This window comes from Sturnira hondurensis, unplaced genomic scaffold, assembly GCF_014824575.4.
Source record: "Sturnira hondurensis isolate 20B ecotype Veracruz unplaced genomic scaffold, ASM1482457v3 Scaffold0000780, whole genome shotgun sequence".
In the NCBI taxonomy this organism is placed as follows: Eukaryota; Metazoa; Chordata; class Mammalia; order Chiroptera; family Phyllostomidae; genus Sturnira; species Sturnira hondurensis.
The window spans coordinates 14,202,051-14,273,866 of NW_028073411.1; the positions used below are offsets into that span (position 1 = coordinate 14,202,051).

The window sequence follows — 71,816 nt, forward strand, 5'->3', positions numbered from 1 at the left end:
GGGGCTCCACAGGACTAGCCCCAAACTCTGGAATTTGGCTTTCGTTTTGGACATGGTCAGACTTTTTTCATGGCAAGACAGAGGGGAGACGAGGGTAGCCTTCCATGCTAATGAGCCATCTTGCCACACCACAGTCTCCTGAGCATGAGTCCTTGAACTGCTTTCCCAAAGATCCTGTGGAAGAGCCTGATTTCCACTGATAACAATGTTAGCCAAGTAAACTAAACAAATGGTGTAACCTGTCAAATGTCCCATAGGTTAGAGTACACCAAATGCCTCAGGTTCCACTTCATGCATATATACATATATATATATATATATGAAATTCATATATACATGCATATATATATGTATATATGTATACATAGATGTATATGTGTATGTATATGTGGCAAACGTGGACACATTCAGGTTCCATAGAGTTTTCCTTCTTAAGTTCAAGGCCTATTTGCCCTAGTATGTAATTTTCAAGCTCAATGACCTTTGCTCACTCTCTTCCCCTCTCTGGATCTCACTTAACTCACCCACAGGGTATTTTCTTTCACTAAAAAGGAAAGAGGAAAGGCCATGTCTCAAATTCTGTGATTCAGAAAGGAACGAGGGTCTACGGCCATACCACCCTGAACGCGCCTGATCTCGTCAGAAAGGAATGAGGTCCAGGGTCAAATCTGCTCCAGGGGCTCAGTGTAGGTCTTCACAGGATGAATGTGGAGGGAAGGACAGGAAGCCCAGAGCACCCCCAGATCTAGAAATCCAACAATGAATCCCACTTGGCCGATGTTTCTCTATCTGAACCTGGAGATCAGAAGGATGCAACTTGTGAAAACACTTTATGAACTTAAACTGTGTATACATGGTGTGCATTTTTATCACCAACTACCAAGCAGGATAATGATTGAGTTATTCTGACATGAAGCTGTTAAGGCACTCGCCTAAGGCGGCAAAGCCCTTACCAAGTCTCTGGAACTGGATTTCCAACTCGGTGCTCCATCTGCCAGATTACACAGCATTGCAAATATGGAAATGAGTTCCACTGAGGAGAAGCCGTCACTCTCCCCCGGGCCAGGCTCTCACCTGTCCCTGGCACCTGCCGGGAAGAGACCCAATGGAACGTCCCCACTTACCTGGGGTAAAGGTCAGCACACTAAGCACCATGCCGCCAGGTGCTCTGCTCTCAGGCCCAGCAGCAGCAGCTGCGTCAGGCTGTTAGACACACAAGCCTTCCCAGCCTCTGTTACTCTTTCCGGTGTCCGGGGATGACACTCCAAACTCTGAGTCAGAGGCAAACCTTTGTTTCCCTTCCAATACAACCGAAGAAAGCAAGCTCTGGATAAAGCAGTTTAATCAGAGTATGCAAATCAGTCCTGTGTGTTACAGGTCGCGCCTTGTGCACAGGGGGAGGACAGCGCAGCTTGGAAAAGCGGGGCATGAAAACAAAGCAAACAGTCTGCGATCCTCCTCGGGGATGTGGCGGGGAGGGGTGGAGGGCCACACACTCACTGCCATGGTTGCCATCCTGTGACACCGTTCCCCACACTTGGCTTGTGAGAAGCCTTTGTTTAAGCCGTGCCTCTGGTACAGCAGAAAAGTGAACATATACATGGCAAACCATATGTTATTTTATCATTTATCTTTAACATGCACACATTAAAGTGTCCTTTTTAGGGACAGTTTCATGAAGCTTGACAATGCCTGGAGTGGCACCACCTCGATCAGGACATGAAGCAGCTCCATCATCACACAAGTGCTTTATGTTCAAAGACTTCACCTAACCTGTAACCACGGTCACTGCTCTCAGATCTTCATCCCTCCGGCTTTGACATCTGCACAATGCCATATAAATGGAAGTCTGGCTCCACTCATTTGCATAACATGTAATGTGTCTTAGATTTGTCCATGTACTTGTGTGTATCAGCAATGTGTTTTTTATGGCCTTGAAGCATTCTATAGAAGTGCCCTGGTACATGGTGAGTAAAAGGAAGTTTGGGTTGTTTCCAGGCTTTGGTGATTACTAATGAAACGGCTGCAAACATTCACTTTCAAGTTTTTGTGTGATGTAACTTTAATTACTTCCTTGGGTAAATACCTAGGAATAGGAGTGCTATAAATCATATGATGAGTACACATTTAACTTTTAAGACCTGGCCAAACTGTTATTCAAAGTGACTAGGCCAGTTCACACTCCCATCTGTAAGTCTGTGATGTATGAGAGAGCGCAGTTAGTCCAGAACCTCACCAACACTTAGTACTGTCGGGTGTTATTACTGTGATTAATTTTATCCCAGTTCTAATGAGTTTGAAGTGGCACGCCACCGTGGTTTCAGTTTGCTCATGACTAATGCTGTTGAGTATCTTTTGAAGTGCCCGCTTGCTGTATTTTCTTCAGTGAAATGCAAAACCTTTTGCCCACTTTTAAATGAGTTGTTTTCTTACTGCTGAGTTCACTAAATGATTTCTAAGTTAAAATTTTTATTAAATAATTTTTATTAAGTAAAAGACAAGGAGCCCAGATTATTATCAGCTGAGTTTGGATTAATGATAGAAACAGAAAGCTAGATTTTTAAGAAGCTCAAAGACTCATAATTCTAGAACAGTGTTTCTCAAACTCTAGTGTCTAAATGAATCGTCTGGGGGTCTTGTTAACAATGTGGGCTGTGAGTGAGCTGGTCTGGGTGGAGCCTGAGAATCTGCAATTCTAATGAACTCCCAGGAGCTGCTGCTGCTGGTGTCTGCATCCAACTTTGACTAACGAGAGTCTAACAGATCCTGGCTCAGACCCCCTTGTCTAACCCTAAAGCTCACCAGCACTCATTATGCAAGCCAGTCTTCACTTTCTTTTGGAAGAAAAATAAACATGAAATTAATAACTACATCAAGATAGTTACCTCTTTTCCTTAGGACACAATGCATACTGGTGGACCTTGAATAGGTATGTCATGAGTCCCTGTACCAGATATCCATCCAAAACTATGCGGTCACGTCATTTAATTTTACTACTAAAGAACATAGCGAGATCTTCATACTGAAGTCATGCCAGTGAAGAAATAATATGTCCCTTGTTAAAATGTAGGATTCTTGTCCCTCAGATACTTTGATGTAGTCACTGGTTGCAGTCAAAACGTCCTGTATTTCTCCACACAAACAATGATCTGGGAATTGGTGGGTCATCTCCAGGAATCCTAGCACCTTATTCAAAAAGCCTCACTCACGGAGGAATTAGGAATTGGGAAGCATTGGGTAGGTACTATCTAAACATTATTTAACATTACACAGGGTATAAAGTAGAAAAACATTTTATTGTCCAGGGCTCCTTGAAGCCTTGAATTTCTGTTGCATTTCTGATTTTTTAAGAAAAAAATCAGAATCCTACTGGCAATCATCTATGATTTTGGCAAATGCAGACACTTTTTCTTAATGGAGGAACCAAGATGAGCCATTGAGATTTAGGGAGAAAAAACAAATAAAACATTAGAATTTCTGTTTTCATTCAGCTTTAAAAAATTCCATTTGACCAATGCTGACGATATCAGTTGATACATAGCTCTGCATCCAGTCTCTACATCATAGAGTGGGCAATAAAGAACTCCACTTGGAACACACCTTTGAAATCTCTGAGAGCTACTTGAAAGGAGATGCCAAGCAAGCAGTTAGACTATGGATGTCAATCACAAGAGAAGGAGGGCTAACCCCATACACCAACATGATGTCAGAATAGAGAGAGAGGTGGACAGAATTGCATTGATATCCAAGAGAGGCGTGAATGGGAGGAAATTCTACCATTTAAAATTTGGTAGAGGAGGAGGATCAATCAAAAAGACAGCAAAACAGTCAAGAATGTCAAGAGAAGCAGGTGTATGACCAGAAGAAAATGGTGTTTCAGAAAATAGCAGACAAGGTACCCAGAAAGCCTGGTTAACCACATCAGATGCTGATGGAGGGCTCAGTAAAATGAGACAGAAGATGCCACTCAATTTGGTTACAGGGACACGCAGCAAGGCTGACCTCAGCCAGAGAGTGGGAATCTGAAAAGACCACACTGCAAACTGCAAGTGTGTGGCATTCACGCCAAGGAGGAAAGTCTTATTGTTCACAAGAGTTCATCTCACTTGCTGTAAAGAAATAGCTGCATCTTTTAAGTGAGCTTTCTGAAAACTCAAGGGATGCAAAAGCTGACAAGAAAAAATGTGTTTTAAATTTGTTTTATAATTTCATCTTCTGAAGACAAGTCCTGCAATAATGTTGCATGCCTAACTCCTATGATTTTTCATTTGGTAAAATTTTTGTAAATTTTTTATATAATTGCAATTATATATTTTAAGATTTTATTTATTCATTTTTAGAGAGGGGGAAAGGGAGGGAGAAAGAGAGGCAGGGAAACATCGATGTGTGGTAGCCTCTCGTGCACCCCCTACCAGGGACATGGCTGGCAGCCCAGGCATGTGCCCTGACTGGGAATCGAACCAGTGACCCTTTGGTTCACTGGCTGAAGCTCAGTCCACTGAGCTACACCAACCAGAGCTAACTGCAATGATATTTTATGCATTATTTTTTCACTTCATTTTGAGCACACATGTTTTAAGTGTGTGCCAGAGCACAGTACACCATAAAGGCAGCAGACCACACAGATATTTATCCCATCAAAACTGTTTCCAATGTGAAGGTTACACGGAAAGCTGAAATGAGCACCTTTTTTTCATAAAGCTTCTCCCCATTTATTTTGGATTATTTTCCTACAGATGAATACCCATAGGGAAAATTCTAGGTTAAATGTTAGTGGTCCTACTTTACAGGAGCATTTGTGTTCTGTGGAATGAAGAGAAGGATCCCTAGGGGGCCCAAAGCAAGATCAGAAACTCGAGGCAGCTTTAATTAGGCAGCATTGATGGACACAGCTTCTAATTTCCTTTCTTACAATTCAGAACATTCTCTTTCCACCTCTTCCTCTGAGGACCTATAACTTTGTTAATATTGAGCAGAAGAACATCACTGCCAACAAGAGAAGGGGGTCAGGGGAGAGAGAGAGAAAGTGGAAGGGAAGAAAGGGGAGGGAAGGCAAGAGAACAGGAGGGGAGGGGAGGGGGGGAGAAAAGAAGAGACGAGACCATTTGCTACTACTAATTTTAAGAAAGCCTTATATCAACATATTTTCCTCCAAATATTTGCTTTGTCACAAGTGGAGGCATCAGCATAGTAGATACTTACCAATTTGAGCCTTGCGGGCACCCAGCCTCCTCACCCTGCTATACCCCTGATCTCCCATTATGGACACCCCTGTCAGTGCAAATCCAGGTGAGGAAAACCTGCCCCTCACTTGAAAAGGAAAGGCAGCCATGGTTCTTCTCAGCCCAGGCTCACTTAGCAAAAGAATGGCACATGGATTGGGTTCAGCAAGTTGACAAGCAGTTCTGAGGTTTGGATTTTGAAAGAAAGATATAGTCATGTGGGAACAAAAGTCACTGTCATCACCATGGTAGCCTGAGCTGGACAGCCCACATCTTTGCTGGGACCTCTGCTGCAGCCTCTGATGGTCAGCTCTTCGCAGCGATTCTCCGAGTCTTGCTGTCTTGCCTCCCTGAGCCCCGATAACCCTTTAGCAAGCTTGTCTTTCACTTAAGTCAGCCTGAGTCAGCCTTCAGGGTTTGAAAATAGTGCTCTGCCTGGGCCCAGTGGGCAGGGCCAGGCTGCATTTAGGATTTTGGAACTTATCATTGTAACAAGGGAAAACTACTGTGGGTGAGAACACTCTCAGCACAGGAATGATTATCCGGGGGGTGATGGGAGCCTAGAGAATAAATGGGAGTTAGAGAGAACAAGAGGCAAAGTGCCTGCAGCACCTACCCCCCACGCCAGACAGTCACACCAGGGCTGAGGGCTGTGTCACTTCAGCGCCACAAGAGGCTCTTGACACCAGGGACATAAAGACCAGGGACTGAGAGGCCGCCACTGTACATGCCTGGAAGTAATTACAAGGACAGATGAGGGTGCCAGGAGAGACGAGTTATGCGATTGCTCTGCAGCCTCCAGAGCTGCATTTTGTCCAATTCATGGGGCCACAAAGAATGAGCAATCTGATAGAAATCTGCTCTTCTTTTTTTATTTTTTAAAGATTTTATTTATTTATTTTTAGAGGGGAAGGGAAGGAGAGAGGGAGAGAAATATCAGTGTATGGTTGCCTCTTGTGTGTCTCCTGCTGGGACCTGGCCTGCAACCCAGGCATGTGCCCTGACTGGGAATCGAACCGCGATCCTTTGGTTCACAGGCCCTCGCTCAATCCACTGAGCTATACCAGCCAGGGCGCGACCTGCTCTTCTGATAGCTCCCGGCTGCTCCGTGCTCATCTCCAACATGTTGACAGAAAGAGGCCACCACAGCATGGGGCCACCTCTCCCAACTTCAAACAAGGGTCTCCTAAACTGAGAAGCTTCTCCGGCCACTTTGGTTGAAAACACAGCTCCGCAGCTCGGCCCCAGGGATCCCGATTCAGAGCATTGGGGGTAGAACCTAAGAATGAAGTCCTGCCATATGATTTTTGCCATCAGGTAGTTTGAAAAACACCACTGTAAAGCTCCTTTCCTGGTCATCAATGGTATCATACGGAAGAGGGTGGCGTGAAAGCCTGGATGGTGATTCTTGATTTCGCATGCACCAGAATTTCCCAGAGAGCTTGTGAAAATACAAATTACTGGTCCCACCCCCAGAGGTTCTGATTTAGAAGGTCTTAGGGTCTGAGAATTTGTATTTCTAACAAGTTCTCAGGAGATGCAGAAGCTGATGGTCCTAGACCACACTCTCAGAACTACTGACTTAGAAGGAACACAATGCCCACAATGTTCAGTCATTGGAGTCAGGCCCTGAAGAAAACCCCCTCCCAGCCAACAACAGTCAGAGCAGGACAGAGGAATCTCTACCAGAATTACATACCGTGAGGCATCAGAGACCAAGCCCCCTCCCCAGTGTGTCATATACTCAGAGATCTAACCTGAATCTTAACTTCTCTGGACGGGGCAAAGGGTGAGGTAGAAGGTTGGAAGGAGATGGATGCCTGGTCAGAGGTGATGTTCCTACACTGGACTTTTGGCAAAACCCAGGCAGAGTCAAAGCAGTGCCCCAGAAACCCTAGGACCTTGGGATGTGTCCCAACATCCCTGCATGTTGGGGAGAGGACAGCTGAGATGTAGGCACCTCGTGCTGAAAGTGGTGAGAGACTGGGGACTGGGGAGTGTTGACAGGACCAAGCCAGAGGTCCAGGCTCCAATCGGCCACGCTCTAGGGGCACCAACTCCCAGAGCTAGGACCACAGAATGCAGTGTATAGCATCTCCCTTCAGGAGGACCTTTCCAATGGCAGGCTTGTAAATGCAAAGTTCTCAGCACTTTTTACAAAGTCACTTTCAGTACTCATTCCAACCTAGTGAGCAGGCACTATCACACCAACTCCTTCATCCCTTACAGACTAGGAAACTCGGGCCCAGAAAAGCCAAGGATCCTGGTGACGTCACAGGGTGAGCACCCTGTGGAGCCACATTTCAAAGCCAGGCCATCTGACTGCAGAGGTGACAGGCTCCACCTCAACACGCCCCTGCATCTCCTTAGCACAACACTTATTTCTTGATTACGTGCTGCCTTCAAGTTACTATTTTAGCGACTCGGGGTAGGAACCAGAGAAGAAGGGTGATATGCAATAAAAAAGACCATCTCCTTGCCTAGAGAAAGACTAATCTGGTAGGATGGACAGCCTGTTCACAGCCAACTCTGAGACAGGCAGATTGCAAATACAGGTGTCTGTGTTCAGCTACAGGTTATGGGGACACAGAAGAGAGAACTGTGAAGGGAGATGACAAGTCTTGGATGTGGTGATAAAGGAGGTCTTTAATCTAGGCCCTCAACATATTGCAAGCAAGATAATAGATAGATAGATAGATAGATAGATAGGTAGATAGATAGATAGATAGATCCCTTCAAAGTCAGTTGTTGAAAGAGAGTGTCTTGGAGGAAGTAGCAACTGATTCTAAGGCTCTGGCCTCATTTTCTCAACTTCTTCTTTGCTTTGAATCTCTCTCTGGATCCCACCATTGCCATCCAGCTGGCCTCGGGGAACAGCAATCTTTTCACACACACTGGCCCAGACAGAAAAGACCTTTCCATTAACTCCTCCACTATACAGCTGAGGTGAGGCTGGAATTAGAAATAATGAACATCAATAGGCCTCTTACTAAATGCTCAGGAGAAGAAACAAGAAAACAAACAGTCTTACGATATCAAAACTTGGTCCAAGTGGCTGTACCATCTAACATGAGCCCTTGGGGAAAGAGCTCCATGCCTCACTTCCCCTGCACCCTGGTCTCCCTGGGCTTGGCAGATCCCATTTTCATCCCTACCTGTTACCTGGACTCCTCAAAGTCTAGACGAGGAGATGGAGAATTACTGTCCTTGGATCTGGTGCCTGTCCTCTCGGGTGCAGCCCCCTTTGTTCGACGTCACCTCTCCTCCGAGTAATTGGAAGTGATTGACTTTGCTCCCTGGCCTTTCATTTCTTTATGGACTTTCAAAGAATAACACAGCCACCTCGTCTGAAATCAAGTCTGGGTGCTGCCATCAATTAACTGCATAAATTAGATCTAGACATTTAACCTTTCTGAGTGTCTGTTGGTAAAATTAGGGGTTTGAATAGCAGTTAGTACAGTCTCATTTATGATCTCTCTATAACTCTAGAGCCACCCATGAATCAAGTTACTCATAGTGTATGTTTTGCCTCAGCAGTAACACATTAAAGGGAAATTGCCTGAACCTGAAAGATCAAGTCTAAGAGGGAGGTCCATGTCCCTAAGCTCAAAGCTCCTTTTGATTTTAAAGCACAAGCCTGAGAGAGCAGACCAGCAGATCCTGAATTCCTGATCTCGATATACACATANCCCTACCTGTTACCTGGACTCCTCAAAGTCTAGACGAGGAGATGGAGAATTACTGTCCTTGGATCTGGTGCCTGTCCTCTCGGGTGCAGCCCCCTTTGTTCGACGTCACCTCTCCTCCGAGTAATTGGAAGTGATTGACTTTGCTCCCTGGCCTTTCATTTCTTTATGGACTTTCAAAGAATAACACAGCCACCTCGTCTGAAATCAAGTCTGGGTGCTGCCATCAATTAACTGCATAAATTAGATCTAGACATTTAACCTTTCTGAGTGTCTGTTGGTAAAATTAGGGGTTTGAATAGCAGTTAGTACAGTCTCATTTATGATCTCTCTATAACTCTAGAGCCACCCATGAATCAAGTTACTCATAGTGTATGTTTTGCCTCAGCAGTAACACATTAAAGGGAAATTGCCTGAACCTGAAAGACCAAGTCTAAGAGGGAGGTCCATGTCCCTAAGCTCAAAGCTCCTTTTGATTTTAAAGCACAAGCCTGAGTGAGCAGGCCAGCGGATCCTGAATTCCTGATCTCGATATACACATAGTATTTCAAGTACATTAGGACTAAGAAAGTCCAGGAGTCCCTTCAATCTGTGGCCAGCCCAGCTGCATGTAAAAATAGCATGACTGGTAAAAAAAAAAAAAAAAATACCTGGTCATCAGCTTCTCCCTCAGGCCCCGTGTCCAGACTCTGAGCCATCGGAAATGGCCAGCAGAAGTCAAATTAGCCTCATGGCATCAAGCACTTTCCCAGGAACTACAAGCCATGGCCTGGGGTCCTTTCCCAGTGTTCTGTCAGTACATGTATGCAACTGGCTCATAGCCACTGGTAGTTCAAGGTTCTTTTTATATGTGAAGATGTGCATAGAATTTAATATGACGATGATCATGACATGGCTCATGTTCAAAGAGGAGAAGACTCCCCAGTGAGAATTTCAAACTGCTTGAGGTGACCTCGCTGACATCACCAATATCTACTATCACGTCAGAGATGCCCCGACAGGCTGGAGGCTTTTTACCACTAAGCGGCCAAGAGCATTAGATGCTTCCCCTTTGCCAGGAGGTCTGGGAAGACCAGGCCTGGAAAATAGAGCTTTAACAGAACCAAGATGGAAATGCCTCCCAATAAGAGTACAGGAGAGATGAAGACTTGGAACCCTGAGTTAATGGAGAATCAAAGTAAGGAGGGCAGGAACCAAACACTCCAGCCTCAGTACAGAACCAAGGAACCCAAAAGGTAGGAAAAGAAGAGCGTTGGGCTATTGAATGAGACAGATGATCAGGTTATTCTGGGCAAATACTAGAAAAAAAATCTGCTGTCTGAAGTTGGATATTAGGTGGCCTTTTAACATTCTAGTGATGTACATGCATTCATCTAACTTTCTGTAAGTTGACCCAACCTGCAAGAAAGAAAAAAAGACAATGGGTGTGTTTTCTGAGCTTCATGAAGTCACTGGCTCCCAACTGAATTTCACCCCCCCGCCCACGATTTCATGGAATATTAGTTACATGTTGCTGAGTAACAAATTACAACAAATTTAGCAGCTTAAAACAACACACATTTATTATGTCACAGTTTCTGTGAACTAGGAGTCCAGCCCAGAATGTGTTGGGTTCTCTGCTTCAGAGTTTCATCTGAAAGCTACCATCAAGGTGTTGGTCAGGACTCCCTTTAAGGTTTGGCTGGAGAAAGACACTCTTCCAGGACCACAGGAATGTTGGCCACATCCACTTCTTGCAGGCTGTAAGACTGACTGTCATTGAGAAGCTACCTTCAGTTTCATGCCTTTTTCCAAAGGGCAGCTTACAACATGCATGGCTTTCTCATATCCAGGGAGGGAGGGTCTTGTAGCCCAACGATGTTACAATCTCATGTCACATAACCGTGTCCATGCAGTCATATCAGTCTTCTCACCTCTACCACATCCTAGTAGTCTGATGCAAGTTCAAGGACTCAACCACACTCAAGCAAAGGGAATTAGCAACAGTATGAATCCTGGGAAGTGGAGGTCATGGGAGCCAAGTCTCTCACACATAAACAAAGACGCTCCTTGGCAGTGGATCTCAAAGCTACTCTTCTGTTCTCTTGAAGAAATTAGACAGATGAACCATAGTATGTGACATAGTTGAGCACAGACTCCTGGACCAGGCAATGGGCCTTGCTAATCCTGCCAGAGTTGATGGGACAAGGTGGTTTCTCCTCTTTGTTGGCTTGTAGCTGAGTTTCCATTCCCAAGAATAAAGCCTTTTTTGTCCCAAAAAGACAGGATCCATGAACCAGGTGAAATGAGGTGGAAAACTCAACAAGGAAAAGTGTTAGGATCTATATTTGGGTCCCCTAAACCCACTGCACAAGTTGAGGCAGAGCTTGGTCACAACGGCTTGTGAATAAGGCTTAAGAGATTTGGCTGACTCAATATGAATCAGCAGCAAGAAGCAGCTGCCAAAAATAGCAAAGGCTACATTAGACTCCGTGTAATTAGTCCAGATGGAGGAATAGTCCAGAGGAGATGGCCCTGTCTCTTGGGCAGTGCTCTGTCCACCCATGCAGCCGGATTTTAATTCCATTCCCCATATTCTGGGAGAGACATGAGTCAAGTGGAGCACCTGCAAAGGAGAGCCCTTAGGAGGCTGAGGAGGCTGAACCATGGAAGATAACCAAACAATGAGGACAGGAATATTTAATCTGTGAAGGCAAACTCCTGCAGTGGGTAGTAGTATTGTTTTAAAACTCTAGAAAGTTGTCTTACAGATGAGATACTTGAATTTTTATGTGAACCCAGGGAACAGGACCCATACACACAATGGAAGCCTGGGAGGGTCAGATTTCTGCTCAGGGGCACAAGTATCCCAGTAGGCAGAGCTGCTGTAGTGAAGGGTGGATAGGTACCACTGGAGGCCTTCATTGGGTTACTTAGTTACTCAACAAACAGTCACTAGTTCCTACTGACTGACAAGCACCAAACTACATACAGACACCCACCAAAGAAGGTGTATTCTCTGTCTTCAGGATGTGGCCCTTGAATAAGACAAGTGAACTCACAATTTCAATGGCAGACTGGAAGTAACCGACAAGCCCCAAGCCTCAGGCACTTATTTCTTGCTCGTGCCACGTGTGACTCCCTGTGCATTCTCATTCTGAGAATCAGGATAAAGGAACTTGGGGTGGGAGAAGACAAATAAAACTGGTGGAAATTTTCGACGCCTGAGAAAGCATCCCCTCAGATAAGGTTAATCTGTGAACATTTCATTGGCTGAAGAATGTCACGTGGCCTGTCCCTAGCTAAATGGACAGAGAGGTGCAGTGTTGCCATGGGGGGAGGGGGGCACTAAACAGCAATAGGCAAGAAGGAATGACCATGAAGGAAGAAAGAACAAAATAACTGAAAATAATATGGTTTCCTCTAATACCCTTGGAGGTATCCTGTGAGAGTTGAGAGGACAGAGTTTGGTGGAAGACGTAACTCTTCAGAAGAGATTTCTTGATTGGACGAGACCATCATCTTGACAGTCTTGGTGCCAACCAGTCTCCCTTTCCAAAATCACCCCTGATGCACACCAAGGGTTGGGCAACAGTACATTTCCAGTTGTAATACAAATAAAGAATATAATACTTAATAAATTATAACGCAAGAATAATGCAAGAATATAATACTTAACAAATTATAACGCAAGAATAAACACATCCTCACAACTGTACACCTACTTGTGCCCATGCCCACACACTTATTTGTGGGATAACACATTTCAGCAGGAAGGTTTGTAAATCAGTTAGCTCTGACCTAAGTGGGAAGGTTTTCTGGCTTGCCTGGGGAGAGAAGCGAGGGGAGGGGGGATATACAAATTTTCCACTTGGGGAGAGAAATCTATAGACATTCAAATTAGGTAAATGAAGTTTAACAGTGGAGAAATTACAACTGTGAAGAACTAGGTTAATCCAGGGAAGAAAGACAGTGACTCAAGAGAAAAATATGAGAAACCGATTCAAGTAAGGGACCTCGATGGACCCTGTTGGTGGTTGTTCTCCAGGAGGAATCATAAAGGAAAGACTGCCTATCATTTTGGGTTGGAAAGGCCTAAATTATGCTTCTCCTCATGCTCCCCTCCTCAAGAAAAGAATTTATTTAATCTGTCTGTGAAAATTTCGCACCTGGAGGGAGTGAGAGCAGGCTGATTACAGTTTGTGTATTTGTTTTTAAGAAGTCCTCAACTGCCGTGGGCTTGCTGAGCAAAGCCACTCCCAATAGGATAAGAGAAAAATGGTCCCCTTTTTCCTAAGCGTGGCTGGTACACCAAGGGACGTTGGATGAGGCAGAAATGGGCACTCAGCCTAAAATACTTCATTGCTCCCATTGCAGGTCCTTTAATTTTTAATACACTTTGTATCTGAGTTCAGGGAGGTTTTGTCTCTGTTAACCTGCTGGTTCAACATCGTTCTGTTAAAACTTTTGGAATCAATATGCCAAATGCCAACTGCACCATGCAGTGGCCGTGAGGTGAATGGGTTTTCAATAACGTTCGGTTTGAATGCCGCCTCGCTCTCCTCAGAGGGAAAGAACAGTTTCCACGTTTTAAAGGCAGTGTGGTGGTGGGGAGGCAATCACAACAGCATTTCTCCACAAAGCTGCCCCTGGGGCCCTGGGTGGACAGCATTAGGGGTGACGATGGTGAGTTCCTGTCCTTCTGGGTGTGTGAAGTCACTGTTGTCCAAGGCAAAGCCTGGTGAAGGAACATTAGAGGCCTCTTTAGACTTTTGTGTCCACAACCTGCTAGCGCTGAAATCTTGCCTCGTAGCCAAGACTCAATAGTGAGCATTACTGAGCGCCTGCTATGTTCCACATGAGGTTCTAAGCTAAGCTTTCACATGTTCGGCTTATATCATCCTTGTAACAATGCTGTTAGTATTCTCCCCGTGTTATAGACAAGAAAATGGAGGCACAGGAACTTCCCCTATATAGAAAGATTTTCCATCAATCAATAGCAAAATGATAAACAGCACAAAACAATAATGGGCAAAAATCACTAGTAAGCACCTCATAAGAGTATATCCAAATACTCATAAAAAATAAGAAAGTGTGCTTAATTTCATTTGTACAGAAGTCCAAATTCAAACCGAAATGACACACCGCTGCATACTTAACAGAGCACCTAAAATTAAAGGCATGATGCTTCCAATTGCGGGGGAAGACGCAGAGCAATGGAAACCCCCGTGCTACTGGTGGGGGTGAGTGGTTTAACCTCTTTGGAAAACACTTTGGTGTTAACTACTCAAGCTGGGCATTTGCAAGTCCTGAGGAGCCACAGCCCCACCCCCAAGGGTAGGGCAAATGTAAATATCTACATTTGCGCGCCAGAAAACACGCTCAGGAATGTTCACAGGAGTGTGACTTGGCAAGGCCTTCAGGTGGAAACAACTTAAATGCCACCAAGGGCAAGGTGCCTGAGCACCTTCAGTGCATGACGCAGCATAACGCCACTCACAGCAACAGTGAACCTCAGCGAGCTCCAAGCAATGGGTGGCTGAATTTCATAAACGACGCTGAACGAAAGAACTGGGCACAGAATACTGTACCATCGCATTGATATAAAGCACCAGAATTTGCAAAGTTATATATGAGTTTATAATAAACATTGACACTTGATCATTTTAAACATAAAATGCCTTTTTTTTCATTTAAGAGCTACATTGTCTGAGCGTCAGTGTATTGTGTGAATCACGTAGCACTTCATACAGGAGAAAAACCTCCCTTCAGTTAGCCCCTGTGAGTGTCCTCGTAAACCCTTTCATAAGAAACGTGTATCAAAAAGTGGGGGAAGAGAGGCCTCTCAGAGCTTTGGCTCTCTTTTCCATCTGGAATCAAACCAAGGCTTACAAAGGACAAGGCAGCACTGTCAGTTTTCAAGGACAACAGGGCCACACTCTAGGGGACTCCGCTGGGGACCCCAAGAGGAGAGAGCCGCTAGGAAAATCACATGGGGCCTGAAGCTGAGGGTTCGGGGCAGGACGTACGAGTGTGGGCACCACAGTCCGAATGCTGCTTTGACCTTCCTTGGGTACAGAAGACAAAGCTCCTAACAGTGATCTCACAGGATGGCAATTACTCTGTTCCTGCGTGTCCGTGAGCTCCTTCAGGTAAGAGGTTCCATTTTATTAAATGTAATAAAATAAACAATATTACATATTCAATGTATTTTCATAAGCCTGTGACCACATACCTACCACAGGGCGCATGTGAGGAGGGTGAACTTCCCAGCACCCTTGAGTAAGGCCTTGGGAGAAAAGCCGCAAGACATGCCCATGACAGCACCAGTCACCTTGAGTCCCCGCAAACCTGGCGTCAGAGTTGCCCCCATTTCCCATTGCTCTGCAGCTTTCCCGCACTCAGCAGGGTCCAATAACTTGGACAAGGTGGCCACTCCAGGCCTGCAAATTTCAATTCCTGCAACACTGGCATGTGTAATTTGGGGCAGAGCCGGGCAGGGGTCAGAAAGAAAAGCCAGGAGTTGTCTAGACCTGTTTCCCCAACACAACAAAAGGACCACTAGCCTTGTGTGTGCTATGGCATTGATCATGCATACTTTACCTGAGTCAGTGAAGCCTTCATCCTCTGTGAGGTCCTCATCCACCAGGGCCAACCTCTCCCTCAGATGGCAGAAGACCCCAAGACGCCTTCGGGGCCTCTCCAAAATGTTTTCCTTGCTTTTGAAGTCAGAAGAGAAATGAGCTTCCAGGTCTCAGAGAATATTTAAATAAATAACAATATGTTCGTGTTTACGTCAATACTGTCATGGTATGGAGTTTTCAGTTCATTTGTTTATTTTGGTGAAGGATAGCTGCCCCGAAGGCAGATATAACTCCACCCAGTAGATCAGACACATAAAGGGGATAAAATCCTGTTTTCAGAAAAACACCAAGCAATATATTAATCATACGTGGCCGGACTCTTTTCATGGACATACAGGTAAAGTTGGGGGAGACAGGCCAGGCTGGTAGGGGAGACATGTGATGGGTGAGCTGAGTCGGGACGACCCACAATCCTTCACAAACCACATGTTTTGGGGATAGGACCCCATTTTCTCTCTCACAAGTGTACTGTTCTAGCTAATGAGCAAATCAAAAGAAACAGAAAGAATTCTAGACCTCAGCACCAGCAAATTAGGGGAGTTAACTGAAGATACCGCTTTCACACAGTGTAATCGTGGTCTCTTTGTTTTGGACAAAAGAGTGAAAAATATTTTTCAAGCCCAGCTCCCTCCCCTGCACCCAGACAGTTCCATAGACCGACTGTGGGGTTTCTTACCTGCTCCCATCAGCTTCACACAATGATCTCGTCTATGTAGCACAATTACCGTCGACAAGACGCATGGAGCTTCCCATACAACAAGGGCCTTTTAAAAATGCACTTGACTTTTCAGGTGATTCAGCAGGAAGAGCCATTAGTGCACCATCTAAATCAGGACTTGGAAAGTTTATTAAAATTCGATTTTTAACCTGATCCCAATTTCCTCTGCTTATAAAAAAAAAAATCCCACTGGACTGCTTAATATTCATGCTCTTAACCTGAAAGATTCAAACAGCCATTATGGGAGGAAACACTTTACGGAGGAGCCCCACAGACCGGAGTTACAGATAAAATCACACTGAGCCCAGGCAGGTAGAGAAACTGTGGATCCTGGACGTCTGCCCAAGGAAAAAACTCTTTCTCCTTCACCCCCTTCCCACCTCTCCTTTCTCCTGGTTCCCCACTTCCCTCACATACCTGGTGGGGGAGACAACCAGAAATAACAAAAGAAACGTGAGTGAACTATTCAGTTACAGAAAATCACTCCGGTAGACGTTTAGCTTTTACTTGGATAAATTACCTCCTACTCTGGTGCCCTAACTACTCCCCCACACTGGTGCCATGGCTTTGAACTTCTGTGCTTTGTTTTGTAAAGTGAAGAAATCCCAGCTCCTAAGAAGGTTGGTGCAAGGATAAATGTGCAACTCATGTAATGCATTTTGCACGGTGCCTGGCACAAAAGCCTTGAGTGCCTCTCAGCGGGTGTGAGGACTGATCTATGACCAAATTCATAGGTCAGTTGCTTCGTTTCCGTTTCACTCTGTCAGCCTTTATCTCCTGCAGAACAGGGTTTGCGGCCTGACTGATGTCGGTGAGTTTGGGGAGTACGAAATAGATTGTGGGTGCTCATCGTGTTTACCCTTGAGATCTGATTTTCTGTGCCCTCGGGGGGAGTGGCGATGCCCCAACTTTCCAGAGTGGCTGGCATGGTGCCGACACAGACTAGGTGCCCAATAAAGGCTTTGCATTTTCGAACATAGGCAGCTTAGAGGTCACCGACTAAAACCCCCTCAAGTTCCAGTTGATGACTCTGAGTGAGAGGGTCTGGGGCCACACAATGAAGGGTGACGGCCACACTTCTGGGCGACTACCTCCAGGTCGCCTTCAAAACCCCTTGCTGAAACGGAAACATGTCCAACCTGAACCATGACTCCTTGGGGGAAGTTCAGTTTAGAAGACTTTGTTTTTGAGAGTATATTGTGTTTCAGATACCATGCCGGGTTTGGGAGAGATAACTAAATTACAGTGCCCAAGCTCAAAGCCCTTCTAATCTAGTGGGGCGGACAGATCTCTAAGCAGATCTTTTCAATAAAATGTCCTTGTTACAATGCAGCTGAGTTTCGGTGATACGTAAATGCCTGTAAGGAAACCTAACTCACATCTGCAACAGGTCAAGGAAGGGGGTTGAGGAGAAGTGACAAAAAACCGAAGAAGAACAAAAGATCCAGTTAATACTGTCTTATTTATCTAAGTACAAGAATACTGACCATTGATCAGTGAATGCTGGCTGACACCAAAGAACGCAAGAAACCAAAGAGAGCTAAAATCCCAGTCTTCAAACTCCTGTCACTTGCCAGGTCAGCTTGGCCTCACGTTTTGAATGGGAAGCTTCTAACAGCGACTCGGGGCTGCAAACTGGGTTCTGGCTCCTTTTGAGGACTGTTGTCAGGAACTAAGCATACCAATCAGTTAACCTGTTTTTGGCCCCGTGGGTGCAAATCGCACTGCCAGCCCCCCTTCGCATCTGGCAAATGGGTTGTGAGAGTCATACTATGGGCACGAAAGCACTGTGAACTGTCATGGAAAAGTGGTCATAGCAACTCAGAGCGTCAGGGCCTCTCCCTTTTCGGAAGAATGCAGGACCTGCGTCCGGCTTAGCTGTTGGCGGAAGCTGGAGGACACCAGTCGAACACAAGGGTTGACCTTAGACTAACATTTCACCTGGAACGACCTCATACATGACTTTATATGACTTCATAGAATGGGAGAAGGCCCTTCTTTTAAAGCTACTGTCAATAGAAACACCAGGACTTTTCAGAGTGGGGCTTTACATTGACTTTTAAAACGTCATGTATACACACATATATAAAATCCATCTATATCTTAAAAATAGGCATGTCAGTATTAGTCTGGCTCGAAGAAGTCGCCAGAATCATTAAAACCCCGAAAAGCTTATTTTCCAAAATAAAGTTTGTTTTTGACCTCACTGACGTTTCTGTCTTTGGCTTTGTCACATAGCCAGAAAGTGCTGGTCCTTGCTTTGCTTTCTAAAAGGACAGCCAGTCGCATTACACTAGTAAAGGGGTCACTTTCCTGTGGGTGCCATTCCTTAGGCGGGAGTGTCCATAAACGAAACAAAGTTAATGAAAAATTTTCAAAACTCAAGTGACACATTCGAATTCTTCCAAATATTTATGTTCCAATATTTAAGATGTGGAAGATTTACTGAAATCTCTCCTTAAAAAAAAAAAAAAAAAAACAAGAAAAAGACTGTACTTTGATGTTCCTTTGGCATTTTTTTAAAAACACATTTGCTGACCTGCCTTTGCAGTGACTTGCTTTGTTCTGGGTAGACAGGTGAGCAGGCAGACCAGCTTCTCCGAGGAGATTCCCACCCCGCGCCCCTGGGAATCTTAATTTGAAGTTGAACTGCCGAAAGCTGGCCGAGTTCTCACACCCAATCCCCCACCTACCGGGGCTGGGGGAGGGGACAGGGGGACTCTGCTTGGTCTCAGAGATGACGTTTGCAGTCCGGTGCACTAGCAGAGCCGAGCTGAATTTTCTGCGCTCTCCGGGTGAATCGTCCTTTGCTGCCGGACTCCACGCCGGAGGGAGAGGGCGTGTTCAATGGCGGCAAGGAGCGCTCAGGAGCAGGCTCCTCACCCGGATCCCGGATCGGGCTGCCTCGCCGCCGGCGTCCCAGCCCGGCTGCGGTGTGAGCTCCAGAGGGTGGCTCCCCCTGCTTCCCCCGCCGCGCGGGGAGAGCCTGAGCCTAAGGTGAGTCACCTGCCGGAAAGGAAGCACACGCTGTGTGGACACACCACGGAGGGGCGCAGGTACCCGGCACCTTGCGGGACTGAGCAGAGGAGGAAGAGGTGGCCTCAGGGCTCGCACCTGCCCTTTCCCAGCAGGGGGAGGGAGTAGACCCGGAGCCCCAGGTGTGCAGTCACCTCTTGCACAGCTGGCCCCGCCCTCCCGGTCGCGGCGCCTCCCGCCGCTCCAGGTGGGCGGGGCCGACTCCGCCTGTACCAGTCAGCCGAAGCCCGAAGCCCCGCCCGCCTGGCAGACTGGGGCCCTGAGCGGCGAGCGGAGCACCCGGCGGGCTCGGCTCGGGGCAGCGCCTGAGCAGCAGTGGGCGCTCGTGATCTTCCTCTGCCCAACGCGGTCTCCCTCAGGGCCGGGCCTCCTGCGTCCCCTCCTCTTGCTTCTGCTCCTCCTCCTGCTCCTCCCCTCGGCGGGACTCTGCGAGTCTCCAGCTCGCAAAGTCTCCGGCGTGCGGGCAGCCACGAGCCGCCGCCGCGGACAGGTCTCTGGGTGCCCGCGCACCTTCGCTGCCGCCTGTCTGGCGGTGTCCCGAAGCTCCCTCCGCCGGCCGCGGGTGCTCGACGGCGCTGCCCCATGGCCCAGCCCGAGAGCCGACTTCGGGCGCCGGACCGGCTGGACCGAGGCGCAGCTCAGGTGAGTGCGGAGCGTGCGGGACTAGGGCCACCAGGCTGGGGAGTGGCAGGACGTGTGGCGATCTAGGTGGCCCGACCTGGCGTCCTGGATTTAGGGCAAGAGCAGAGGCCAAGGTGAGTCGGAGCTGGAGCAAATGCAGTGGATGTCGGGGGACGAGGAAGGAGAGACTCGGGGGTTTCCTGTCCTCCTCGCCTCGACTTCCCACCCCCTAGCTCCGCAAGCACCCAGGGACTGTTTGTGTTTTGCGGGCAGGGAAGGTATCTGGGTTTCTCACTCTTAGTGGATCGGATGTTAACCCCTAGCAGAGTCGGAGGTTCGGTCTCGTCCACCACTGCTGCCTGGTGTCGTGGGGGAAAGCTGGAGCGCAAAGCGCAGCGCATCCCGGGTACCACTTGGGCTGGGAACTGGGGCGGGGACACGGTTAGCAAAAAGTCCGTCGGTCCAGGGAGCATCCAGGGTAGGGAAGCCTTGGTCTAGTTGGCCCCTGCGTTCAGCTGGAGCGGAGAAGAGAGATGGGTCATCTCCCCAGGGGCGGGGATGCTCAGGAGCAGAGAGACTGAGGCCCCAGACCTGATAGTGAGTAACCTCTTTCCCCAGTGGCAATTATACATGGTCCTAATTTTTCCCGTTACTTTTTATCCCCCCACCCCACTTTTTTTCCTGCCTCTGTTTCTATTTCGAGCACCACGGGTGGCAGCAGCGGGTGAGGGTGAGGGGAGGTGGGGCGCCAACCCGCGGTCGAAGCGCGTAGCCCCAGTTCCGACAGAAGGGCACCCTCCAGAAATCTGACATCTCCAGGTGCGCTTTCTGAGCCAGGCGACACAGCGCGCACTGCTCCCCTCCTAGCCCCACCTGCCTGGGGAGCCGGAACACGGGTTTGGAGAGCCTGCGGCGGGATGGCGAAGCCGCGGCATCAAAAGCCGGAATGCAGGGCTCGGCCTGTGCTCGCGCGATGCAGTTGTTGCCGGTGCTTTTAGTCCTACACCTTTTGGACCCGCCGGGCCAGCAGCCACGCGGGACCCTCTCTCCAAAGGGCAAGCGGGGTGTGCATCCTTCCTTCTCGGCTCCCTACTTTGCAGGACCAGTAACATCCTTGCTTCGCCTTGCACGAGTCTTGCTCCTCCCCCGGCATTATCCGCCGGCTATTTTTATCCAGTCCTTGTACGAAAATGCTGGGGGCGGGGGGGGGGGCGGCTATTCTGGGGAGGCGAATCCAAACCCACTGTCTTCGCATCGAGCTTCCAGAAGCGGCCCCTGCTAGCAGGGAGCAGCCCAGGCATCGAAGAGGAGCACAGTGCGCCCGCTCCTCCTCTAGCAGCCGGAGCTCTGGGAACAGGGCACCACTGGCTCCGCTGCGCCACCGCTGCTCTCCCGCTCGGAGCCGCTCCCCGGACCTAACCCCGGTGCCCGGGCGTCCGTGCTCTGCCGGCTTCTGTAGCTACCGCCAGAGCGCACGTAGGATCCTTTGGGTCTGACGCCTTCTCGCTTGGCGGCTAAATCTCACCATAATTTATTGAAACGCAATTAGCAACTTCCACTCAAGGGTTAATTGCCGGAGTTACATCTTTAAAAATATATATAAAGGAGGGGAGAGGACCCAACTCCTGCTTTCCTGGGTTTCTAAAGTCTATCCTTCGGCACTGGGAATTCTTATTTTGCTTTCTGCTCTCTCAGGGACAACTGGGCACAATTACAATAAGCCTGACCTAGTGAAATTCTGGGAGACGAACCCTCCAGCTTCAAATCCCCCCGTTAGGCTTTGCATTTCCAATGCTTAGATGTTTCCCTCCCATAGGGTTGCAGAAATTACGTATTGAAATGGACCGTTGTGTTACATAAGGTTTTCCCCAGAGCTAGACAGAGAGAAGGATCAAGAAAGAATCCTTTCCAGGAGTCAGTAGGTCCCTCTAACTCTTTCGGCAGAGTTTGACAAGGCTGACAACTTCGTGACTAAGCACTCTTAAGCCAGCAGTTAATTAGGACAGTAGTGTCCAATGAGGAGCTCTTACTGAGGCTTCTTGAGTGTTTTTCTGGGCTGCGGATCCAGGCCAAGGCTGCGTGGTGTACAAGACACTGTAGCTTTAAAATAGGAGGGTTTTTTTTTTTTTTTTAACTTGGAACACTGGTGAGAAAGTGGTACCTTGAACTTGCAATGGCATCAGGAGAAACCCAGGGCTCTCTGGCTCTGATGCAGGTGTGCCTGGTTGGAAGCCTCAAGTCCAATGGTCTAAAGCAGTGTCTTACACAGCATGGTTGTCCGGGAGCCCTTTCTCTGGACTCCAACAGTGCAGCCGGGCTTTGTGTTTTTGTTGTCAAAAGAAGACATTCTCTCATTCTCTTACTGGAAAAGTACTGAGGTCTTTGAAAGGAAAAGCAATGCGGAAGGTTTTTGTTTATTTGTTTTTAACTAAAATGTGATGGTGACTAGCAAGAGGCTCGGAAGATGCACTGGCTGGTGAAATATTGCTTGGTCCGTGCCCACTGCCTTTCCCAGACCACAGCATCCACCCTGAGTGGGGCATGCCCGCTGTGAGTACTACTGAGTTGTGTTCCCTCTGCTGAGGCTGGGGTTTGTGGGGAGGAGCAGTAAATGTACTGATGTCTTGGTGCAACTGAGCCTGAACCCAGGGCCATGGCTCAGACTCCAGGTTCCAGGCCACGCCTCTCCGCCAGGGTGCCTGCGTGAGAGACTGTTGTGGAGGTGTGAGGAGTTACAACTTCCTGGCTGCTGGGTGGGACATGCAGTAACTTTCCAGCTATTGTGGAAAGCCATACGTTTCCCGATGGTATTGGAAAAGACCTGGGTAGTTCCCCATCACTTTGCTGTAAGTACCTGCCTTCTTCAGATCTCACTCATGGTGCAGTGCTCTCTGGCTTGGCTGCCCTTTCCCAGTGTGGGAGCGGGTGGGTGCTAGCTGAACTTGGAGGCAGCTTCTTTCCCCAGCACCCTAAGCTGAGGATGTTTCTCCCTCTGAGCCCCAGATCCTTTCTCTGCAATACAGAGATTGGAAGATTATTATTAGAAAGTTAAAAAAAAAGTGCATGTGAAGGGCATTTTGGAAATTCCAAAACACTGATGGAAAGGTCCAGTTACCTAATTTGCTTTCCCTGCAAATGTCATTTTGTCTATTTTAATGTTTACTGTAGTTTGTGTGTGTCTGTATGAATTACATCGAGGGAACATTAAGTGAAGGGGAGGCTATCATAGAAGGCTCCAACAGCTCCTTGTGAGCACTCTACCTGAAACCCACCAGCACCAGACCTCACTGCTTCTCAGAACCATTAGTTTCTGGGTTTAGGGTCAGAGTAAAATGTTCCAGAGGTCTTTTTTTCTTTCTAGCTTAATGCATTTGGCACATCTCAAAAATATATAGTTTCAGAAAAAGAGGCCTGCTACTAATTAATCAAAAAAGAAAGGAAGCTGAGAATGAGTGCATCCATTGGGGAAAAGTGACACATGACTGGTTTTAGGAGATGACCTGGGTGTCCCTTGTCATGAGCATAAAAGACTGGCTCTTGATCGCATTTTCGGCATTGTTCAAAATGTGTCCCCAGGACATAGCTCGGTGCCTGGCACGTAACAGAGGATTGATAAGTATTTTGAAATAATGAACGGGTGCTTGAACTGAACCTTCGCAGAAACCCAGTGCTGCACACAGGCAGATGGCATCCTTTCTATTTTGAAGAATCGGAATCTGCAGATCAGAGAAGTTGATTAATGTTCTGGAGGTAGAAGGCATCCCAGATTGGAGCCCAGGCCTGTCTCTTCTCATTCCACTCCCTTCCCTGGGTGGTGCTGGATGGCCCGCTCCCTCCCTCCGCCACTTAGAGTCCTCCTAACCCATGAGCACTTCCACATTTGGGAAGGTGCCCAGCAACCAGACAACCCTCTTATGCAGGTGGCACAGCCCTCCTCTCACAGAGAGACTTTCTGGTGGGAGGTGGGGCTCTGTCTCCTTGTCCATCTCTCCAGGCTCTGAGCTAGGGCTCTGTTGGTGATCGCACCTGGGACCTGGAATCGTGAGGGACCAGCTAAAGGACACAAGGGCAGTTGAGTACTTACGAATTACTGTGAGTCATGAAGCAGGTGGCGTGTCCAGCAGCATGGATGTCCTAGGATGTCCCAGGGCTACAGTTCTCCTGTGTGACCCTGGCATGTTCCTTGGTGTCTGGGTTCCCTTTATCCTTCTCAGTTTCTGAGCCCCGCTTGCTGGCTCTTATCCACTCCTGGGGGTTACCCCTGGCCTCCAAGTCAGTTCCCTCTCCCTGTGAATTAGCCTGATCTATAACCAGCTGACGACAGCTTCTCTGGTTCATCTCTGGGCCTGCCTCAAGAGTGAGGCATTCTCAGCTTCCTCTGCCCCCAGGGAATGTGCCCCTAGCTTTTTCAGGCTGTCAGAATAATACCCAGTAGGCCACGATTTGTCAATAGTTATGGGGAACCACGAGAGTTCTAGAAAAATGAATACATTACTCTTCCAAGGAATAGCCTGAACATAACAGAAATAGATCCCAGGAGGCATCTTTTCTTTTCCCTTCAGGCTGCATGTTTTTTGGTAGCTTTCCAGTAGGGGTCGCAAACTCAAATGCATTTCAGTGGCCAGGCAATTAACAGCCTTGGAAGCAGGCCTGGGGCCTGGGCCAGGGTAAAAGGGGTGCTGGGCTCAGACCCAGCACAGGGGTTACCAGTGAGCCCTCAGGCCCAGTCTTGCCCGATCGGTTCATTTGTTTGCATTTAAGATAGGCTGTTAGTTCGCAATTTTCTATAGAATCTAGTCACTTTTCAGTACCAGCAGCTAATTCAGTATTTTTAAATAATACCATGTGGGCCATACAAAACACCTCCGTATGTAGGCCTCATATTTGTCCCACCGGCCCCTAATCTATGGCTTCGGGGCTGGGGGGAATAGAGAAGAATCGGTTGCAATGTGAAACTTCGTGAAGTCAGTTACCCAGAATATAAAGGCAAGGAAGCGTGTGCGGGAATGGAGTGCAGACAGTATTCCAGTGAGTTAACCTTCACATTCTCAGCGAGTTTCTTTGTGACGTTCCTTCTCTTCACCCTAGTGAGGGGTTACAACGATCAAACTTGTTCTTTTAACACATGTTTATTGAGTAGCAGCCTGATGTTCTGCTCACTGGTGATGCTATAGGGGGTAAGACAGGTGGGAATTCTTGCCCCGTGCATATCTGCTAGTGGAGGGCACAGTTCCAAGTGAGACTGGCCAGGGAAGGCTGTCCTGTGTTAGACAGTGATGTGCCAAGGGTAACCGATTGGTGGAGGGCCATGAGATGGCAGGGGGCCGGGGTGAAACCAGGGGCCTCAGAATTTAGCCTCTGACTCAGTACAACCAAAGTCAGGCTTCATGGTCCAACATGAGAGGTTTTTCAGTGTGGGAGTTGGAGCTCCTAATTGTATTCTGGGAGTCGCTACGGTGGGTGAATCCCTGAGCACATTTATTAAGAACTCACCATGTGCCAGGCACTGGGTTAAGTGCTAGAATCCATTAATGCACAAAACCAATCAGCGCCAGGCCTCAAGGAAATTATAGACCAGCACGAAAGACATTGATACACGATCACCAACTTGTAGGTAACTAAGGTGAGCGAGGAGTGTGGGAAGGGAGGTGGACGTTGGCGCTCAGAACTCGGACACAGCATCTTCTTCCTCCAGCGTCTGGGTTGTGCCAAGTTTAGGTCCATGCCCCTCAGCTGGCTTGGACCCTGGCCCTTCATTAGTGAGGATGTTTTGAAACTTTAACTTCTTTATCTGGCAGAGACATTTTGTCTTATTACCAAATTTCATTTTTGTAGCGCAAACAAAAATGAAGAATATAAACAATGTGTTCTGTGCGTGAGATGTACTTGTGCCCTCGAACCCCTGATACTCGCTGCCTCAAACCTGCCCCAGGCTCCGTCGCTGAGTGCCGCCAGGGAAGCGTGGCGTGCAGAAGGTGAGAAACAGTTCTCCATCTTGAGGTGTGCTGTGCCGGTCAGGTAGCAATGAACAAGGTTTTGTGTGTGAGGGGTAGAGGCATAACCGTCGGGCAGAGCTTTCCGTGAGAACCCGTCCTCTCCAATCACCCATCTATTGCTTTCATGGCAACAGTTTTTCCCAAGGCAGCTTTTATTACCATTCCGCTTATCGTCCTACTCATTGGCTGCCCTGCACAACAGGTGCCCTGTGGAGCGGGGTCTGGGCACGGGGGCTTGTTTCTCCCACCAGGTTCTGGAAACACTGGGTTGGCTCCAGTAGTTAGTTGCTCAGAAAATAAACAAGAGGAAACATTTCGGCCTGGGGACATTCGGAAAGGCTTCGTGGAGGGGAGCAATATTTAAAGAAAGAGCGAGGCATGGAGAAAAAAGCCCAAGAAGGATGGAACAGAGTCAGAACTGCTGGCGGCCCTCAAACCCTTGTGGGGAACTCACTGTCCACTTCAGGGGTCCCCAATGGGGTCCGCCCAGATGGATCACTGCCACGTTGACGCAAGCCTTCACCTCGCAGATTCTGACTGTGCCAACCCACGTTACCAATAAAAGAACAATGGAAAAAAAGAATAACAAGGATGAAAGTGGTCATTCTGTGCTTCTGTATAGTGTGGTAACACTGGCTATCTCCCTTTCCCTCCGTACACAGTCCTTCACGGGAGGTGGAAGCTCTTAACCTCTTCATTCTATGCTGAAAGAAACTGAGGTCTGGAAGTGAAGCAACTCTTTGCAGACTCTCAGAACGAAGGCTGCAGAGCCCGGATTCAGGGCGGAGACTCCCCACCTGCTGGGAGTGAAAGGCGCAAGGTGGAGACTCCTGGAATCCCCGGGGGACTGAGTGGCCCATATTTTCTGTAAGCGAAGAAATCTATTTAGACTCAAAACATTGACCTCCATCTCCTTGTATTCATCAAGAACTTCCATTTCAGCACTTTTCAGGCCTCATTTGGAGACTCGCTGAACTTCCCCTAGAATTCCTGCAGATGAGGCACACCATTCGGTAGGTGGTTTTATGTAAATGCCCTCCCTCTTTAGTTTAGGAGAGTAAATCAGAGCCCTGTATCAGCAGTTCAAATACAGCGGGAGAAGGTGGATTGCACATGCAGCTGAAATGAAAGGCAAGCTCGCGAGCTGTGCTCGGAAAAATAAACACTTCAGCGGCACCGAGAGAAAGCGGCTGGACGCCTCTTCTGCAAAACTTGCTTGCTCTTTACTTAAATTTTGTCTTAAACCAGGTTTTTTGCCAGTCTCCTGGGTAGGAAGGAGGGAAAAGGTGTCAATTACAGGTTTCCAGATTTATTTTGGAGTCACTCTTGTGGGGGGAAGCATGGCTTTTGAAGTCACATCTGTTTGAATTTCTCATCTCCTGCTTACTGACTGTGTCATCCTGAGAACTAGACAAGCTTTCTGGACCTCATTCTTTTCTACGTTCTAATGAGGATTAAAGGAGACTTCCAATATAAAATGTTTAGCATAATGCTCAGAAAAAACTTACATTCTTCTTGTGTGGAGCTGCCAGATGTACCAAATAACTACACAAGACACCTAGTTAAATCTGTTTCAGGAAAACAGCACAGAATGTTAGGGTACAGGCATATTCCAGACACCAAGTATTAAGAAATTACTGAGTTTATTTTCTGAAATTTAAATTTAACTGGAAGACCTGTATTTTATTAGGCATTCCTATTCATGTGGTGACCGTTGTGAGTGAGTAGTGAAAGTTCTAGAATCCTAAGGAGCTACAGAGGAGAGACTTCAGTAACCTTGAAGGTGAAGGGATTTAGCCAGGGTCTGGACTGAAAGGCAAAGGAAGAATTGCTTGCTCTGGTGGGCTGAGTAACAGATCAAACCAAGGCAACCCTAATTGTTGCTGAAAGCAGCAAAGAATTGTGGACCACATTAAACTTTTCAGTGCACTGGCTAAGTGAGCCACATTTTCTCCCGTGTCGTGAAGGCACGCACAGGGTACTTCCAACACCCTTTGGAAAAAAGGTATTTCAGACCCGTGAGGCCACCAGGGCAGCGTTCAGCCCACTACGGCAGTGCCCCACTCCCACCCCAAATCAACACAAACATGGCTGTAGGGCTGGACTTGCAGAGAGGGAGTCACTCAGGGGCCCCACTGAGCTCACTGAAGGAGTACTTTGTGCTTTGAAAGCTCACACCTGCAGTTGCTCCCTCCTCCGCTGGACCCAAAGCTAAGAAAACTGTGAGAAGGCCTTTCAGACCAGCTCTTCCCGAGGAGATGACCTCAGGTTGTAAATTGAGACCAAGCTCTCCCCTAAGACTGCAGGCGTGTGGGGTTCAGAGGATGGCTGTGAAAATGGCATGTTTTTACTTCAGGTAATAACCTGGTGGGGAACTAAATTAACAACGCCTTGGTTGCATGCGAGCCTTTCCAGAGAAAAATGTTGTGCTTTCTCCAATGGTGAGAGCTGCCTCATGCCGAAATTGCCAGTGTCTGTTGCGTATAACATTACTACTAACTCCTCACTTAACCCTGGCTGCTCCCTGGCCTTGTGTTCAGATGGACTGAGGACCAGAAGGAGGGCAGAGCTGCCTGATGGTTAGTGCGCAGGCTTCCCCAGCCAGAGAGAGAGATCTAGTGAGAGTCCCCCCTGGCATGTCTCAGCCACGTAGTAAGAGGTGAGGTACTCCTCATCTCGAGGCCTCAGGTTCCACCTCTGCAAAATGGACACAATTTAAATTATAGCAGAAGGCTGCTCAGCGCACATTTAAACCAAGCAGGTTATGTCAAGCATTTACACAGCGCCTGCATCACAGTCAGCATTTTCAAAAAGGATGCTATTAATAAGGTGACAAAAGCAATGTAGGCCTCTAGCTGCAAACTCAGTGTCATGTCACAGAGACCTCGGGTGAGGGTGGGGGGGATCTCATGCATTGTATTCATGGGAGAATGTCTGAGTCCTTTGCCCTTTTTTTTTAGTCTTAATTAATAGAATTCAAGCAAACCTCATGATTTGATTTTCTGGGCCGACAGATTAGAAGCAGCAATTTAGAAAGGGTCTGGAATAGCTGTTTGGGGAAGACGAGAGACACAGCGCGAGAAAAGGAGGGAAGGAGATAGCCCAGGAAGAGGGCAGGAAGAGGAGACCACAGAGGAGAAGACAGGGCAGGAAAACTATTGCAAGCAAACCAAACAATTTGAAGAACATGGAAATCCAGCAGCACTCTGTAGCAAGGCAGTTTTCCAGAGTTCCTCATTAAGTCCCCCAGATACAGAGATACAGTCATTCCAGTGAGTCCACACCCTCCCCTTCTCCCGAGGCTTCCCAGGAAGTTATGGTTAATGCCCATAACCTTGAGGGCAGGTCGCAAAGACAGGAGTGGTGAAACTGCAAAGGATATGGCACGTGATATAAAAGTGTTCCCTGATGGCGTAAAATCACAGATAAAAACTGAAGACAAGGGAACTGAGTGCCCTCTTGTGGAGGGATTGGCCACGGTGCCCCTCATTGTCCTCCTCCGACTTCCAGAGGGTTGCTCCTTTCAGTTTGGTTTTAAATTTCTGTTTATTAGTCATCAGTTCTTATTAAAGAGAGTTTCTGGGCCCCCGTCTTCTTTCCTGACTCCACCCTGTGACATGCCGCCCTCTCTCCTGACCATCTTCACTCACGTCACATAACGCTCCCCCCCCGCCCCGTCTCTGGGGGCTGAACCCTCCTTGGTGGGGGGCAGTGGGGTGCCCCTGATGACTCAGCACTGGAGAATGCCTTCTGCGCCCGAAGGGTGTGCACCATTTGAGGCATTTGACCTTGGTTGCCTCGCCTGCTGAATGAAATTACACCTGCTCTCGGACTTTGGCTGGGAGAATCACAGTTTATAATGCACATCAAACACTGTTTGAGAGCCTGGTACCAAGTGTCTGTAATGCAGCACTTAGTGGCCATCGTTAGCTTTTCTCTCTGATAAGCCTGAATCAAATTCCCTGATAAGCCTGGATTTGTTTGAAAAGGAGATCAATGATGTCATTTAGGATCTAGCTGTGGAATATTGTCCAGTCCTGCCAGTCCACCTAGTAGACCCTGTCCAACTGGAGAGAGGACCATAGTGTCCCAGGCAGCTCTTGCCATCTCTGCTGTAACGTGGGAACAGAATGAGGGAGGGGGACTCTGCCCACAGAAGATTTCCCAGTGGGTCCCATTACCCCAAAACTTGGTCACGTGCACACGGAATGACAGAAGAGGAAACTGAGGCACGCAGACATTTGAAACAGTGGGAGAGGATGGTTGGGAGGCCACGGCAACTCTGATTGACCCCTCTTGCCTCTGAGCAACTATTTATACTTGTGCTTATGCATTGCAGTTGGCGACTGATCCTGCTCAGCGTCATAAGCTCTGTGTTACCGTCATCCTCAGCTGAAATATGAACCTCGTTTTCTTCTGGTTTTGTATTTTTTTTCCACCCTAGCTTCATAACTTTAACAATCATTTTCAATCTGCAAGACAGGTGTGGGCAAAAAAATAGGCTTACAGTTCTTCATTTGGAAAATAACACAATAATTAATAAATAATAAGAAAGAAACAAATCTTGTTTTGTGTACTCACAACTGTTAACCTACGTATGCTGACCCATGTATTTATGTTACTATCTCCCCCTGACCTGAGCACACCTTGCAGAAATAATCAGGTCCCTGCCCTGTCCCCTGATGCAGAACGTCCCGCGGACCCCCATTATGTCCTGAGTCAGGACCCTTCCCCACGAGAGCTGAGGGCTGACGCCACTTCCTCGCCGCATCCCTGTGGGAAGGGTTGTGATTCCTCTAAACCTCATGTTTCCTTCATGGTTTTTACTGATGTACTTTTATACACTTATTGATTTAATGTTTAATGTGTTTTAGTGGGTTAAATTGTACGAGGATGGGGACATTTGAAACGACCAAACTCGGATCAAACTTGAATGAGTACCTGGCACCCACGAAATAATTGTTGAATGAAAATAAAATACTGAGGACCCCAGCACCCTCTTTTTTTGGAGCCGTCAGGATTAAACACGGTGACTCACACCGAGTGTTGAAGGCACCTGGGGGTGTTCACAACAGGCTCTTCTCTGCCTGCTTTGTTTTTCACAGTGAATATAAAGATGAAATTCAAGTCCGCAGCCTGGCGGCCACTCTCATCTCTTTGAGGCGGCCTCTCTCCCCATTTTGTGCTCCACACACGCCTCATAGTCTGACCTCGGGACTGACACCTGTTGTTCCCCAGGTAAGTCAGGAATAGAGCCATTTCCACTGTTGCCATCTGCGGTTTCCTCGGCCTCCAATCCCTGCACCTGTCCCCTTTGTCTTCGGGTTCAGACTGTATTGTTCTTTCTGGTCTGTCTTGATGTTCTCCTGACCCGCCTCCTCCCCATCCCATAATAAATAACTCAGTGTTTATGGCACTGGGGAGATCTCTCATCTGGGCATATGATAGGCTTGTACCTTCCCTTCTATTTGGAGGTCAGAGCAGCCCTGTGACTTGCTGGGGGCCGTGCAGGTTCAGGTGTGTCCCATCTAGCCTGGAACTTTAAGAGGCACTCCTGCTTTGCACATCTTCTCTTCCCCGGTGGCATGGTGACCTGCTTGCTTCAAGTCAGCAGGTGTTCTGTCTTTTGGGGGTTTCTGAGAACCTTGAGTAAGCTGAGTCCCATCACCAATCCTCAGAAGACAGGCAGGCAAAGGGCGGAGGCCCTGGGATGTGTTGATCTCAGCGAAGCCGAGCACAGCCGCAGTGAGGCACTGTTTTCAGTTGTCCTGGACCACGCCTTGCCAACAGAGGAAACAGCGCACCGTCCCCCACCCCACTCGCAGAGCAGGACAAACCAGGGCTCCTGGAGGTTCGTCCCCCTCAGGTTTGGTCCAGGAGGTTCTGCAGGATTGCTACCTGAAATGTGGATTTACGTGGTGTGAGGATGGAGTGCCTCGGGTCCTCGGAGCTGGGAAAGGACAATACCAGTGTTGTCGATAGAAACATCAGCCTTCGGGGACAGGAGGGCGACTCAGTTCAGGTTCCTTGAGCTCAGCTGGGCAGCCATCCTTTGTTCCTCCATGACAGGGTCAGAAGCCCCCAAGAAAATGTCCCCTGGGCAAAGTCACCGTCAGCGGGTGCTGTGTCCTCTCCAAACTCGTTCATGGTGGCTCTGTGTGCATCTTCCCCAGCCTTGCAGGCCCCTGTTCCAGGGACATGCCTGCAGTTGTTGTCTTGAAGGACAAGAATGCCTTTGCCTGTCCCTGATCCCCAGCCACCATCTCGTCGTGGCCCAGAGCAGCAGAAGGGCTCCGGCTGGCAGGGAGCCATTTGTTGGGACTCTGGTGCCACCGGCCACCAGGCCCCGCTGAGTTAAACAGCCCCTTGTGTTCAGAATTGCCCTCACCTGCTGCTGCCTTTTCTGACTTGAATGGTTCTTTATGGGCCTTTGCTAAAGAGGGTACAAAGGCTAACAATCTCATAGTCACTGTCGTCTGAAAACACTGGATTCAGAGCCACTTTAGGCTTCATTCTGCTCTTTTTGGGTTTTGTTTTGTTTTTTTATCATTAGCTCTCTTTTCAGCGCTCTCAGTGCTCATCATTTTCTGCTTTTCCCGAAGATGCTTTCTTCTTACTTGTCCATTTTTGGAATGTAGCAGTTCCTTTCTTATAATTACTTAAGCAGACTGGTTGTTATAAAATCTAAATTATTGCTATTATAGCCCTTTTATTTTTCTCTTCAAGATGATATCACCAGGCTACGGCGATTAAGCTAATATCATCGGTTCCTATGTCCTGAGGCTCTCCCGTGTGGTGTTAAGGGGCTCGCCTTTTTCCTTCTGTGATGTTTCATTCATTCTTGTAGCCACCCAGCATAGCAGGGAACACTCCCTTCCGAGGGGGAAACTGAGGCTCGGAGAGGAAAGAGGCTTTTCTGTGGGCAAACAACTAAGCCAGGATTTCAACTCCAGAAGATCTGAACTCACGTGCTTGGTCTTCCCACAGCATTTCATTTATTTCTCGGCTTTCCCATTTATGTATTTCCAGCTGGGCTTCAGTTAAAAGCTCTGAGCTTGATCTTTGTTCCTGAGAAGCTTTGTATATAGTGCTGTTTTTCTTCCTCTTCGGTTCCCGTGATGTCTCAGTAGCCTTTACAGGCCGCCCCCCATCTAGCCAGTCCACCCCTTAATGATGGCTGAGGGTCAACTCACGTTCACTCAGTGAACACGAGATATGCTCTGAAAGCAGGACAGCAGCGGCAGTTTGGGAGACTGGACCCAAAGGATCTGTCTTTCCTCCTAGAAGCTGTATTATTCCCCCTCATCACAAAGGTCTCTGCCGTGAGGAAACACAACGGAGCGCAAACTTGAGCCCATGACAGGGTCCGCTGACCCCAGCACAAGTGACAAACCTCAGGGTTTACTCTGACCCAGTGGAGTTTGGCATAACAGTGCCCTGCCACGGCACACAAGCATTCTCCTTAATTCTCTAAAGTCTTCGCATTTTAGGTGGATGTGAGAGGGCAGACGGCCTTAGAACTTACAACACAACCGTTCCCCTCTGTAGAGGAGGCTCACAGCATGTCTGAGTCTTGGCCAAGGTCCCACAGAGGCCAGGCCAGGCAGGACTCGGGACCAGACCCCGGCTCCTGATGCCCCGCTCAGCAACCTGCTCACACGTGCATCGCCAGCCCCTTGCGGCAGATAAGACTTTGTCGAGATGCCTTCTGTGTGACTGACATGATCCGTGTTAGCGGTATTGGTCATCTGAATACAACCTTTGTCGGCCACAACAGTGGATGGTGGACATCTGACATTGACTATGGGAACATTTAGTGGCAGTGTTCTCTAGGCCAGGCTCTCTTCTGAGCACTTCAGGTAGCAATATCTCCTTTAATTCTCACAACAGTTCTAGGGAGCTAATACTGTTACCAGTCCCACATTTCAGGTGAGAAAGTGAGGCACGCAAAGGCCATGCGACTTGCTCTTGGCCAGCCAGAGGGAGTAAGGGGTGGAGCTGGGATTCGAACCCGTAGCCTCTCCCTCTGAGCTGTCACAGTCCATCCTGATGATTCCTGACTGTGTCCCTCTGGCACCATCTCTTTTCAAAGAGTCTGAGTTATGATAAATAAGTAATATTGTAAATGTATAAAACACAAATCATTTTGCGTTAACGCTCAGAAAGGATAAACGGTCCACCTGGAGATGATTTAACTTAGCGTACAGCATTGTGTGGAATCTGAAGACACTGAAATTACAGGAAGAGTTAACGGGAGACCACGGTGATGGTGCGTTACGTGCGACACCCGGGTGTTGTTCCCCTGCCCGGGTTCAATGGCACCGAGGCAGTTCAAGATGAGTGAGGTAATCAGGCGGGCATTCCCTGTTTAGAGTAAATTTATTCTCCACTAAGTTAAAGCTCAAACCAGAGGGAAATGAAATGCTAATTCATTCTGCGGAAACTGGAGCTGAAGAATTTGGGAATATTCAACTTGAATACTGTTTTTAAAATGTTCCAGGTAAGGGACAAAAAGAAGTCAGAGCCACGCCTGTATGTGTGAGGGGCGGGGAGGGAGAGGCTGCGTGCTGCTGCGTTCTCCAGAGCTGGCCCGTGAACAGCACCAGCGCGATTCAGAAAAGGAGGCCACTCAGCCACTGCCCGACCCCAGCTCGCCGCCTGGCTGTGGCCTGGCTGGGATTCAAGCTCAGGACGTTGCGCTTTATCCCATCGCCACGGTGCCTTTTCCCTTCCACCGTGTTTCCTTTTGCTCTTTTCTTCGCACACATCCCGTGACCCCCCTCTCCCCTTTGGCCACCTTCAGCTCTTTCTCTGTATCTGTGAGTCTGTTTCTGTTTTGTTTACTTTTTTCATTTATTTTGTTTTCTTAGATTCCACATATAAGTGAAATCAGATGGTATTCGTTGGTCTTCATCTGACTAATTCGACTCAGCATGCAATCTCTCCTAGGTCCATCCATGTTGTCACAAATGGCAAGATTTCATCCTTTTTATGGCCAAGTAATATTCCATTGTGCGAATCTTACCCACATCTTTATCCATTCCTCTGTCAGTGAACACTTCAGGTGCCTCTGTGTTTGCGCTATTCTAAACATGACTGTAGTGAACATTGGGGGGTGTGTATCTTTTCAATTAGTGTTTCTGAGTTGTTGTTTTGCTAAGGAAATACCCAGCAGTGCAGTTGCTAGATTGTACACAAGCTCAGTGTTTTTCCTAGTGGCTGCACCAATTTACAAGCCCACCAACACTGAACAAGAGTGCCCTTTTCTCCTCATCCCCACTGGCACTCTTACTGTTAATTTTTTATGACAGCCACTCTGACAGTCATCTGTGTATCTGTCTCGGTTGTCCCAGTCACCTGCTGGCTGGTGTGGCCTCTCCCCACCCCACCTCCATAGACTGTGTGCAGCGTCGACCACAGCACCTGCCCAGCCCCGCTCTGCTGCACACTCTACCTGCATGCATGTCCCTGTGGGACTTCCTGCCCAGCAGACCCCACATCTCCTCCCAGATTCTGCTTACAGAACATTGATGGTCTTTCCTGGGGAATCCTGCCAGGCAGGCCCTCTCTACTTCTCCACGACTCTGTCCCTCTCTGCTGGACTCGCGTGCAGCTGGGGCTGGATCTGGGCTCACGTGGAACCTGGTGGTTGCTTTCCCTGTGGTTTCCTTGCATGCGTGCCTCTCCTTTTCCAGGTGCTCCCACGGGTAGCAGCTGCGTGATGTCTGCATCCCCAGCAACTTCCATCCAGTCTTAGAAACCTCGGAGGTGCCTTGTCAAATCACATGTGGGCAAAGTGTAGTAGACCTTAGGCACCCGTTTCTGAGACTTACCCTTTAGTCTTTTATTTTTTCTCAAGTTCACCTTACATGGCAAGTAAAACTCCTTTATTACATTCCTAAAAATCAAGAGTTTTCACATCAATATCCATGGTTGAATCTTGTAAAAGCAAAAGATCAGACCACACGGGTCCCTCACCTCTAACGGCATCGGCAGAGCTGTCAGCAGCTGGCTTTCCAGGAAAACCCCATACAGCACCCCTGGCTGCAGCCCCTACCAGTGAACCACCTGCCCGAATCCGGGAGACAGGTGAGCACCACCCCTGGACGGACTTACACAGCAGAGACCTTACTATTATGTATCTTCAGAGAGCTGTATATTAGTCTGCTCAGGCAGCTGTAACAAAATACCACGCACTGGGCAGCTTAAACAACAAGTATTTATTTTTCACAGGTCTGGAGTCTGGGGAGTCTAAGATAAAGATGCCAACAGACTCAGCTCCTGCTGGGAGCTCTCCCCTGCCTTGCATATGGCTGCCGTCTGCTTGGTGCTCCTGCACCACGGAGACCTCTGGTCTTTCTTCATCTCCCCTTGTGGGTCTTGCCCTCATGACTTCATCTAACCCTCATCCCCTCCCCAAGCCCTGCCTCCAAACACCAGGTCACTTGGCACAAAGGCTTCAACAGACACATTTGGGAGACACATTCAGTCTCTGTTGGCTCAGGAAACGAGGCCAATCCTCCCCACCTTTGCCAGGGGGAGAGCTTACTTCACCTTGTATGTATTTCTCCTCAGCTTCAAACTACTTAATGTTTCCTACCCCAACACAAAAGTACAGGTTCCCATGCCTTGGGGTCCAGTAGGACAGGCATCAGGAGACCTTGGTTTCTGATTCAGCTCAGCCCCTGCATGTTTGAACTTGGCCTTCCTGTTCTCTGCCTACCTCTGTTCTGCCTTCTGCAGGGATCAGGACAGGACTAGACTGTGGCTTGTGGCCCTTGGTGCCTGACGCCCCGATGTGTCTTCCCTGGTTATTTCCGGGGAGATGGGTGGAACTGATGGGTGCTCATCACCCATGGAGTGATACCACCACTACCCACCCAGCCAGGAGGTGCCCACAGCCTGAGGGCACCTGTGTGGCCATTGGCTCTCCCCTGGAGCAGGCACTTCAGCCATGCACAATGGCACGCACCAGGGTAGCCGACTCTTACTCCCTGTTTGCCAGCACAGTCCCCTTTCCACCCGGCTGCATGTAGTGATGAGAGAGGCCGGGCCGCCCTCCTGACACGGAGCTCCGCATGCGCTGCCTGTGCTGGTGGATTTCTGCCTCTCCCGAAGGATGTATTGAGGTCACCCGCCCTGCTGTGCACAGCAGCGCAGATCCAACACGTGGTGGAGAGGGAGCTCCTCCTCCTGGTCCCTCATGGGCAGCATGCGCATGGTTGCCCGTCACTTGTGCGTGCGTGCGTGCGTGCGTGCGTGCATGCAAGGTGCTCAGGAAGGTCCCACTCACTGCGCGCTTTCAGAACAGAGAGCCTGGCTCCCCCTCCCGGGCATCGCTGTCTTTTCCTCCATGAGCCTCTGTGGGGTCGAGTCACCACAATGCTCAGATTGTGCACAAACGTGTTTGACTAATTATCACGCCAATCAGTGTACGCCAACCACATAGCCTCCTTCTTTCAGGGACAAAATAGCTACGGTGATTTGAGGGCTTGTCACAAGCCAGGCGATACAGTAATATCCTCAGCATCCACTAGGCTATTCCATTTTTCCTCGCAGCTGGAATATACAGCCAGTGCGTTCCATCTAATGCCCTGCGTTTCGATGCTGCTGGAAGGATTTTCAGTCACGGAGCTGAGATTTGAGCCAGGTGTGGGGCTCTAAATCTTTTATGAAGTCCACCATCTCCCCTTGCTCCTCCATCCCCAGGTGCCAGACCAATACCACCCCTGTGGCCAGACCAATCCTCTAGTTTGTCTACCACTGTTGTTTTCATCCTAGAATTAAGAACAAACTGCCCAACAGTAAGAAACAAAAACAACAGAAAATGGGCCACACTGGCTCAAGGCCAAGGCAATGGGAATCCAATTCCAAATGGGCACAGATGTTCCAAGTTCACAGAGCCCTGGCCTTCCCAAGGGTGGGCAGCCATTTTCTCTGTGAGCTCCTTAGGAACACAAACACTCAGGCCTCTTCCAGACCTCTCAGATCAGAATCTGCCTTTTGAAGCTGACCTCCAGGGCATTCATGGGTTGGTGCGCACACGTGAGTTTAGAAAGCACTGGGCTGGACAGTTGCGATGGGGCAGCCAGAGCTCCTGAGGGGGGAGCTTCCGTCACCTCCCGCCTGCAGTCCCCAGTGCAGATCCTTGGGCCGAATCTCCCATCTAATTTGGAGAAGACGGCTGCGTGGGCTGACGTCAGTGCAGGTGGGACAGGCTGCTTTGCTCATCCTCATTCTAGCATGGAGTTCTCAAAGGCTCAGAAAGACATTGCATTTTTTTTCCTCCAGCCCCAAACCCTGCCCCTGTCCTCATACCATACTTCCCTCCCTGGCTTGCCGAGGTACTGCTTTCCTTCCATCCCGGGGAGCTATGTTCCTTATCCAGTTACCTTATTATAAATATGGCACCTCTCGGCCTTGCATGGATGCATTTGAAGAGTCTACCCTGTTCCAGAGGAAAAATGGGGCCATCACACTTCCTTGTCCCAGACACTAACCGTGGGCCAGGGACGCTGATGAACATTATGTGGACTGACCGTGGTCCTTTCTACGCCGAACTCTTTGCACCCATCCTACCTCACAGCAACTACCCAAAGTAAATCCAAATAACAGCTCATACCACCCTAGGTTGAAGAAACTGGGTGGGCAGGTTCTAGAAAATAACTGTCCCCGGGGGGCTCGAGCTACCCACTGTCCTTTCTGAGAGTGACAGGCACCAGCTGGACCTGTTTCTTCTGTCTTGGTGTGCGAGCGTACCTGCCAGGAGAGGAAGCTGCCTCCACTGCCACGTGCTCATAAGTAGTTGTGCGTGATGGAAGGGAGGCTGCCTGACTCTTAAAAAGGAACAAGTGATCTCACCCTACTGATGGCTCTGAAAATCAGTTGAATAGGGACATGACAGTTCTGTTTTCCAAACTGCCTTTAATCAGGTTGCAGTATATTCCAGGAAATTAAATCACTCCGTGCCCTGGGAAGCTTGGAGAGAGGCAGCCCCGCATTGCAGTAGCATCCCCCTGGTCCTCTCTGCTTGCTGCACTCCCCGGCCTGGAATGCTCCCACCACCCCAGGGGGCATCGCAGTCACAGGAGAAAAAGGGCAGTGGGGCTAAAGGTGGCCTGGGGAGTATTACTTTTCACACTTCCTGGATCTGTGACCTTGGGAAGGTGATTCCACTTGAAGAGCATGTTTTCCTATTTGTCGCAGGAAGAAAGGCACTGCGCTGTCTCTTTGGCTTGGGGAATCTTATTTCCTCACGAAGGCACACGTAGGAGGCACATTTAGCCCATTCTGCAGAAATGCACATTGGACCCAGACAGGCAAGAAGCTTATTGGAGGCCCATTCACTCTAAGAATTCCAGCCTGGATCTGTCTGACTGCAAAATCTCCTTTGTTTTTTCATGACTGCATACTACCTTCTCATTGCTTAAAAAGTGGAAACAAAATGAGAAGAGCCACCCCTGTATTGCTGCAGGTATCAGAGGGGGTATTTGTACGAGGGCATACTGCCTGGCACACAGCGGGCACTCAGTGAGCAATCTCTTCCTTCCAGCTCCTTTTACTGAATCCCTTAAAGGAAGTGTGGTGGAGAGTTTTGATCATCCCTGTTCTGGAAGAGACTCTAGCCTGTGACAGCTGTGTCTCTCTCCCACTTGATGAGGGGCTGGGAATGTGTCCACAGATGGATCACAGACACCACTGTCCCCGACGCACTCCATGTCCCTCCTGTGAAATTCTCTTGGTATTTCATTTTATCCATGATTCTTCCAGGGGTGGGACTCAGAGAATATATTGTAGTTAATTACATTTGAAATTTAGGTCACGATGTGAATCATGGAATAAGAAGACTGAAGGGCAAAATTAAAATATGTTCAAAGGGTTATTTCACTGCCTCACCTCCTTTTTTAATTAAAATATTTTCTAGACTCAGGCGACTTTGCCCAACTACCATTGGAAATGTTGCCCCACCACCACCACCATCTGGTTTCTGCTTGACTCTCTAGGGATGGAAAACTAGCTTTTTTTTATGTAGCTTTTTTCATAGACAAACTATTGAGTTTCCTTTTTATTGAATTAGAAGTCTCTCACTGTCTGCGGACCTTTGCCTCATTCGCCACTACATTCGGCAGGCCCGTTCAGCAGGTGGGCTCTCCAGGACCCCCCGTGTCCCAGAAGCCATGCCTGTGGGTGCAGCCAGGGGCCCGCATCCTGACAAGGAGCCAGCACTGAACTGACATTGTCTGCTGAAGAGCCAGACAGTAAACAAGCAGATACGATTTCAGAGAGTATGTGAGGGATATAAAATGGATGATGTAAAGAAAGTAATTAAGAGAGAGCAGGTGGGCTCCTGTGTCAGACATTGCCAGTATTTGAAATGAAATACGCACGCCAAGAAAGAGCCAGCCCCAGAAACTTGGAAAGAGGGAGGGACAGCAAATGCCAAGGCCCAGAACTGGCATGAGCCCCCTGTGTACAAAGGAACAGAAATGTCCGTGAGGCTGCAGTTGGGTTTAAAAGAGCAGGTTGAGGCTGGAAGGGCAGGCAAGTCCCTTCCTAGGGGTCTCCAGGACCCGGAAAGGAGTTTATATTTAATTCCAAGCAGAGGGGAACCTCCACCTAGAAAATCCTGTGCCCTCTTTGGGTCCCCCACATGTGGCACTTGGTCCGCATCTTCACAGGGGGGCCCAGGAAGCCTTGTGTTGCAGATGGGACAGACTCTCTTCTTTTGAGTCCTTGAAACTTGGGACTTGTTATCCCCGAAGGATGAAGAAAACATCCGTCCAGGGGAGGAAACAGAGAGGGGACTAGATCACGCTTTGGGGTCCTTTTCACCCATCCACGCAGAGAAGGAGGGGGTTCAGATTATGCATCCTAGTCTGGGGCCCTTCTAGGAAATTCTGGCTCATCAAAAAACCAATGCCAGGCATGAAGGTTCAATAGGACCAGGTGCTCACAGCGAGGAGCCCAATACCTACTGCCGCTCTCACTGGGCATTACCAAGGACCTAAGGGGGCAGCGAGGCTCTGCCTGCTCAGGCTGGGCTTCTCACCTAATTTCTCTTAAGCCCCACTCCCTCTTAATGCTATTAGTTCTCTTGAGATCTTGCACTGAGCCTCACAGGGGCCCTACGTGCAAAGTCGCCAGACTGGAGTCTGCTCAGTAGCAAGTGCCACAGACAGCAGCTGCCACCACTGCTTTTGGCGAGGGACATGGCCTGGGCTCCAGGTGCTGACAAGCACCCTGTGCATGTCCTCGTCAGCTCAGGGATCAGACGTTCAGAAGGTTCCATTTGTTCAGCATTACCTGGTTTGGTTCTGGTGGGAGAATAATACATTTGTCTTAGTGCTGCCTGCAAACTCAGACTTACCTCCCTGGTCCTTTTCCTGGTTAGGAAGTTCCTAATTTGTGAGTGGGGTGTGGGACCTTGCCTGCAGGACAGCACTTTGCACACTGCTAGGGCTTCCAAGTTAAGAATCCCCACTCAGCTCAGTGTCCTGTGTCTCTGTGGTGTCCACCCCAGTTGCCACCAACCATAAGTGGCCTTGAGATGTGTTGGAAGAATAAATGTGTACTTACTGGATTGTGAAGACTTACACAAAACAATGCAAAAATACCTTCTTAAATTCATATGCAATAACATTCTGGATATATTGGTTTACATTAAATATTTCTTTTTAAAATTGTATTAAATTACTAGGAAAAACAGGGTCAACTATAATAGTGTAAGCAATAAAATACAATAAAAAGTATTGGGGTCACATTGTTTAATAAAATCATGTAGGTTTCAAGTGTATAGTTCTATAGTCCAATAAGTTGCATTGTTTTCAGTGTGGCTTCTAGAAAATTTTTAAGTGTGTGACTGGGTCATTTTAACATTTATAATAAAAGTAATAACAATGCATAATTTGTCATAGGGTGAGATTTTACTAAGTACCAGAGACACATCAATAGTGATTACTGTCGTCTTTGGGAAGGGTCACTGTTACCCTCCTGAGATCTCCTCATTGCCTGAGAAGACTGCCGTTTTTTTGAGAAGGTGCAAAAATTGTGCTATACTTTTGTCTACACAATTCCTCCCCTGTGTGACTGCTGGGGGGGTGCGGAGCTGGAGGTGGCATTGCAGAGGACAGAAGGCATCGGTAAAATGAGGAGTTCATCTCAATGCTAGACTAAAATGTTAACTATATACCACAAACTCAAGAAGTATTTGTTTGATGAGTGAAAAAGTGTCCATGTGGCTCACACTGTATTTCTGTTGGAGAGAAATACACAGTACACAGTACGGTAATACACAGAAATATGGTACACAGTAGCTCACTGACACCCAGTCTCAAGGTAACCATTGAGGGGGTGGAATTATTACCATGTTACAAATAGGAGATGGAGACTAGGAGAGGTTAAGTCAAACCTAGAAAGGATTTCTCACTCTGTAGCCTGTACAATTTGACTTTTGACTTTATTTTTTAAGATTTCATTTATTTATCTTTAGAGAGGAAAGGAAGGAGAGAAGGAGAGAAACATCAGTGTATGGTTGCCTCTCGTGAGTCCCCTGCCGGGAACTGGCCCACAACCCAGGCATGTGCCCTAACTGGGAACTGAACCACGATCGTGTGGTTCACAGGCCCGCGCTCAGTCCACTGAGCTACACCAGCCAGGGGACTTTTGACTTTTGACTTTTCTACTAAAGAGAACAAATGAATGAGTTTGACCCTATGTTGTACATACCCCATGTATCAGCTGATTCTGGAGTTGGTGGCCAGGGGTTGTCACTGCTGGTAGGTTTGGAGTGCTTTCTTGTTTAGGACCCCCAAAACATTGCCATTAGTGGGGAGGCAACAGTAATGGCAGATAGAGCAGAGAACAGAATTCAGGAGCCACAGGTTCCAGGCCTGGATTGTCCATGCAGCCTTGGACAAGTCATCTTGGGGCCTGCTCACCTATGCATTGAAAGGTAGGGACTCAGTGACCCTCTTTTGCTCTGATGTTCGTAATCCCATTGTCAAGATCCATGTGGCTCAGATGTCCTGGCTTACAGGCTCACCTGTAAGCTTGGAGATCTTTGCTCTTCTCAGAGTGTTTCTAAAAGGCCCAGAAATTCTGACTATGCCTCTGAGAAATTCAAATTAGCAGACGACCACAGGAAAGAGTTGACTCTTGATGGCCACTGTGGGTGTGAGTGCGCGATATATTTCATTCATACAATTAGATATGGATGTGTGTATGAATGCATATATACATAATGTATATGTGCATATATAACTTAGCTAGCTTCATATATGTACATGCTGTATGCACAACTCTCTCGATATATAGCTTATACATACATACTTCTCTCTCTATTTTCCCCTCTGTCTGTATGAGACTTTAGCTAAGCTTTTATTTTCCATATAGCTCAAATATTAAATATTTGGGGAATGTAGAAAGCTGACAATAAGCAAATACATTTTTTGAACATTTAAAGTAGAAATGAAGAGCTTTTTGACTACTAACTGCCCGGTTTATTTATTTTTATTTCTATTTTTTAAAGGACACACTATATTTAGTTTCTTCTGCTGGGACTGCTGGCAATTCCACTTTAGGAAAAAGACCTCAGAGGGGCACCAGGCTAAGCAGGATGCCTCATAACAGAGTGGGAAGAACATTCAGGCACTAGGGCTTTCAGGTCCTGGCCTCTGACGCTGCCACTCCTGTGCCAAAGGGTTGAGACCGGTAGTGGTTTCCAGAGTCTGAATAGAGAGCAATAAGATGGAGACAGCACCACCCGCCGCTTCACCCAACCCACCCCCTGCACAGGTGCACACACGCACCCACGCTCCTGCATGCACAGACCCGTACAGGCACACACACGCACACGTGCACACACATAAATGGAAAAGGCATGCGCAGCTGGTCCATTCTGTAGACCCACATGAGCAGTTGAGAAGGAAATGGAATTTGCCTGAAACATACTGAAATGTTCAATTGACTAAAGCAAATGGCCCATTAAATTGAGCTTATCCAATCAGTAGAACCAACCTTGAACCACATCTTGTTGGGCCAGCCATCCTTAAATATTTCGCTTTTTCTCCCAAAACAGTTATGCCACTCGATCTTGCCAGTGTCTTCTCCAGCATTCGGTGATTCTCTAAAGGTTTCCAGCTATTTAATTTCTTGTTCCTTAATATACATTTTTTCCAAAAAGTTAATACAGTTGACATCTGAGGGAAATAGATCAATTGGCCCTGGTATGGTTCTTTGTTTATACATTCTGGACAAGGTTCAAACTAAAGAAGTGAATTTTAAACCCGGTCTAAAGAAGATGATGGGTCCCCTTGATGAGAACATTTTTGGTGGTCCTGGAAATCTCAGAGTCCCCAAGCCTAGCGTGTCTCTAAGCCTTCCCTAACTGTGTTTAGTTAGGCAGGGATCGCTCAAAAGACAGATTCCACTCTCCTCTGTCTGGGAGAGGGTCAAACATGGACTTTTTATCAGCACCGGGAAAACACAAGCCGTAACTCATCCATCTTTGGGAACCGGATGCCCTCCTGCCCAGCACTGCCGGTGTGCTTGAGGGACTCAAATGCCTAACTGTGACAAATCCCAGAGGGGCAGAGAGGATAAGGTGTAAAGGAAGCCGTTTGTGGAAAGACAACCCTGAGTTTAGAGTTTTGAATGTGGGCTCTGAATTTGGAAATGAACTTTCTGGTGACCTTGAGCAAGATTCTCATCTATAACTATCCTGCCATCCTACCTTGTAGTGTAGGGTTATGGTGACAAGTCGACTGAGCAGACTCCAAGGCCACTTTATAAATGGTAAGGCTTTGCACGCATGAAAGCTTTTCGATCTTTCTAGTAAAAGATCTAGTAAAGCTTTCCTCACCTGTTTATCCCTCTGGCCCCACTTCAAACATTTCCTCTACTGTGAAGCCCTCCCCAACTGTTTCAGGCAAAATGAATGAACATAAATGAATGAACATATGCCCTCTCGGTGCCCAGCCTAAATTATGATCATAGCATACATCGTGTCCATGCCCAGGAGCCAAGTTGTATCAGTTAGCCTTTCCCAAATGTGTGGGGCTACATGAGCCACACCAAACCTCAGTGGCTGAAAACCACCAGGATGCATTCCCACTTACCAGCCAGGTGGCTCTGCTTCACCTGTCTCTCCTCCTCCTGGGACCAGGGACTGACCAGGGCACACTCTTCTTATGGCAAGAGGGCCACTGGAGATACACGAGGCCTCTTAAGGCTTGTGCTGGGGACTGACACATTGTCATTTCTGCCCACATGCCATTGGCCAAACACAGATCAAATTGTTGGGAAGCACTTTTTCCTCACAATGAGGCCATGGCAAGAACTGGATGCAGGGCAAGCCTAAGAATTGGAAGCAAACAATCTTTTATACAGGTTGACCTGTGCTATTAGATCAGGAGCTCCTGGTGGACTCAGGCAGGAAAGACATCTGCCCCTGTATCACTGGCCCCTGCACCTGGGGCTGGCAGGTGCAGGATACTGCACTGATGTTTGTTGAGGTCCAGAAGGCCCTCCCAACTCTTTCCTTTATAACAGTTTGGCAAACTATGGCGGCAGGGCCAAATCAATCTCCCTCTCTCTGTCTCTCTCTCTGTCACTCTCTCTCTCTCTCTCTCTCTCTCTCTCCTTGCAAACAGAGAACATATGAACCATTGGGAAACAAAAATATATTTAATGACACATGAAATTATGTAATTATGTGAGGTTCAGATTTCAGTGTCCATAAATAAAGTTTTATTGGCACGCAACCACACCCATTCCTTTGTGTATTGTCTATGGCTACTTTAGAGCAAAACAGTGTACTTGGAGTTGCCATAGAGACTCTCCGTCCCTGAAGCCTAACCCTTTCCTATCTGGCCCTGCGCAGAAACTTTGCCACCCTCTGCTTTGCAGGATCAAAACCTGAGAAAGCCCCAGGGAGGTTACTGTGCTGCCCAAGACTCCAGAGTCTTTGTTCCATTAAACCTGTGGATTTGGGGTTAATATTTTCCCTTCTTTGTTTCCTAGTAATTGGCTACCTGCAACACCCATGTGTCACTGATCAGGAGGCATTTCCCGCGGGAACACTTCATGACCCTGCGACGTCCAGCCTAGCGAAGCCACTGTGGTGTCCAGCATGGCCACATTACTCCTGGGCGCAGTGCTGCTGGTGGCTCAGCTCCAGCTAGTGCCTTCGCGCCCCGGGGCCGAGCCAGGCCAGCAGGGGCTTGTGCGGAAAATGGCCACCCTCCAGGACGGGGCTCTAGATGGCGTGGCCCCCAATGGCTCAGCCCAGCAACTGCCGCAGACGATCATCATCGGCGTGCGCAAGGGAGGTACCCGAGCGCTGCTGGAGATGCTCAGCCTGCACCCCGACGTGGCGGCCGCCGAGAACGAGGTGCACTTCTTCGACTGGGAAGAACACTACAGCCAAGGCCTGGGCTGGTATCTCAGCCAGATGCCCCTCTCCGCCCCGCACCAGCTCACCGTGGAAAAGACCCCCGCATACTTCACGTCGCCCAAAGTGCCTGAGCGGGTCCACAGCATGAACCCGGCCATCCGGCTGCTGCTCATCCTGCGGGACCCGTCGGAGCGCGTGCTGTCGGACTACACGCAAGTGCTGTACAACCACGTGCAGAAGCGCAAGCCCTACCCGTCCATCGAGGAGTTCCTGGTGCGAGACGGCCGGCTCAACGTGGACTACAAGGCGCTCAACCGCAGTCTCTACCACGTGCACATGCGCAACTGGCTCCACTTCTTCCCCCTGCACCACGTCCACATCGTGGACGGCGACCGCCTCATCAGGGCCCCTTTCCCCGAGATCCAGAAGGTCGAGAGGTTCCTGGAGCTGTCGCCGCAGATCAACGCCTCAAACTTCTACTTTAACAAAACCAAGGGCTTCTACTGCCTGCGGGACAGCGGCCGGGACCGCTGCTTACACGAGTCCAAAGGCCGGGCGCACCCTCGAGTGGACCCCAAACTCCTCAGTAAATTGCACGAATATTTTCACGAGCCAAATAAGAAGTTCTTTGAGCTTGTGGGCAGAACATTTGACTGGCACTGATGTGCCGTAAGCTGGGCTCAGAGCCTTTCCTACTGCAAGTTCTGGGTGTATCTAGGGGGGAAATGATTTTCAAAGGGCATTTAAGCTATAATTTATTTGTAAAATCCATAAATTACTTCTGTACAGTATTAGATTCACAATTGCCATATATACTAGTTATATTTTTCTACTTGTTAAATTGAGGGCATTTTGTATTGTTTTTCATGGTTGTTAACATTGTGTAATATGTCTCTATATGAAGGAACTAAAAGATTTCACTGCAAAAAAAAAAAAGAAAAGAAAAAAAAAGAAACAAATTCTGGAGACGCTGTCTTTTTTGGAATATAATTAATTTGCCCCTGACTATGTTGGACTCATTGGAGAATCCATTTTCCTTTGTTACTAAAAAAAAAAAAAAAAATTCATGGTTGTTATGTTCATCTTTCCTCCCTCTTCTCTCGTGTTTTTTTTAATGTCTTGCTGTGGTCATCCGATTTATTTTTTACTTGCATTGTAAGATGTATCTTCACTGAGACGCCCTATTAGTCCTGGAGGAGGCGGCTTCACCCCTTCCCGACTTGAGCAGGTCCCTGAGTGTGGATTGTAACCCCATCATGGAAACTCAAGGCAGGCAGAGCGCGGTGGTAAGACTGCAGAAGCGGTCAGGAACCAAGAAGACGCTCCCTGGGGTACGCCTGTGCCCCAGAGAGTGCGTGCGTGTATTCCTGATCTCAGCACTGGGAGAAACCCACGATAAAGGTGGGCAAATCCTACAATAAAGGGGTTTATAGCACTGGCCTTCAGAAGGACCTTGGGATTGTGTCTACTGCCCCAGGTGGCAATGGGTCTCTGCAGAGCAAATTAGAATAGAAAGGAGGAATCACGAAATTTCCGTGTGTCCGCATCACACAGATTCTGTGAAAAGCTGACTAAAGGAAAGCCTTTTTGCTTTGGTTTGTCTGTGTCTTAAAAGCTCAGTTTGCATTTTTACACCTAAATGCCCGATGCAGGCCTATTGCAGCTCTTTTTAAAACCTTATTGTTGATACTATTGCAGATGTCATGCCCCCTCTTTGCCACCTCCACCCAGCACCCCCTTTCCTCTGGCCATCAACACAATGCCGTCCTGTCCTCTGCCTCCGAACAGCTGGGTTGTTGGTAAAGCCCCAGCTTTCTCATGCTGCCTTCCCTCAGTCAGGCAGGGTTAAATCAATTGGACTTTTCTCTCACGAAAGCAAAACATATTCATTATGGTAGAACAAAAAATACAAACAAGCAAAATAAAGCCATTTCCTGACAGAGTTTATACTTATGGCAGAGGAGTGAAATGGACATTATTGATTGTTTTCTACATGCAGAAACTCCTTGAAATTTTTCCCCAAGCAACCTTAGGAAGTAGGAATCATTATGGCAAGTTCAAAAAGGAGGAAATAGGCATGAAGATAAGGAATGTGCCCAGGTTCGCACTGACTGTAAGTAAGCCAGGGCTTGGGGTCCACATTCAGCTAAAGCGCACATTATGTTGCTTTCTACACAACTCTTTCTGAACCCAGAATAAGAGGCCTAGGCTCAGAGACAGTTCTGTCTCACTTCACCACACAGATTCCTTCCATGGTGCCAAAGGTCGTCCATCCCAAGGGGCAGGCTGGGTCAGAGGGAGCAGGCGAGGAGGGGCCTGTGTCCTCAGCAGTGCTCGCCGGGAAGTGAGTCTCCGTGGTTCTGTTCCAACACCTGCAGCCCAGCCTCACCCGAGCATGGCCCGCGCCTCAGGCCCCGCCTGGAGAGCAGAGAGACCTTCCTCTCCTCGTTAGAAGCCATCAAGGTTGTCGTTAAAAAACAGCTCCCCAGAGGCATGGCAGGAATCCTCGAAGCCGGCCGCCCCTTGCGCTGCAGTGGGCATGGAGCTTCCCTCTGCAGCACCGGAGCTTGCTTTCATCACCCCCGACTAAAGAGCTAAAGAAACGAGAGGCCCAGAAAGGTTAAGTCAAGTTTCCAAGCTACCCAGGAGCTTGGTGACAAAGTGGAGCCCCCAGTGTGAGGTGTCTGACTCCCAAGAGGGGTGGCGGGTGGGAATGAAGGAAGGACCGAGCACCAGGGGCGAGATCTAACAGCTGGGGCTGGCACCGTCGATGGAGGGGGCGGTCCAGTCTAAAACAATAGGTGGGTGTAAATTCAATTATCACTGATTTGGGGATGCAGGGTCCTGACTAAGGATGTGTTCACGGAGGTCTGCCATGGGCAAGGGGTTCAGGTTCCAGTGGCTACATCTATTCGGAAGGTAACAAACCCTCACTCCAGACCTGGCCCAGGCACTTAGATCTCATGTGAGCCCGGTCAGATTCAGAGGATGCCCTGTGGTTGACCTTTGCCCGCCCTCCTACAAGCCCAAATGCCATGACTCAGGAATCAGATAGGCACCTGGTTCCTCCCCAAACACACCCAATACCAATTACATTAACAAAGAGAGAGATGCCAGCTGGAGAGAGTGAGCTTCCTGCCTGAACCAGTCCAAGCCCAGGGCAACCCGGGGGCTTCTGGATGGCATCCTTTGGGAAAGGCAGCCGAGAGCACCTGTGTGGAACCTCACCATTGTGTTGTGAAAGCTTCACAGCACTTAATGCTTCTGAGTCAGGACAGGCCCTGTCCCCCAGGAGTCAGTGCCAAAACTTTGTTCACACTGCTTGTGAAAAATCTGCAAATTCAGCAGAAACAATGCTTAGCCCCTGAGCTCTGGGTACTGCTGCTTCTATCCCAAGAGACTAAAGAGAGGAGGAGGACGAAGAAACTCATGACTAGGGGGCCTGCTACTCACAGGGGCATCAGAGGTCACAACCAAGAGTATAGATGTTCACTAACACTGTATTTTTCTTTCAAGCCCTCACTCTGTGTTTAACTTGTTATTAAGCCCTCGGGGGCATAAAAGAAAATGCAGCAACAAGAACTAATAGGTATTAACAATTCTCAGTTTAAATTTTTAAAAAAACATGGAGGGGCCGTGAGGGCAGGGGAAGTGACGCTGTGAACTGTCCAGGGCTTTCTCACTGAATTTACACACAAGTAGCTCCAGGACAGAGAAGAGGAAACTGAGGTGTCGAAAGGGACCTACCTTAACTGCTTTCAGAGGAAGAGGACTGCCACTCACACTACAGGGACTGTTCCCCCGGAGATGGGGAATGTTGACACTAGGGATCATAAACAGAGGTGGGGAGGTGACCGAGACGTTGATCACAATGCCAACACTCGGGAGTAGTAACAGATGAACAGTCTTCCTAAAGACCACATGGCAGAACTGTGACCCAGATCACCTGGAGCTGACGGGCCACAGAGAGCCTGTGGTCACCATGGGAAAGCTTCTCGGAGGATGTGCTAGGGATCCAGGGCACGGAGAGTGGTGGATGTAACCAGAGCAGGGCATTCTGGAGGAGGGCAGCTTGAGGCATCAAGACTGCAGTGTTGGAGGGTGGAGGTAAGGGACCTGCGGGCCGGAGACTTGTCTACTGGGCATGTAAATGGGTAGAAACTGCACACCAGACGATTGTGGCCTTGACAACTACTTTCCAAGTAGTGGCAGCTTTCTCGGCAGGCACCCGCACATCTCTGTCTCCTGCGCAGGTGTGTCTGTCACATAAAAATAACTATCACTTATTGCACGCCAGCTATGTGCTTGGTATTTTAAACATGTTGCTTCTAATCCCCATGACAGCTCTAAATAGGAAATGCCATAGTACTAATTTTACAGAGGCAGAAACTCAAAATCTGAGATGAAAGGTTTTCTCCACGATGGCAGAGCCATTGATTGTTATTACAGGACTATAGTCCGCGACGTCCTTGCCCTGCGCCAATAAGGTCTGTGCAGTCATGGGTAAGAGGAGGGAGAAGTACGGCATGAGCATCTGTCTGTTGGGCAGAGCCCATAAAGGAGGGGATGGACCACAGGTTGTGGGGGTCCACAGAAGGGGCTAGATCAGACCTTCTTCAAGCAAAAGGCTGGCTGGCACTAAATACAACTGGTGCATGACAAAGCACACTCCTTCTTTGCACAAGTTTGTTGAGGAAGCCCAAACTGGAGCTAGAGACCAGAGCAACACAACTGAGCTCTCCAAGTGGCCAGCAAGGAGGACCAAGCAACAGACACTTTGACTGAGTTGCCTTACGGAGGTATTTTGATATGGGAAATGGCCTTGGCTCAACACCTTGAGATCAAGACCCATGTTCTCCCAATTCCCAAATTAGGTAACCCAAGAGGAAAAGCAATTAGAGCCAGGAGACCTGGAGGTAAACCCCACCTCTGCTGACTGATCATTGACCAAGTGGCCTTAAGTTCATGTTCTCAAACCTTCAATCTTAGTGGGCTGATATTTACTTAACTCCGTTTGAGGGAAATTAAATAAGTTCAGGGAGGTAGAAACTATAAATGTGTTGGGTACATGACATAGTGATTAAAAGGGTCTGGGACCTTGGCATACAAGCCTCAACTGGTTTGAACCAGAGAGCAGGCACCTACTGCCTTTGTTTCCCCATCTAGTTCCAGTGCTGGGGCTGCAGCCACTGCTGGGAGTGTCCCTTCCAGATCCCGCTTACCAGGGAGGGGGCCCCAGTCCACCACCAGAAGAACTTATGATTAATGGCTCACCCTGCACTGTCTTCTGGGAAGTTTCCTTTTGTTGCCAGGACTGTCTCACTGGGAGGTGCTTGGGAAGCCATGTCCACCCTGTTCTCCACTTTCCTTAGAGTTGCCTGTGGCTAATGATTGACTGAGGGGAGAAGGGGGGTGGGCTGTGAAGTAGCAGCCCCACCTCCTGGTCTCAGAGCAGGAAAACCTCTGGGGTACAACCCATGATTCAGAGCTCCTCTCCTTTATCCCGTGTCCCTAGTGCCTAACCCACATCTTCTATAACCCACTTCCCAGCAAACGACTTGCCCAAGAATATAGAAATACACATTTTAAGCTTTGCTTCTAGGACATCCAGTCAAAACAGTCAACTTAGAAAGGTGTTTTATTCTCCCTGAATTGCAGAGATGAGCACTCAGGACTTACTCCCTAATACTTTTTACACTATATATTTGTTATCTAATTACTGTCTAACCCCCACTGGCCAGTTTGCTCCCCAGGTAGAAACCAGTGGTCCATAGATCCTTGAATGGAAATGATACCAGCTGGTGGTGGTGATTGAAGTCATATTCCTCACTTACCAGTGGTTTTGGTGCAGTGGGAAAAATGATAAAAGCTACGTGATTGGTTTTCAGTTAGTTACTTGTGGTTGTGTAAGAATCCACCCCCAAACTTAGTGATTTAATGTAACAGTCTGGTGTCTCTCATAGTTCTTTGGGGGCTGGGAACAGCTGGGCAGGTCTCCTTTGGGTGCTCCCCTGGTTGTAGCCAAGTGGTGACAAGGACTGAGCTAGGGTGGGGGGTTGGCCTGGTGTCTAGGATGGCTGCTGTCATCGCACGTTTGATACCTTGGTGACTTAAACACCCAGGGGCTGTCTGGGCACCATCCTCTCTCTCCCTCCAGGTGGACAATTTGGGCTTCCTCACAGTATGGCAGACTTAGGGTCACTGGCGGGACTTTGGATATGGAACTGACTTTCCCAGAGGGAATGTTCCAGAAGACCAAAGGAGAAGTTGCCAGTATTAGACAGTGAGTCTCCGGACACATTCCGCTGTTTCAGTGTGGCCAGCCCAGCTTCAGCGCTGAGAGGCACCTCCAGAGGAGCTGAATAATAGGAGGCGCAGTTCCCAGGAGCCCTCTTTGGAGGAGACCAGGTCCTATTCTTGGTTGTTCCTTGACAATAAAATGGACAGAACACCCAGCTAATGGATCTTTGGTCACACTTGAAAAGGAGATTAATACAGGTGTCAGCTCTCAGGAGTCCATTAGACTCATGTAAGCTATCATTATTAGAAGTCATCGGGCCTGCTATGTAATTTCAAGTAGTTTGACCTAAGGCATTTGACTACATTCAGTCCCATCATTTGATCACATGTGATGATGAATACGTGACTTTGCAAACATCTTTTGTTCCATAAGTAGAATCCAGGCACAGACACTCCATTGCTTCCCCTGTATTTTCTTACAGCCCCTACAAACTGTGTGAGAAAAACACGCTCTTAGAAAAAGAGCTGTGACCTGGGGTCACCTTGGCGAACTCTGTCTTGTGTGGGCATCCCGCCCCCCAACCCCAGAAAACCTAGGAGAGCTCTGGGATAATTCATCAAATGTGAAAGAATGCTGCTGAGGCATTCAACACTGCATATTAAAAGCTGAGCACGGAGTTCAAAAAAGAACGCATGGCAGATTCCATTTCCGCTTTCTGTAATTTGGAAGTTCTATCTTTAGTAGCAATTTACATTTTCCACACAATTAAAGACTGTACCTAGTTCTAATTTACACTTCAAGTATCCAATTCAGCTGTAATTTACATTTTTTCTCTGTTTATCTGCATCCTGGTAAGAAAGCTGGGGTTTGAATCTTGACATTATCACTTAAAACGTGGGTAACTCTGGATACCTTTGATTTACTGTCTCAGAAGGTCAGTTGGCTCATGTGTTAAATGGGACTATGACTTTATTTAAGGAATCATTGTGCATCTTACAAGCTGTGAGCACAGCCAGGCTACATGGGCACACAATACATGCGCATTCATCATTTTTTAACACACCTTCTGTGGACACATCCACGGGGTCTGTAAATAGAAACTCACTATTGGTGTTAGAACAGTCCTTCCACTGTCACTGTCCATTGTGAATGTCAAGGCCAACACATTCCAAGTCAAGTCCATGAGATTGTGTGTGTGTGTGCCTATACACATAAAAAATCCAAGCCATCAACAAACATGGTTTTTGAGGCAATTATCTGGATGGTACAGATCTTTATGTTTTTCTGAAATATTCAAATAGTGAAAAAGAAGAAAAGTTTGAGTCGTCCCTTTGTTCCTTTCTTCTGTGCACATGACAGAAGCAGATTAAAGGTAATTTGAATAGAAATTTTTTCCTCCTAATCACTTGCAAATGTTCTTGTTTGGGTAAAGAAGGCTCCTACCTATTTTCCAAGGACATAAAGTGACTGTTTTTCAATTAGCTGTCATTGCTCTCATTTTAACAAAATTCAGTTTTCCCTTCTCTTGGTGTACAATGTCCTACTTCATTGCCCTCCTCTCTCCCCAGGGATTGTAGCAACTTTGCAAAAAGAAAACTAAAAAGAGTTTTCAAATTCAAAAAATGTTTTAGCCATTCCCATCTCTATTTGTTAAAATTCAAACTTATTTTTGGAAGTATTGGCTCTGGGGCTTTGAGCTGTTCTTCTTCTTGAGCCATAATGTTAGCCAACCTATCAGATGCACAGTTCAAAGCAGTGGTGATCAGGATGCTCACAGAACTGGTTGATTTTAGTCACAAATTAGATTACAAAATGAAGGTTACACTAAGTAAAATGAAGCAAAATGCACAGAAAACCAATAGTGATGAGAAGAAAACTGGGACTAAAACCAATCAAGTGGACCAGAAGGAAGAAAGAAACATCTAAACAGAAAAGAATGAAGAAACAAGAATTCAAGACAATGAGGAGAGGATTAGGAACCTCCAGGACATCTTTAAACGTTCCAACATCCGAATTATAGGGGTACCAGAAGGGGAAGAGGAAGAGCAACAAGTAGAAAAGTTATTTGAACCAATGATAAAGGAGAACTTCCCCAATCTGGCAAAGGAAATTGATTTCTGGGAAGTCCAGGAAATTCAGAGAGTCCCAAACAAGTTGGACCCGAGGAGGAACACGCCAAGGAACATCATAATTACATTAGCCAAGATTAAAATGGAGAGAATCCTAGAAGTGGCAAGAGATAAGGGGACAGTCACCTACAAAGGAGTTCCCATCAGACTGTCAGCGGATTTCTCAAAAGAGACTTTACAGGCATGAAGGGGCTGGAAAGAAGTATTCCAAGTCATGAAATGCAAGGACCTACATCCAAGATTGCTCTATCCAGCAAAGCTTTCATTTAGAATGGAAGAGCAGATAAAGTGCTTCTCAGATGAGGTCAAGTTCAAGGAGTTCATCATCACCAAGCCCTCATTATATGAAATGTTAAAGGGAGTTGTCTGAGAAAAATAAGATCAAAAATATGAACAGGGAAAGGACAGCAAACTCACAGTTCTTAACAACCATACCTAAAACAAAAGCAAACTAAGCAGACAGCTAGATCAGGAGCAGAACCATAGAAATGGAGATCACATGAAGGGTTAGCAACAGGGGAGTGGGAGGAGGAGAAGGGGGGAGAAGGTACAGAGAATAAGTAGCATAGATGGTAGGTAGAAAATAAACCGGGGGGAGGGCAAGAATAGTATGGGAAATACAGAATCTAAAGAACGTGTGACACATGGACATGAACTAAAGGGGAATTGAGGGAGGGGGAGTGCAAGGCGGAGGAGACTGAAGGGAGGAAATGGGACAATTGTAATGGCATAATCAATAAAACATAATTAAAAAGAAGAAAAATATTATCTTTAAAGAATTCTAACTTATTTTTATTCACAGTCACTGAAAGGTAGAAGCAACTCAAGCCTCCTCCCACAGATGCCTGGCTGAACAAATATGTCTCATCCATACAAGGACGCGTTCTTCGGCCAGGGACAGAAAGACCATTCTGACACAGGCTGCAACATGGCGGGGCCTCGGGAACACTATGCTAACTGAAACAAATCAGACACAGAAGGATGACTGTTATATGATGCCAATTACACGGAGTGTCTAGAACAAGGAAATCATAGAGACAAAAGGTAAATGACAGGTTGTCAGGCCTGCAGAGGGAGAGAGAGTGATGAAGAGCACTGTGTAATAAATGCACAGCTTCGGAGGGATGGGGCCTGCACAGCCAGGCTTGTCCTCACTCAGTTCTCTTCCTCCCCACGTCATTCTGCCCTGTCTTCCCCCATCATGGTTGTGTCTCTCGGACTGCACCCCGAAATCCTAGTGTGTGCACTCCTGGATGTTTTTGCAATATGTGCGTGAGGCCTCTGATGTATGTAAAATTGGGACATGGGGCTCGAACACAGTCCCTGTCCCAGAGGAGCACACGGCCAAAGGGAGCAAAGAGGTTCAGCTTGCAAGGCCTGACAGAGTGGTGAACAGAGACAGGACAGACAAAGATGCCTGGTGGTCACCTGGATTGGGGGAGGCGTCACAGATCAGGGGACATTTGACCCAAGTTTGCCTCCATCCCACCATGGCCCACAGCCCCTATCCTCCAGTAGAGCCTTAAACACATAAAGCTTTCTCAATGATGGCTGTACATGCAGCCCATCACCAGAGGGTCTTGTTAAGAAGCACGACCAGGCTCTACTTATAGCAGGTTCTGGTTCACAGGTGCGGAGCTGGGTCTCAGGAATCTAAATTTTTTTGAGGTCCATAGCTGTTTTCTGAAACACATGGGATGATTGGACCTTTGTTCTGTAATTTGGATTTAGGGGCCCAGGCTGGCTTCATCTGCACCTGATGGAATCGAGGCAGTGCCCACCGTGGTTGAAGACACGGACTAGAGTGAGGCCGCTGCAGTCAAATCTCCAACTCTCTTTCCTGTTCGTGTGACCAGGGGCAGGCCACTTAACTCCCACAGCCTCGTGTCACCAGAATGGAAATGGCAGTGATAAAGTCACCCCTTCACAATGCAATTTGAGAGCTGAATAATTCAACATATGGTAAACTCCAACAACTGTGCTTGCTTCATTTTGTGGTTCATAAATGTTAACCACGGTCACTACCTCACTTTAACGTAGAGCTCTACTCAAATATCACCTCTCTAGCAGGGGCTTCCCCTACTCTGTAATGTCCTACTACTTTCTGTTTCTTTTATTCTATTTTTCTTCTATGTGCCAGCCACTGTTCACAGGTGGGGAATGGAACAGTGAAAAAAAAGACAAAGCTCTTTCCATGGTGAAGCTTCTCTTCTGCTGTTGGCTTATAGATTTTCCCCACTAGACCCCCACTTCCAGGAAAGTAGTGATATTGTGTCTTCAGTTCATTCCTGAATCCTCAGAGCCTAGGACAGTGCCTGGCCCGTGCTATCAAAACTTAGTGAGTGAATGAGCAGATCGATCAGCTACTTCTTTGGTGCACAGGGATTGACACCAGGGAGAAAAGAAGGGCAAACTTTGCAGCTCTCTTGCTGACAAAGAACTGGTGATGGAATGCCTCCCGTTTGTCGGCCTCATGATTCCCCATGGGCTTTGTCCCTGTGGTCCAATGTGGGAAGTGAGACTCAAGAGACATCAGCTAACTTCCTTATAGGCACACAGCCAGAAAGAAGCAGAGCCTGAATTCTAATACAGGTCTATTGACCACCAGTGCCACGCTCTGGCTACTGCACCTGTTCAGAGCAGCACACACCAATTCATGACCAGAAGAAATAAGAAAAAATCGGTAGAGACCCCAGTTATATACAAAGTCCCTCCACGCTGTGGGCTCCATCACAAACTCCACGCAAAACAGATGCTGGGGTCTCTAAACACCCAGGGGCTTGGACACCTGAAACAATGCAATCACCTTGGGGTTTATAGAAGAAAGACAAGAAGGCTGAAGAGAAGAGAAAAACAAAGCAGGGTATTTAATTGACTTTTTGCTCACCTCAGTATTTTATCCTTGGCCAGCAGTTGGGCACCTGCTGTTGTTGACCCATCCTGGAGGGATTTCTCAACCGTGTCTTGTGAAGGATTCCTACACATTCCTCAGTGGAGAGCCAAGATCCCCTCCCAAACCCCCAGCTGGGAGCCTCCCTCCCCATCACTGTCCCCCCCACCCCAAACCCTTTCCAGAGCCCCAGTTCTCTGGATGGTGGCCAGGTACTCAAACAACCCGATTCTCTCCTCACAGAAATGAAGTAACTTTATAAAAATGGGCAGCTGGGTCCTCTGGTTTTACCTCCCCTCTGGGGGAGATAATTGCCCAGCAAGATCTGCTCCCATCTCATCTGTTGTTTATCTAAACATCCAGAGTGTGCGAACGCACTGCACGGCATTTTAGTTCATCTACTTGCGAGGTTGGGGTTTTAGACAAATATCTTCACCTCTCTGAGCCTCAGACCTCCTTCTCCAAAGAAGGTCATGAAACTAGGTGACCTTCAAGTTCTGGGCAAGTTCTAAAACATTTTAACTTCTTCTAGGTTAAAAAAAAAGGTTCATCTTCTCTTTTCTCCTCCTCATCTTTCCTTCTTCTCTCTCTCCCTCCTTCCCTCCATTTTCGTTTTAGTCTTTTTCTTTTTCCTTTCTTCTTCTTTTAATGTGCCAAGATTTTAAGTAACAGGCTGTTCTAACTGAAATGAATACCTTAAATTTTTTAACTTGTTCTGGGCAGAAGCCAGAAAAATAATCTCTTCTGGGCTGGAGCCATTGTGGGGCGTTCTTAGAGGAGGAACCAGGAGGAGCGCTTGGCAGCCATGTCCCCTTCGCCCCGAGAGCCGTCAGTCCACAGGTCTCATTTTGGGGACAGCCCGCCTGCCCCTGCACCCCGCCGGTTCAGGTGGAGGGGCTCGGTGATGTAGGCCCACCTCCCACCTCCCACCTCCCACGGTACACTGAGTCAGGTTGTCCTGGCCCCGAGTTGGGGCCTGGCCAGGGACTGCTGAGACAACATTGACTTAGCGTGTTTTGAACACTGAAACTTATCCTTGTAGAAATGGAGAGAGTGTGAAGGGGTAGCTGAGGAAGCTGGTTTCAGGAGAGATCTTGTGGAATTCCTGGCGGAGCAGCCATACAGCCAGCGGGAGCAAGTGGCCTGCACACAACTGTGCTAAAATTACCTTGTCTCTCCATGGGTTTTGTGTGAGCCAGAAACAACTTTGAAGTACAAAGCTTGTGGAGTGTTGCTGTGGCAGAAACCTCAGGTTGCATGAAGCAATCTAAACTTAACCAGATTAACAACCCACAGGCTGTGACAATGAGTTGACAATTGTGGGCACATGCCATACACCATTTGGGGGCCCAAGAAAGAACTGGAACAGAGAGGATGAGAGAAACCGAGGCCCTGCCTCCCAGCTAGGACAGGTCAGCAGCACTATTGTTTTTGATTAACTGTGCATGTGACCTTGCTTGGACACAGAGTTAATGTCTTCAGTGTATTCTTGTCTCCTTGGACCTTGACCATGATTCCTCGGGGGCAGGGAAACTGAGGCTGGGACATGAGCCCAGAACTGTCTCGTGCTGTGGCCAGTGCTCTCCCCACCATGCAGTCCTGATGCTGGGCCCTGTGCCTGGCTGCGCAGCATTTCGACACACACACAGCCCTGTCACCCTAGGTACTTGGCTCTCCCTTCACAAGAAACAATGGGCCTTTCCTGCCGAAGACCTTGACACTTTCGTCGAGAGCAAAACAACAGCGAATATTCGGAGTGCTTCGTGCTTGGCTCCTCTTCCTGTGAACAACACTTGGAGTTTGAAAACGCTTTAAGCTTTTCTGTGGAGGCTGTGGGGGCTGGTAGACGTGTAGGATTTCAAACAGGTGTCTTCGGCAAGCTTGTCATTCAAACAACCTCAGGTTTTTTAAATGTCACATTAGCGACGTGCTACAGGCCATCGTTAATAAACACGGGCGGTTTGGGGAGGTGAAGAGACATGGCAGTTAATACAGGACAGGAACCGCAACAGGGAAGGCGGGTGGGTGGCACCCCGCGCTCCACCTCCGCAGCTGGCTGGCTGGCAGCACAGGAAGTTCAAGTTTGCCGGCGGGCTGGATCCTCACAGGGGAAGTCATCCTCACTTGTGCTTCGATGGCTGCCCACTGACAGCAGGCAAATTCGCTCGCTGGAGTTTGGTTTTCGCAAGCATGGCCCAACTTGACTTTCATGTCCTTTCTCCACTCCTCTGAATTTTGGCCACATTTCAAGCCGCAAAAGTGCTGGACACACTAGCCTGGATCCCCAAACAGGCCACACTTTTTTATGCCTCTGTGACTTACTCAAAACATTTTCCTTCTTTGGCTACTTGGCAGTGGCTGATGTGCCTCTCAGAGCCCAGCTGATACACCACCTCCTGGGTTTACCTTCCCCTCGTCCTCAGAGGGAGAACTGAGCACCTCCACAGCACCCCCCATACACTTCATAAAAATGCCACCTGTGGGACAGGCCCTAGCATTCCATGTCATGGTCACGCCTTGGCCCAAGTCCCCAACCAGACAAGAAGCCTGCACCTCACTGAGCACTGCCCTCCTGGCGTGTACTCAGCAAATGCTGGTTGAAAGAATATTGGAATAGTTCATAGAGACTGGTAGACATTAGTGTTCCTCCACCCGTCTTCATTTAACACTTTTTCCGGCCACACTAAGAAGAGGACTTGCTTCTGGGTCCAGCAGCACATGAAGGACAGGGCAGGGGAGCCGTCTGCCCTGGGAGCCGACGGGGAGGAGTGCGTCGTCTGGAGGGAGTTGAAACATGGCAATGAAAACAATCAGCAGTAGGTCTGCTTTTTATTCCTGCCACGCACAGGCGATGCTAACCATTGTCAGTGATGCAGCTTTCCTCCCCGCAGACCAGCCTCAACCCCCCNTTCATTTAACACTTTTTCCGGCCACACTAAGAAGAGGACTTGCTTCTGGGTCCAGCAGCACATGAAGGACAGGGCAGGGGAGCCGTCTGCCCTGGGAGCCGACGGGGAGGAGTGCGTCGTCTGGAGGGAGTTGAAACATGGCAATGAAAACAATCAGCAGTAGGTCTGCTTTTTATTCCTGCCACGCACAGGTGATGCTAACCGTTGTCAGTGACGCAGCTTTCCTCCCCGCAGACCAGCCTCAACCCCCCCCCCCACTCTGCAGGCCACTGCCTGGATCACTCATGAACCCTTCTGGCCTGCGCCCTTTTCTGTGGGACTGTCCCCAAGGGTCCACTTGATGACTCATTCCCTTAGTGACTTGACAAGTACACACACAGGTTTGCCTCTCTGTGACAGCCATCAGTACACAACGGAGAGCAAGAAAGGGAGCTAGCGCCCTTGCAGGCATCAGACCCAGCAGCACGGTATCTCACACAGTGGGCTGCACTTCGGAGTTGGGACCTTGGGGTTAGTTTCCACTTCTGCAACAGACTGAGCGTGAGAACAACCACAGATGATTCCAGAGGGGCTGGAACTGGAACTCAGCAGGACGCACCTGGTGGTACAGACCAGACGCAACCTGGGCGTCCTCCCTCCGCAGCTCCCGTGACATTCGTTCCTTGTATTTTGAAAAGTGAGGGGCATTGTGGTCAAATTTCAGAAATAGATGAGCAGAGTAAGGAAGGTTTGTATCAAAGCCCACAATTTTAGGAGCAGGAGAGAAAAAGTATATCCTCCCAGAAGGTAAAACAATTACCAAGCAAAAAAAAAAAAATAGATAATTGCTCAGACAGTCTAGGAATATTTTAAGTTAACGGTAGGGGAAATGAATGACTACTTCACCTATCAAATTATATATATAATCTGCATGCACATAATGTTTAACACCGATAAAGGTTTATCATAAGACATGATCATACTTCAAGTTCAAATGGTGAAAGCATTCTAGAAAGCAATTTAACAATATGCATCGAGGTCCTTAACAGTGACTAGAGCCTTTAGCTGACTAATTCTGCTGCAATACATCTTTTTTAAGGAAACTACAATGCCTGAAAAGAGACTTATGAACAAAAATTGCATTAAAGTGATTTTGTAGTAGTTATATCATGAAAGTGATATTGAAAGCAACGAAACTGTCTATTAAGGTATATATGCTATATTTTACACATAAAAGTAAAACATGATTCATATTAAAATATAGAGAATGAGAGATCTTGCTGAGTATTTTATAAGCACCAGCCCCTCCGGCATTAAGTCAGGAACAAATTTGGGTCTGAGGAGAGCACTCTTTGATGGGTAGTATTGAAAGTCTGCGTCAATAATTATTTCTGTAACTGCTTCGGCATTAAGCAAGTCCACAAACAATGTCAGAATGGCTGGAATCGAAACATTAGTAAGGTTGACAGTGATGCCAACATCTTGATGGCCAACATGTGGTTATGAGGAAACTCATAGATTTCCTGCTGCTGATATGGGCGATTGTTTATATGTTTTGGCCTCTAGGGCTGTTGTTGAGAAGGAAACATAAGGAAGGAAAATGTTAAAAAGGGAAATGCCAGCAAGTGTTAACATCCAAAGGTACCCTTTAACAGACAAAGATTGTAACAGCATTTAGAATAGTCAAAGCTCATAAACCAATCATGTAGAGACAACCTATAATACCCGCTGACAGGATATGGTTAGGTGGTAGTCGTACAGACACTCAATGGTACATCATGGTGTATCACAGAGTCTTAACATGAGACTTTTCAGAGAGCTACAAGAAACCATGAGACAATGCTTATAATGTTAATTGGAAAAGGTAGGATTGAAAAAGAGTATATCATTACCATAGTAAAAAATATGCTTCTGTACAATAAGAAGACTATGAATTATTCATAAAACCGTTACCCAGGGGTTTGCATGGTGAGGTTGTAGATTCCTGCATTTCCTCTCCCATTTTTTCCTTTTCTCCACCTCCTGCTCCCCAGCTCTTTTACTGATCACTGACAATAAATGCATACGAGCCTTAAAGATGTACAGTGTGTCTTCAGGGGAACTTGAGCACAGTCAACTGAGGACAAATTAAAGTCTCTAACACTTCACTCGACACACTCAGAGAGACTGTCTAGTGTCGACAAGGAAGGAGTATGTTTTCCTAGGAAGTGGTGAGGACTAAATGTTTAAGTAGATTATTAAAGGACTTGGAGAACTTTTTTGAATGTACAAAGGCAAGTGTACAAAGGATTGTTGAGCTCAGCAAAATACTTAGGGAGAGCACTTAGCTTTTGAATTTGATTTTTCACAGAATGCCTCTCGTAATTTTTGTCACAGAAACTTCGGCTTAGAAAGTGGCAGTGTCCACAGATTTAGGTTTCCACTAAGATCCACCTTGTGGATTTAAACAGCTGCTATTTGGAGGGATGCATGGGACCTTGTCTGTATGACTCCAACGGATGGAACAAGGGGTCCCCTTGCCCTGATAAGGAAGATCTTTCAATTAGTTAGAAGCAGTCTGGGTCAGTCAGGCTCTGAACAAGAAACAGATGGCAAACTGAAATTGAGATAACTCAACATGGACTTATCAATGGAACTAACTAAAAAGCTCTGTGGCCCATAGAACCACAGGGATAATTCCATCACCTGGGTTAATAAAATGAACCATATGAGAAAGGTCCCAGCATCCATTGGCTTGAGAGAAGCAGTGACTTCAATCAGGGACCCACCTGTCCTATGTGACCCTTGGGGCAAGACCCAAGGAAGTGACTAACCTGACTTCTCTCCTCCCATCCACCCATATCTTGTTGGACATTGGCTAAATCCAACCAAAAGGAGGAATGTAGTCCACTGAGACCAGCCTCATGGAGAAAAGTGGAGGGTGGAGACAGACGGAGCATGGGTCACGAGTCAGAAAGAAGATAGGCTGAGCACAGCCCAGAAAAGGAGCAGCTGGCCTTATGACACAGTGGGTTCTCCATCGTGACCATTGGTAAAGGGGAGGCTGAACTATTATTTCTTTGGGAACTCCAGATAGAGCATGGTGTTTGGACCAGATGGCTTAGAATTTTGCATTTAAACCTGAGACTTTGTAATTTTAAGGTAGCTCCACTGAACTAGAAACATATAAATAACCGAGGCAACTATGACTGCGTATTACGGTCACCAGCCTGGAGTCAGGAAAATTGAGCACTTTATCCCTTTTATGGAGCAATAACCTTTTCAAGCATCCACGGTGATTATCTGGGAAAGATTTTTACAAAGCAATAAAACCAATGGCATATTTAATTGAAGTAAGGGTGTTGACGATCAACAAACACAACCTGAGATGAATGCGTAATTAGAGTACTTTACATTTGTCACCCCATGACCAGGTGTAGGAGAAATACATTTTTATAAGAGCTAATGAGTATTCAGTGTTCACATGTGCCCGGCACTGAGCCATGCACTTTATATTAACTCATTTAATCCTGCCAAGAGTCTTCTGGGCTATGCAGTATTCACAGTATATTCTTGTCTGTGCATAGAAGCAGCCAGGGTGGGTGCGTGCTCCTATCTCTTGCTGCAGGAGGCACCACCTGCTGATGGTCCCAGCTGCTGCCCCTTTGTGCCCATCGCCATGCTTGCTAAAGCCACACTTCCCTTGGGCTACTGCCAGCCCACTAACAGAGCGCAGTAGGGCCTTCACCCCCATCCTAGTGAGATGTAGGACCCCTCTGATGGGTGGCCACTCAGGAACACCTATCAGCCTGGCTAAGCCTCGCTTGAAAGTGGGCTGTGGTCGGATTCTTCCTATTCAACTCTTCTGTCCCCCTGGCTCCTTTCATAAAGATAGGACCCATATACATTTCTGCGGGCTCCCCCAATCTTCCCCAACTTCCTCCGTGCTGTGCACTGTGCCAGCCCCTGCACCTCACTCATATGTTGAAGTTCTAACACCAAAGTGACTATATATGGAAACAGGACTTTTAGGTGGTAAATAAACTTAAATAAGGTCACAAGGATAAAGTGCTAACCCTATAAAATGGCGGTTTTCTAAAAAGGACATTCTCTCCCTCTCTCAACACAGTGAGAAAGCCGCCATCTGAGACCTGATAAGCAGACTCTCTCCAGAAAACTAATTGCCTAGTAACTTGACCTTGAACTTTCCAGTCTCTAGAATTTGGAGTAAACTTTTGCTTTTTAAGCCACCTACTCTGTGGCGTTCTGTTGTGGCATTTTAAGCTTATACTAATCTACACTCCCAATAAATGTCTTCTTAGATGTCTAATTTCATCCTGGCGCCTGGTCTTCGATGGACCTGAATGAACTCATGGACCGTCAGGAGTTTCAGGTGTCTGCCCAAACTCACAGACTCAGGGTGTGGCGAAGTGGGCCTCACGCCCAGGCAGTGGGACTCAAGGGTCTACCTACTCATTCGCTAAGCTACCCTGCCTCCAGCATCGCTAACTTGCCTAGCTTGCCTAGGAACACTTATTTGGAATAACTATCTTTCCTCACTTGAGCAAACCATTCATGATTATTTCTGTTTTGCCTGACCGGAAGTCAGAGCTCTGTTGCAACCCAAGATTTCACTCCAGCAAAGCGTCTCTGGCCCTTTCATTCCTCAGGGGGGCACAGAGCTCAGATGCCACCTTACTCTGACCTCTCACTCTCCTGAGGCAACCTGGACAGATGTGAGAGGCAATGGGGTTTGACAACCCCAGCTGCGAAACTTCAGACACAGTGCTTGCCCTGAGACTTTGTGTAACCGTATAAACAATGGGAATATCCATTCCTAATTCATGGGTCCCTGGGTGAAAATGTTCACCGAGTGAACACTTAAGAGCCCAGGGCATCAGCTGATACATAAAGCCTTTTGTAAATAACATGTCTGGCTCCTATTTGGACCCATCTTGTGAATTATTCGTGGAACTTGTTCTTGACTCTGCTGCCCAAAAATGCATAAAATACTCTCACTGGTCATGATGGCCTTTCCTCACCCTCCCTCGTCATGAGATTTCTGGGGGATGTATCAGGACATTTGACATCGCCTCATATAGTCCTGCGAATGAGAAAACAGTGTGGTTTCCCAGCTTGGTTGTCTCATTCCCAAAATTTCTCATGAACTTCACAGTCAAGTTGCAACTGGAGCCTGTGTTACTGCCATGCCCTATGTCAGAAGCTGCTTTTTCAAAGATTAAAAAAAAAATGAGTCAAGGTGGTTCTTTGTTCTTATTACAATCTGATCTTCAACAAAGCATGCTCTTTTCAACGGTTTCTAATCATTGTTTGCTTGCACCCATCCATAAAAGTTAACAAGCAATTTTTAAAGCCATTCTTCAGAAGTGTAAATGAGAAGTGTATGCTACCCTAAGAATAGAATAATCTTTAGAGTAACACAGGTGAGGATTTCTGCTGCTAAGGAGCTGCCTTGCCTTGGACAATTTCCTTAACTTCTCTGCATTTGTTTCCTGCAACTGGAGAGTGAGGGTGGCTTTCCCTCCCTTGTGGTGAGGATGAAAAGAAGCAATGAGGTCAAGTGCTCCCCTGCAGACGAGTAGAAGCACCTCAACAACTGGCATAAGTCTCGTGCATGTGCGAGCCTGGTGTTTTCAGGGGTTGCTCATCCACGCCTACTCTACTTTCCAGACTGATGAGTATCCAAAGCTCTTCAGGCTTTTCAAGAACTTATAGGAGAAACTTTTCATTCTTTCACTTCCAGTGAGGCTAAGATGGTCTGTTAGCACTTGGAAGTTCCATTCATGATTTAATCTCATTAGTAGATGCTGCTTTAGGCTTGTGTCCTTTTTGTGTGTGTTCTGTTTTAAATAAAAAGTATTATTCTCTCCATCAAATACAGGTTTGGTGGGAAAATCCAATTTTAGGTCATGCATAGTATTCCTTTGACTGTTTATATTCTTGCTTATAGGGTCTGTAAAGGTCTTTGTTGGAATATGCTAGAACACCTGAAATGTCCCACTGGATTTTCCCTTGGTTATGACCTGCATTATGAAATACAGACAGCAGGTACTGTTTCCTGTTACTCTGAGTTCTGGAAGGATTATATTATGCTCTGAACAATAATGTACCATATTGAAATAACTTCTTAATAGTGATTTTGTTGAATGTGTCATCATTTCTAAAAATGTTTTAATTTTTGTTCTCTAGCTCACTTCTCTTTCTATGGAATTTATTGGTGTGACATTGGTTAATAAAATTATACGAGCTCCAGGTGTACAGTTCTATGATACATCATCTGTGTATTGAATTGGGTGCTTACCACCACGAGTCAAGTCTCCTTCCACCACCACTTATCCTCCCTTTACCCTCTTCTACTTCCCCCAGCCTCCCTCCGGTAATCACCATGCTGTGTCTATGATTGTGTCTATGAGCAATTTTTTTTTGTTTAATCCCTTCACTTTTTTCACCCACCCCCCCAACCCCCTCCCCTGTGAAAGCTGCCAGTCCCTTCTCTGTATCTATGAGTCTGTTTCTACTTTGTTTATTAGCATATTTTGTTCATTAGGTTCCACGTATAAGTGAAATTATATAGTACTTATCTTTTTCTGACTGGCTTATTTCACTTAGCATAATATTCTCCCGGTCAAGATCTGAAAGCATCCCGAGTACTCATAACTAGATGAGTAGATAAAAAAGCTATTGTACGTTACACAATGCATGTGCTAATGGTTTTTCTGCATACTATGGTATGCCATTTTGACTTCCTTTTCACTTGGGTCTTTCTCCAAAAAAATAAACTATAAAGCAAATAAGAAACTTATTTCAGACTCCCCCAAAGAATCCCTAAGTGTAGGCCCCCAACTGTCTTCCCAACATCGCAGCTCCTGAAGGGACTCCAGGACTTTGTTTCAGAACAAGACTTGTCCCTGTGTCTGAGCTACCTCTGCTTCAGGTGGGAATATGTCAGGACCTCAGCCCCCAACCCCAAAGGGAGTCTAGGTGAGTGGCAATGATCCCGGAATTCTGCCTCCATTGCTTGTTATCTCTTTGAACTTGAGCAAGTTACTTAGTGTTTCTGTGTCTCAGTTTTCTCATCTATTAAAAAAAGAATGATAGTATTTATTTCAATAGCTTATTTTGAGAACCAACCAAGGTATTGCATGTGAAGTACCTAACACATAATAAACTTTCAAGAAATATAACTTACCATTTTTTATTTTTCTCTCTCCTTCCAAGGGGCCCAGTTTACTGAGTCAACACCCACAGACTCTGCCCCAAGCCCTCCCCCATTCTTGCACAAGGCACGGTGGCCTGCAGACTGGATGGGACTTCAGGGGGCCATAGTGGGCCTTATCACCGCTTAGTGAATTTGAAAATTTATTTCACCTGCCACTCGCACTTTTCTTTTGTAAAAGGGTTGCCATACCATCATTAACCGTGTAAAGATTACATGAGCTAATTCGTGTTAAGTGTTTAACAAACTCCTATGGGTAGTATTATTTTTATTAATATACATGCAAATGTATATATATATATATTTGTAAACGTGTTGAGTCTGCTTTTTAAGAATCCCACCTTTGTGCCCTCTGCAGATGTTCATTCTTTCATTCCTGTAGCCACCAGCTTGCTAATACTTCACTAGCACTGGGTTTTGGTTCTGTGTGTGTTGTTTACAGGCCATTGTTCGGAGAAGCTGAGCCTTCACTTTCCTTCGGAGTCTGGAGAAAGCAGGCAGCAACCGTCCTGTTCTTATGGAGTCCCGTAGAACATCAAAACTCACACAAGGGCACGAAATACATTGAAATGTGGAAAAGTGAAACTCTGCTAAATAAATATTCATGAAGTGAAATTTACTAAGTGAATGTCTGTGCTAAGTACACGCATATAAAATAAAACCTCATTGAACAGGTACAGAATTTAACCACATTATAAAATTCATTAACCAGTGAGCACACTCATCCAGCAACAAATTAATCAGCTTCCTCTACGTTAAAAATGAATTCATGACTAAATGGCTTATTTTACTGATCTTTCCTCATTAAAGACTATTAATATAGGAACACTGAACGTGGAGGGAAGGCAGGAGTTTTCTCCTTTCCTTTTTACTGCCTTAAGGATGTACAGAGGCTTCAGTGAAGACTCCCATGTAAATTGTACAATAGGGAAAGGGGAGATATTTTTTGTTTTGCTGGGGTTTTTTGGTTCCTTTTTAAAGATTTTATTTATTTACTTTTAGAGAGGTGGAAAGGGAGGTAGAAAGAGAGGGAGAGAAACATCTATGTGTGGTTGCCTTTTGTACGCCCCCTACTAGGGACCTGGCCTGCAAACCCAGGCATGTGCCCTGACTGGGAATCGAACTGGCAACCCTTTGGTTTACAGGCCAGCACTCAATCCACTGAGCTACACCAACCAGGGCTCGTTTCTAATGTTTACTAAATGTCAATGAACACATCTCATTTAATTTTCATAGGAACCATAGTGGGGATAGGAATCATTACATTTTAATTGGCTTGACCAGGGATACAGGCCATAGGTTGCTCTGAGATCAAGGACTTGGCCAAGGCCGTCTGAACCCTCAGTGACACCCAGTCCCATAGCAACATTAACAATGGGAACAGGCATGACTGAGGGGCATCAGCCAACTCAAAAAGCAAGTCCTTCCTGCAGGTGTTCACCTGAGTTCACAAACCTGCTGCCCAAGCCTGCTGCCTGCAACACCGTCCGCGTCTGTTTTGTTGTCCTCATCTCGTAACCAAGAAGACTGAGTAGCCCACAGCAACGCACTGATATGAACACGGATTCATTGCCCTGGAACCACTCTGAGTCAAAGTTAAGGAGGACCCGAGGGCCGTCTCCCTTAGCACTAGCTAGACGCAAGTGGGTCGGTTTTCCAGAATAGGAACAGAGCAACCTTCATGGAGGTGGAGGTGCCTGTGCATCGTGGAAATTCAGAGCTCGGGGTCCATGTGTTCACTCCCCTCAGTTCCTCATAAATAAGGGACTAGAACCCTCATTCCTATGGTTTTTATTGGCCAGTCCGAATTGCCTGGAGCTAACGATAGTTTAACCAGTGCCTACTGCTGAAATAACAACTGTTATTGGTAGAAGTGTGACACCCAAATACGTGTGTTAATCCCTATACTTCAGAACATGACCTTATTTGGAGATCAGATCTGTATAGTCAGGTTAAAGTGAGGTCATTAGAGTAGTCCTTGATAGGACTGGTATCCTCATAAAAAGGGAAATTTCGACATAGACAGACATAGACAGAGGGACAATGGTGTGAAGAGAAGAAAGGAGAATATGCCAAATTGGTTTGCTAGAGTCATTGGGACAAAGCGCCACAGGCTGACTGGCTTAAACAACAGCAATTCATGTTTTCACAGTTCTGGAGACTGGAAGTCTACGGTCAAGGTGTCAGCAGAGTTCATTTCTTTTGATTCCTCCCTCCTGGACTTATAGATGCCTGTCTTCTCCCTGTGTTTTCATTTGGTCTTCCCTGTGTGTCTGCCTCCTAATGCCCTCTTTGGAATCTGTTGGATGAGGGTCAACCCTATGGCCTCCTCTCTAAAGACCTCATCTCCAATTACAGTCACACTGTGAGGTGCTGGGCTTAGGACTTCAATGTATGAATTGTGGTGATCAGTTCTCAAAGCAAGTTGTTTATAACCCAAAGAAGAGGTCTGAGACAGATACTTTCCTTACAGCCCACAGAAGGAATCAAACCTGCTGACTCCTTGACCTTGGACTTCTAGACTCCAGATCTACAACAAAATTAATTTCTGTTGTTTGTGGTGCTTTGTTAGAGCAGCCACAGAGAAGTAATACCACAATGTTTACCTGGAAATGCCTGAATTGAATTTTCAGCCAGCAGGTGTATATAAATTAAGTTGAGTTATAAAAAAATTAAGTTGCCAATTTTTGCATCCAAACTTGTGTCCTGTAAAAAATTGTTTCTATTGCATGAGTATGCTCTGTTTCTCTTCAGTTCACTATATTGGGTTTCGAGCATTTTATAAATTCCCCAATTATTGTGGGAGATAATAACATGCCTAACTTTAGTCTGATATGTATCCAGACAAAATTGATGGAAATTCAAAAATTTTAAATGCTATAACAATGATCGTAAACGCTTTCTTCAAAACAGAGCACCTTTCTCCATCCCCTAAACATGTTTCTTACAAGACAATGCAACAGCTTCAATCACGTTCCTGTATATCCTCCTGTTCACCATTCACACCTCAGCCTGAGTGACAGATACATTATCTTCCACTTGGGATCCTTCCTGCTTCCCTGCTAAGTCTAGAGCAACTTTGGCACTCCTTACTATGTGCTATGGGTTGAGTTGTTTCCCCCCAAATCCATATGTTAAAGTCCTAAGCCCTGGAGCTTATTTGGAGATAGGGTCTTTACAGGAGAAATCAAGTTAAAATGAGGTCACTGGGAGAGCTTAATTCAGTGTGACTGGATAAAAAGGGAAAATCTGGAGTCAAACCAGCATGAAGGGAGGACTATGTGAAGAGGCACAGGTAGAAGGAGGCCATCTACCAGCCAAGGGGAAAGGTCTAGAATCTATCCTTCCTTCACAGGCCTCAGAAGGACTCGACCCTGCCAACACCTTGGTTTTGGACTTTGAAACTCCGGAAATGTGAGACCAAAGATTGATGTTGTTTAAACTACTCACTTTGTGGTACTTAGTTACAATGGCCCTAACAAAAACTAATACAGCAAGGCTCGTGGATCTTGTCCCAGTCTGCCCGCACCTGCCCTAATCCAATCTCCCCCTCTCCTCCCAAAACAGCAGGTTTATCTTACTGTCAGCACTGTCTTGGGTCTATGACTCTCAGCCACTCCCAGAACAGTGCTTGCCCAGGAGCAGGTTCTTATGGGTCCCATTTGCCAAGAGCACAAGTCAGAGCAAGGAATCTTCAAGAAGCTCATGGAAAGGTCTACTGGCCCTGCGAAGGTCATTCCTCAGAACAATGCATGTGCCCATAGTGGCCTAAGTAACCTCATTCTGACTCTTACAAACTATCAGGAAACACCTCCAGGAAGAGTGGTCAACGTGGTCGACAAAGGCTATTTTATTTTGCATTTACTGTTGGTTTCTGATATCTCATCAAATCAGAAACCTTTACAAAAGATAATTGCTGGGATTATGTTTAATTTCCAAATTCCACATGGACTGGAGGAGCTGCCCTTCCTGGTATCTCAGAGATCCTGGAACTTGAGACTTTCTGGAGAGCACTGTTTAAATCACTGTAACTTATGTTTTCTCACCCTGTTTTCTGGTGGCCATGCCTAAGTCATATGGTAAGAGTGAACATGGCAAGGTAAGTTTGACCAGTGCTACCTTTCCTTAATTTCAGTGAATTACATTTTCTAGAATGAG

General features: G+C 47.3%; 1 protein-coding gene across 3 annotated transcripts; it reads left to right on the forward strand.

The window, feature by feature from the left end:
* The first annotated feature begins 18,904 nt into the window (after positions 1-18,904).
* Positions 18,905-47,210, forward strand: HS3ST1 (heparan sulfate-glucosamine 3-sulfotransferase 1). Of its 3 annotated transcripts, none has more exons than XM_037045837.1 (2): positions 18,905-19,246; positions 45,922-47,210. In XM_037045837.1, the coding sequence occupies exon 2, from the start codon at positions 46,031-46,033 to the stop codon at positions 46,955-46,957; it is 927 nt and encodes a 308-aa protein (XP_036901732.1). In that variant the 5' UTR covers positions 18,905-19,246; positions 45,922-46,030; the 3' UTR covers positions 46,958-47,210. The 3 variants fall into 3 exon arrangements, with proteins under 3 accessions (XP_036901732.1, XP_036901717.1, XP_036901727.1); XM_037045822.1 differs by lacking the exon at positions 18,905-19,246 and adding an exon at positions 19,574-19,927; XM_037045832.1 differs by lacking the exon at positions 18,905-19,246 and adding an exon at positions 26,639-26,769.
* The last annotated feature ends 24,606 nt before the right edge of the window (positions 47,211-71,816 follow it).

What these genes read in the sequence shown, in the direction of transcription:
- HS3ST1 (XM_037045837.1), top strand. Translation starts at nt 46,031, where the DNA reads ATGGCCACATTACTCCTGGGCGCAGTGCTGCTGGTGGCTCAGCTCCAG.